At 37.7% G+C, this 72,089-nt stretch overlaps 3 protein-coding genes across 3 annotated transcripts in view; 1 reads left to right on the top strand and 2 right to left on the bottom strand.

Moving 5' to 3' along the window:
• slc35b2 (solute carrier family 35 member B2) overlaps positions 1-17,543 on the bottom strand; it is an 18,214-nt gene extending 671 nt beyond the window's left edge. Inside the window, exons 1-3 of the mRNA XM_056481461.1 lie at positions 17,170-17,543; positions 5,088-5,278; positions 1,645-1,805 (exon numbers count right to left, since the gene is read on the bottom strand). Coding sequence (XP_056337436.1) covers positions 1,645-1,805; positions 5,088-5,278; positions 17,170-17,189 — 372 coding nt within the window. The 5' untranslated portion in view covers positions 17,190-17,543. The remainder of the gene's footprint in view (positions 1-1,644; positions 1,806-5,087; positions 5,279-17,169) is intronic.
• Positions 17,544-24,188: 6,645 nt separating this feature from the next.
• nfkbie (nuclear factor of kappa light polypeptide gene enhancer in B-cells inhibitor, epsilon) lies at positions 24,189-54,873 on the bottom strand. Its single transcript, XM_056481568.1, has 6 exons — positions 54,277-54,873; positions 46,603-46,705; positions 37,429-37,639; positions 32,254-32,342; positions 28,792-29,040; positions 24,189-24,574 (listed from the first exon to the last, which is right to left on the bottom strand). The coding sequence occupies exons 1-6, from the start codon at positions 54,576-54,578 to the stop codon at positions 24,506-24,508; spliced, it is 1,023 nt and encodes a 340-aa protein (XP_056337543.1). The 5' UTR covers positions 54,579-54,873; the 3' UTR covers positions 24,189-24,505.
• Positions 54,874-59,825: 4,952 nt separating this feature from the next.
• tmem151ba (transmembrane protein 151Ba) overlaps positions 59,826-72,089 on the top strand; it is an 18,279-nt gene continuing 6,015 nt past the window's right edge. The window contains 1 exon segment of the mRNA XM_056481566.1: positions 59,826-60,087. Within this exon segment, the coding sequence (XP_056337541.1) occupies positions 60,010-60,087 (78 nt within the window). The 5' untranslated portion in view covers positions 59,826-60,009.

The following is a 72,089-nucleotide window of genomic DNA, read 5'->3' on the forward strand; positions in this document are numbered from 1 at the left end:
ATTCCACAGATTTTTTGCAGAATTCTGCAGATTTTCCGCAGAATTCTACATATATTTCCGCAATTTTTTTGCAGAATTCTCGCAGAATTCCGCAGATTTTTCAGCAGAATTTCGCAGATTTTCCACAGAATTCTGCAGATTTTTCCACAGATTTTCTCACAGATTTCTCGCAGAATTCCGCAGATTTCAGCAGAATTTTGCAGATTTTTTGCAGAATTCCACAGATTTTTTGCAGAATTCCGCAGATTTTCCGCAGAATTCCGCAGATTTTCCACAGAATTGCGCAAATTTTTCCCGCAGAATTCCACCGTTTTTTTGCACATTTTCGCAGAATTCTGCAAATTTTTCCGCAGATTTTCCCGCAGAATTCCGCAGATTTTTCAGCAGAATTCCGCAGATTTTGCAGCAGAATTCCGCAGATTTTTCAGCAGAATTCCGCAGATTTTCCGCAGAATTCCGCAGATTTTTTCCCGCAGAATTCCACCGTTTTTTTGTAGATTTTCGCAGAATTCTGCTAATTTTTCAGCAGATTTTCCCGCAGAATTCCGCAGATTTTTCAGCAGAATTCCGCAGATTTTGCAGCAGAATTCCGCAGATTTTTCAGCAGAATTCCGCAGATTTCCCGCAGAATTCCGCAGATTTTTTCCCGCAGAATTCCACCGTTTTTTTGCAGATTTTCGCAGAATTCTGCTAATTTTTCCGCAGATTTTCCCGCAGAATTCCGCAGATTTTGCAGCAGAATTCCGCAGATTTTTCAGCAGAATTCCACAGATTTTTTGTAGAATTCCGCAGATTTTCCGCAGAATTCCCCAGATTTTCAGCAGAAACCTTATTTCTGTTTATTTACTTGTGTAAATGTGTGTAAATCTATATTTATTCAGTTTTTTAATTAACTACAGTAATATTATTGACTAATATGAATGCGTTCGTTTGATTTATTTAAAATGCAGTTTGTACAGTAATATTTTAGTAGAGATATTGAATGAGAGACTTGCTTTGTTTACCAAATAAAGTGAATCTAATTGGATTTGCATTTTAAACATTAACAGTTAAAAAGATATTATTTTTTATTTCAGATATTAAGGTTTTAGTTATAATACTCCCAAAATAATTACGCAGAAATCCACAGATTTTTTGCAAAATTCTCAGCAGAAATAGCAAAAAATGTCCGCAGATTCCGTCTGGCCCTAGCGATGGCTCAATATTTGTGCAATGAAACAACAGCTGTCTCATAATTTTTGTTTCTAAACGTTTGAATCAAACAAAATCTGCATTTTTTTTAGGTTGCCCAAGCTAATACGCACTCGAAAGGAACGAGATCACGACACCGACCTCATTTATGGCCGTTCTACACATTATTCTACACGTTGTCTGTGAAGCAAGTATTCACTGAGATTCCAGTGTGTTTGTTGACCACCAAACTGTCGTGAAAGCACACGTCTGGTCCAAGCTTTTCCCCTGGAGAAATGTCAGTCTATAGCGATTGATGATTGGCTCCTGTACTAGTAGGCGGGGCTTAATTCACCATATTGACGTATTGACTAACTAACACGACATATTGACTAACTAAAAATTGATGCTGTACACGGTGAACACATGAAGATCATGTTGTGTGAATGTACTGTTTGTGTGAGTGTATTATACCTGGAGTCCAGCGGCACAGAAGATCAGTTTGAAGGCCTGTCGAGCCGATGAACTGGACTCAGACTCATTTCTGCCAGTGGGTGAAGCGTCATCCAGCAGTCCAGTCTTAGACTCGTTGCCAAACACACAAGTCTTTATGAGAGGGAAACAAAGCCCACGACCTGCACAAACATCAGCAGCGTGTACAGAAGCAGGTTTATCAAGTGACTACTGTAAATACTGCATTTTTCAACACGGATGTGGTTGCGACAGTAATTACTACACCAAATACTGTGAAGGAAACTCACGCAGCTCAGATTGCAAACGTACTGCTGGAGAGAAAAATGGGCAAGAAAAACGAAATAGCGATGGCTTTGATGAAAGAAACATAAGAAAAAGGGATTGGGGAAAAAAATTATCAAAATAAATGTAAGGAAAAAATATACACATAGAATTATGAGCAGAAAATAAAGTTTGAGAAACTGTAATGGTCATAAAAAAAAAAAAAATTTGAAAAAAAAAGAAAATTAACTGAATTTAAGTTGAATATATATATATATATATATATATATATATATATATATATATATATATATATATATATATATATATATATATATATATATACAATTGTAATATACGCACACTCACTGGCCACTTTATTAGGTACACCTGTCCAACTGCTATCATAAGGTGCCAGACAGGCTGCTCTGAGTATTTCAGAAACTGCTGATCTACTGGGAATTTCACGCACAACCATCTCTAGGATTTACAGAGAATGGTCTGAAACAGAGAATATATCCAGTGAGCGGCAGTTCTGTGGGCGCAAATGCCTTGTTGATGCCAGAGGTCAGAGGAGAATGACCAGACTGGTTCCAGCTGATAGAAAGGCAACAGTAACTCAAATAAGCACCCGTTACAACCGAGGTCTGCAGAAGAGCATCTCTGAACACACAACACGTCCAACCTTGAGGCAGATGGGCTACAGCAGCAGATCTGTGGTTCTGTGGGCACTAGGGCTGGGCGGTATATAGGGTTCTGGGGATATATCGATATGATTTCCCAATGCGATGCGGGATTATCCAATATCGTTCATATCGATATGGTTTGAGGCCACACGAGCTCATTCTGCGCGAAACAGACCACTCCAAGGTTGCACGCGAGCTCCACTTGCACAAATGTGCGCGAATAAATGATTCACTTCATGAGTCAAACAAAAGATTTGTTCAAAATGAACGAATCGTTCAAGAACGACCCATCACTGATGCGACATGGAGGAACATGCAATGCCGGTGTTGTATTGAAATCTGACTCCCCGGACAAATCTGACTCCCCTCGCGTGCACACGAGTCACACAGCGCCTGCAGCTGTCACAGAGGTTTATCAGAAACCTTTTATCCATCATTTCTTCCGCAATTGACAGCAGGAACAAACACAGAAGCCTTGTCAAATTGACAAGCAGCACCTGAATGTGTTCAAAAGAATTCAAAAACACCAAAATGGGGTGAATTTATACGGCATTTTGAAAGTGAAACCACCTCATATTCACTGATTATGAGTTCAGTATTTATCACACGACGGTCTCTTCTTTACATGTACATTACAACACATTTAGCTCTGCCTTCTGCTCTGTTATGGTGACATTTATATGCTTAACCAGCATTTCATCACAGTACTCTGAAACTATTTCATTACTTCTCTTATCTAAAGTCTATTCATTTTCATCTCATTATTTAATTTGAGTAAAACCAGTTTAGTCAAAACAAAAGAAAAAGTGTAGGATTTTTTACACGAGTGAAAGACTTCTCTTTAGATATCTTCCATATGTGCACTGTTTAATAATTGTGCACGATACAGACATGTAAATGTGTAACTAAATAAACATAGAGCTGATTTAATTGTTGTTTATAAATCACACAACTGTGGTATTCAGGATTACTTATAACAACACTGTAATTGGGATATAAAACACTGTTTCAGATTTACATTCATTGTGGTTCTTTTCTATCCTACAATACTTCTGTTGTGTTACTATTTAAGTGTTCATTTTTAACTCTGACGATGTAGCTGTGTTTTCTATGGTTCTGTTTACTTTGTTATTTGCACAGTAGCACAGTAGTGCTGATTATAGTGTTAAGCAGGAGAAAAACCTGCACTGTATTTATTTATCAAAGATTTTTTTATACTTTGAAATGTTGTGTAACATAGTTTTCAGCAGGAGAAAAACCTGTACTGTATTTATTTATCAAAGATTTTGTGCAGCTGTTATTTTTTATGCAGCTGTTTATTTGTAAACAGGGAGGGAAAACCCCTGTGTTTGAATTATATTTTGCTCAAAAATGGTTTAATAAAGGCTTTAACTCTCAAGCATTTATGTTAAAATCCCGGATACATATTGTATACCGTCATTCCTCCTAAAAATACTGAGATATGATTTTTTTGCCCGTATTTCCCAGCCCTAGTGGGCGCAAATGCCTTGTTGATGCCAGAGGTCAGAGGAGAATGGCCAGACTGGTTCCAGCTGATAGAAAGACAACATTAACTCAAATAAGCACTCGTTACAACTGAGGTCTGCAGAAGAGCATCTCTGAACATGTCCAACCTTGAGGCGGATGGGCTACAACAGCAGAAGACCACACCGGGTGCCGCTCCTGTCAGCTAAGAACAGGAAACTGAGGCTACAATTCACACAGGATCACCAAAACTGGACAATAGAAGACTGGAGAAACGTTGCCTGGTCTGATGAGTCTCCATTTCTGCAGCTGGCAAATCTGCAGCAACTGCGTGACGCTGTCAATATGGAGCAAAATCTCTGAGGAATATTTCCAATACCTTGTTGAATCTAGGATTAAGCTAGTTCTGAAGGCAAAAGAGGGTCCACACTGGTACTACTGAAGTAAGATGTACCTAATAAAGTGGCCGGTGAGTGTATGTAAAGTATACATAGGCAACAACTGGGGAAAATTTTAATTACAGTGAACATAAGTACAAATAACAAAATTATTGTACAAATAAATATGAATAAATAAGTGTGGAAAATAAATTACATTTAATAAACACAATACATGTATTACAGTATTTATTCATCTTTATTAACGATAATGGAAATAAAGTCCTTTACTTCATGTTAACTCAGAGTGCATCAACTAATGTTAACCAGCATGGATTTGGATTTTAATGATGCATTAGTAAATGTTGAACTATGATTAATAAATAATCTACAAGTATTGTTCATTATTAGTTTGTGTCAGTAAATACATTAACTAATGAAGCCCTACTGTGACCAAAATATTATAATAGACATAGAAAAACAAATAAGCGATTATAAAAGTTGCAATAAATAAGTGTAAATGGGAAGAATTAAAGATTATAATGGACATGCGTAGGACAAGCATGCAGTAAGAGACTAAAAATGTGCATTTGGAAAAAGTGTGTGTATCTCTGTTGGTTGAACTTGAACAAACCTGTTTCTAGATAGTTGACTCGCTTGAAGTAGCTGATGAGTAAGTATCCAGGGATGATGATGGTGGCGTAGCCCAAAACATTGAGGAACAAGCGGAAGAGCCAGACGTCCTGCCAGCCGCCCAGCAGAGAAGCGTCTACAGCGTCTGCATTCACCGCCGGCAGAAAACACAGCGCCGCGCACACACAAACGCTGAAAAGGAGACACAACACACTATTAATAACACTCCCTTCCAGGACACACAGCTCCATCGGTCTACATAAAGACTTAATTACGGAGGAGCACACATTTACATTACATTTGAAGGGAAAATCATTAGCCCTCTTGCGAAATATTCTCAGTATTTCCTATAATATTTTTTCTTCTGGAGAAAGTCTTTATTTTGGCTAGAATAAAAGCAGTTTTTGAACTCATTTTAAGGTCAATATTATTTACCCCCTTTTTTTTGTTTGAGACCCCCTTTTTCCTCAGAAACTATTGTAAGGTGCCCCTCCACATTTAATGATATTATAACGCTAATTTAAGTCTGCAGTAAGGATGACAAAAAATTAGTTTTCAAACAAACGGTATGTTTATTACGTATGTTTACGTATGTCTACATATGTTTACGCACAAATAACAACCTAATGTAAAATATTACAACAAAACATCAGCAGGCCATTTGTAACAAAAAAAACGTAAGCCTTTACTGCTTGCTAGGGTTGCCAAACGTCCCTTAAAGAGCCCATATTATGGGTTTTTGAAAATGCTCTTCCATGTAGTGTGTCACACAGCTCTAAGTGAAGTGAAATATCCAGCTAAGGCTTAAATCTGTAAGTGTACAGTGTTTAAAACTATTGATTCATCTATAAAAGAGTCGACTCATAGTGCTTCAAATGAGTCGTCTTGATAACGAGTCATTAGGTGTTTCGTGATGACGCGGCTACGAAACACAAGTAGATGCGCGCGCAAACCCGGGACATTTGAAACCTGCCGCCCCGCCCACTAACAGAGAAAAAAAGCCCCACACACACAGACACACACACACAGAGACACACAAATGAAGTCAGGCTGTGCAGATGGATACTATCGACAGCCTACCCAAAGATGAAAGCTCAGCATTATAGCCCAGAGTGCTTCTGGAAACTACATGCTTACAAAGAAGACTTCATCGGTTTGTAAAAGGAAGGATCAGTAAAGACTGTCAGAACATGGATCAGTGGATCATGAATCAGTTTCTTCCCCCATTTCACCAGTGTAAGTACGTGCGATTAAAATTGTTGCCTTGTTTACTCTAGCTTGCACATTATGTATTTAGTTGTGTTTTGTTACTTGTAACTGTGTGTACTGTATCAGGTTAACTCTTTATATTCTCATATCGCGTGTAAAGCCACGTTGAAAACGCGACGCGTGCCGCTTTGATTACGGATCGTCAGCTGTTTACACACATGCAACGGTCAAGTTTCAAAATATTTCAGCTCAAGTTCAAGGGAGGTGTCTAAATTGCACCCAGCAAGCTGAACTGTCGCTCTAGTCTAGGCTAACGGTGAGGATAATGTGTGTGTGTTGCGCAGGGCCGGTTCAGTAAGCTGAACTGACGATCACGCCGCCCTCAACCCGAAAGTGAAAACAAAAGTGACCCGTTAGCAAAGTTAGGACGGGGGTGTCGCAGATATAACTGAGGAATGAGGACTCTCTATTGGTGTTGTGTCTTCTAAGGAGGAGGAGGAGGAGTTGTTTGTGTGTGTGTCTGTGTGAAAAGAGCAGGTAGATGGTGACGTGCTCCTCGCCAGTTCTTGGAGATTTTGCTCAATAAAATAGTTTGTCGTCTGTTTTTTTTAAGAGCATCGTCTGTGTTTACATTCACCCACTGGCAGCCAAAATCCACACCTTACACTATGAAGCGTGTATGCACTGTGACTACTTTTATATTGTTGATTAGCTGCTGGGAATTTCACTCTGTCTCGCGCTGAAGCCTTGTCCGTGTCGACCAATTGCAGCAGGCTGTCATCGGTCCAATCAGCGCAGATTAGCTTTGCGCTGAGGAGGGGTTTGGGAACAAATGAATCGCTGAACAATTCATATGTGAGTCGCTGGGATAATTAGGTAAAAATAAATGCAGATTATAAGACCATCAAAGTGTTTTTTGACCTTGCATGCATATTAGACTGTTGTTGGAGTAAAAACCTAAATATGACCCTATTTCATGTATAATATGGGCTCTTTAAAATACAGAATCGTCCCGTATTTGAGAATGAAATTACACAGATTTTGTTCATCATTTTTTTAAAGTAGCTTTTCATGCAAATCATCCCACACGCATTTAATGAGATGCCTAATTTCCTACTTTTGATTGGGTAATACTTGATGTCATCGTTAGATTGATTGGTCTTTGTTCAGTGAGGAGGGCGGGTCTTTTAAGCAGAGTCTGTCAAGTCTTGACCGAGAGTAAAGGCAGATGCTTCTCCAGGTAACCCCCCGCGTCTGAAAGTTTTAGAGTTTAAACGCAAGCGACTGCAAAAGTACCGCAGAGAGTGTTAAAAAGTACCTGGCTGCAGCGTGTTAGAAATTGTTATCAAGCCAACTGCACGATTTGTCGGAGAGCGTTCTCTGCGGCTCATGCGGGTGTGTCGTGCGACAACATGCCTCCCAGTGTTGCCAACTATTTCCAATGAAAAGTAGCTAAAGCCTGCCCGAAAAGTTGCCAAATGACGTCACAGACTAATTTGCATATCTGTGATGTCATCACGTAGTATCTGACAAGCGTAAGCCCATCATGTCTTTACTCTCTGAGGCTTGTGTATTATATTGTATTATATTAAAACATTAGATGCAGATGCACAATAAATGGGTTCTTATTAACATATTACTTTGCGTGATGACGTCATTGCGTAATCGCAACTCAAAACTACATCTTTATGTAGCATACAAAATAATTAATGTTTTCTCAGATTGACTGAACATCTCAGCAAAAACATTATTAAAACGTCCATTTAGATTTGTATGAAAAATAGAGTTGACTATTTGTAAAAGTAATGCAAACACTTTTTGATAAGGATGATTTATTTTTAAAGGTAACACTGATAATGAACAGTTACATTCTTTTCAATCACAGCTTGTGTACTTACTCTTTCTAACTTGTGAAATTTACACATTTGTGAAAGTGACAGCAATTATAGCACTATTGGAATTCATGGCTACCTAAATTACCAACAATTATACATGTTCACACATATCAGTAAATGAACAGGTATGAAAAACAATCTGAGCTAGCAATTTAACCTGAATGTGATACGTGTGTGTGTTGAGTGAAGCCTGCAGTCGCTGCTCTTTTGAGTCACTTAGCCAAATGAGTGTTAAAAATTGCTAAATTTGTTGCTGCTTTTGGAAAAAAAAAAAGTTTCTAGGGTAGTATGAAAAGTTGCTAAATCGAGCAACAAAATTGCTAAGTTGGCAACACTGATGCCTGGAGAGCAGCATTCCCGCAATGACAGAGCTCACAAAAATCAAAGCACAGACAGTTCTTCGTACCCCAAGCCTCCCTGTAATGACAGTGACCCAGTCTGTGAAAATCTGGCTGGAGGCTTTTTTTTTGTAATTGACTGTTTTCTACATGAAATAAAGAACAGTCTGTGAAAATAATACAAATAAATGCATTTAATATTAACTGAGTAAAACCATGTCAACAACTGAAATCACAGTGAAATGAATGGCTACAGTCTAACTTGATCTCAGAATTAGATTTGGCCTGGTTTTCACACACCGGGTCACAAATTGTAATGTGTAAAAAATCTGTAAATACAATGTAAGTGGATCACATTCCAATGCAATATTATGATTTGTTTGTTAAGGTTAAGTCAGGCACATAAGCATTCATTTATTATATGAAACATTACATTTAATACATTAATAAACAACATTATGCACATGTAAAGAAAATAAACTAGTAAATTTCCATATTTTTAAATTAGAAATAGGCTATTTGAAATGAAAACTTTACTAGCTAATGTTTGTAGCTAGTTTATGTAGGCCTATGTGCTGTTTCCATGTCTGGATAGGTGTTACTGCTAATAATGACAAATATTTTAGCCAAAATCTGTTATCAATTTCTTTAAAATCATGTTCATTAGTATTTTCTCCTCTAGTTAACGCAGGTGTACCACACTATTAAACGTAACATCAGCTATATCAGTGCTGCAGAGTTGTAAAACAGACTGACTGCATCTGTTTACACAGATTTCAATAAAATAATAATTCATATACAATTTTAATGTCTAAGTGTTCATACTTTACTGAAAACATATTTTAAGTTGCGATTTACCACCGCTGACATGCTATTGGGACTGTGATTGGGGATGTGGCCCCCGCTGCAGTATGCGTCCCTTATTTTTTTATATTAAAAGTGGTAAGTCTACTGCTTGTCACGGTATTGGAGACGAGTCGTCTGCAAATGTCTTATTAATTTGGACGGTCTCATGCATTCGTTAGCAAGAACTTTGGCACAGATAATGCACTGTGGCTGGGTCAGTGACTCTTTGCTTCAAGAAAATGGAATAAAGCCATAGTTCAGGTAACCATCTTGGTATTTCCTGCATTTCGTGTTTCCAGTATTGCTAGCGCTGCGACCCAAAATGTTTGGAGCTTCCTCACCTTGGTCCAGTATGCTTACTATTAGCTGCTGAAGGTGAATCAGTGAGATTTTCTGAAGGACGAAATACAATTTTTTTTTTGGTCAGCCGGGGGATGAAATAAACGAAGGCAACATGATTGTTCTCCTAATCATTCACTGCTAAAAATGTTTTTAAATATGACGCGACTATATTTAGAAAATATTTAGGAGGGCTAAGGAAATCTAAGGAAAGGGCAGTAGTGGAAAGAGAACTGTAAAATCATACTCAAGAAAAAGTACCATTGCTTCCCTAAAAGTGTAGTGGAAGTAGAGTAAAAGTATCTGTTGTAAATATTACTCAAAGTCGACCTACAAAAAGTAGCCCTTTCAAAAGTACTCGAGAGTAGTAAGTTTTACGCTGTGAAAGCTGATGCACTTACATGTAATTTGTGGATGTGTGTAAACGTAACATTCTGTAGTGCATTTAGTAGTTCAGCAGGCACACAACGTCATATGATGTTAATATTAGGTTAGATTTAGGTTGTGATGTCAGGTGACCAAAATTCAACGTCTAGCCAGCGTCTAAGGACAATGTTATTTTGATGTCCACATTCTGATGTCCAATAATGACGTTGATATTTGGTAAATTTTAGGTTGTTAGAAAGTGACCAAAATCCAACGTCGACCCAACATCTAAAACCAACATCACATTGACGTCAAACACTGAGATTTATTCGTCAGGTTTGACAACCAAAATCAAACGTCTGATATACGTCATAGTGGTAACGTCCACACAACGACAAACTGTTACATCATTAGATGTTGATATTTGGTAAATTTTAGGTTGTTAGAAAGTGACCAAAATCCAACGTCGAGCCAACATCTAAAACCAACATCACATTGACGTCAAATAATGACATTTATTCATCAGGTATGACAACCAAAATCCAACGTCTGATAAATGTCAATAGTGGTAACGTCCACACAACGTCAAGCTGTTACATCATTAGATGTTGATATTTGGTCAATTTTAGGTTGTTAGAAAGTGACCAAAATCCAACGTCAAGCCAACATCTAAAACCAACGTCATATTGATGTCAAATACTGACATTTATTCATCAGGTATGACGACCAAAATCCAACGTCTGATAGATGTCACAGTGGTAACGTCCACACAATGTTATTAGACATTAATATTTGGTGGGTTAGTCGGCGTCAATAGCCTAGTGGTTAGTGCGTTGTCATATAGCACTCAGGTGCTCGCGGCGACCCGAGTTCGATTCCCGGCTCGAGGTCCTTCCCCTCTCTCTGCTCCCCACACTTTCCTGTCTTTAAATCTCCATTGTTCTATCAATGACGGTGAAAACCTCTAAAAAATAATTATTAAAAATATATATATATATATATATATATATATATATATATTTGGTGGGTTTTAGGTTGGACATTGACGTTGGCCTGACGTTGAGTTCTGACATCAACCTGATTTTCATTTCCAAACCAAATTTAGCATCCCCATGATGTTGAGGTACAGCATCAATCTGACATCATGTTGACGTCTTGTGCCTGCTGGGTGTTTAAGGCCATTTTGGTCATCATACAGTAAACATCCGTCATCTTCTCATCAGTGACGTGCATCTAAACAGTCTCTGGGTCAATGAGTGTCAAGATTTCGGACATCTTCTTGGATGCTTTGAATGCTTCCAAACAGTTTGCTGCAATTATAAATCGGCCATGTCTTGAGGTAGCTTATTATGCGATTTTACCCTCTGTGTGTGATTTGATTGGACAGGAATCACAGGACAGATTTTTCAAATCCCCATAGACAAGAATATAATAAAGTAGTGACTGCAGGATGAAGGCAAGTAGTGGAGTAAAAGTACAGACTGCAGTAAAAATGTACTCAAGGGAAAGTAAAAGTTCACATTATTAAAACTACTCAGTAAATTACAATTCTTGAGAAAAACTACTCAATTACAGTCATTTGAGTATTTGTAATTAGTTACTTTACACCACTGGGAAAGGGAAGTGCTTTTTTTATAGAGAAACTCTGATGGTTTGCGTCTTTTTCCTCGCTTTGTAAGTTGCTTAAAATAAAAAAAATGTATACTAAACGTAAATGCATAACTATTCTGCGTTCGTGTCAGAAAATGGAGTGTGTATGTGTTGTAAGCTCTCCTGGAATCCAGCAGGTCTTGTCCTGGGAGTCTGATCACATCCAACAGACGCTCTTTGTGCTCAGAGCAGAACGACACACAGACACACAGACACACACAGACACACACACACACAGACACACACACAGACACACACACAGACACACACACACACACACACACACACACACACACACACACACACACACACACACACACACACACACACACACACACACACACACACACACACACACACACACACCTCTATGCCAGGCCAATTCCCCACTTTGCTTTACCTGACACACCACCAATAATTCATTCATTCAGTCCCTTATTTATCAGAGGTTGACCCAGCGGAATGAACCGCCAACTACTCCAGCATATGTTTTCCACAGAGGATGCCCTTCCAGCCGCAACCCAATACTGGGAAACACCCACACAACCTCTCATTCATACACTTTAGCCACTGTTAATCAATTCCCCACTATAGCGCATGTGTTTGGGCTGTGGGGGAAACCGGAGCACCCGGAGGAAACCCACACCAACACGGGGAGAACATGCAAACGCCACATAGAAATGCCAACTGACCCAGCCGGGACTGGAATGCTTCATCACAGAAGGACTATATAAACCATATAAACGAAGAGGTTTATAATCAACAGACTTCTTAAAGGTGTTTGCCAAGCATCTCTGTAAAAGTGTGCAGAGTCAACAAACAGCCTCCACACCTTCTGACCAGTGAATTTCCATGACCTTCACAGCTATTCATGGGTAGGGGATATTGAGGATTTTGTTTCCATGTACACTACCGGTCAGAAGTTTTAAAGAAGTACCACCATTAATGTTTTTTAAAGATCGCCAAGCCTGCATTTAATTGCATTCGTTTAAACTGTAAAGTTATTAAATGTTTTTACTATTTAAAACTGACCCCTTTTTTGATTATACACTAACCGGCCACTTTATTAGGTACACCTCTGCAACTGCTCGTTAACGCGAATTTCTAATCAGCCAATCACATGGCAGCAACTCAATGCATTTAGGCATGTTGACAGGCGCTGTATCTCAATTCCAAGAACGCAGAGAACGAACTTGCATTCTTGTGGATCAGAAGAGCGAACTCGGGAGACTGCGAGGACAGAGAACGCATCCTCTGAGAAATGAGATGCTGTGTTCTTCATGATGGTCACATGACCCTCATGCATCTTTAACCAAAAATGATTTAAACATTACAGCATATATACTACAATTTTTATAATCTTCCCCTGTTTAACTATATATACTATGAATAAAGACTTTACAAATATACTCTGCACATCACAAATAAAACAGATTTTAATACGAATTTCAACAAACAAACACCCTTTATTCCTTTATTAAGACTTTTATGGTGAATGCTGCGCTTCCCACCGCCAGTCGCAATGACTTCTGGGACTTCTAGAGCAAGTTCGGTGCTCAAGTCTGCATTTGTGCGTCCTTGCTATCAAGAACACATCCGGGATATTTCGCGCGTCCTCCGTACTTGCGGTCTTGAGTATTGGAACTGAACTTTGGCAGCTATTGATGACATTACAGGAGAACACGAGGATGCAAGACCACTGAAGAAAACATATTGAGGAACAGCCATGGTCAAGATGATCTGCTGCAGTTCAAACCGAGCATCAGAATGGGGAAGAAAGGGGATTTAAGTGACTTTAAGCGTGGCATGGTTGTTGGTGCCAGACGGGCTGCTCTGAGTATTTCAGAAACTGCTGATCTACTGGGATTTTCATGCACAACCATCTCTAGGATTTACAGAGAATGGTCTGAAAAAGAGAAAATATCCATGAAGTGGGACTATATAATATAATGGTAATATAATGAAGTCGGACTGCATGATATTTAAAAATATGACAATGCAATATTTCGTTTTTCTGCAATATATATTGGGATATGAATGTAATTTCACCAGATAGCTTGAATAGCTCTATTTGGAAAGAATTCATTAATTTGGACTGATTTTGGGGGCGTGAATCATACATTAAAATATAATAAACAATTAAAAAGCATAGATAAATACAATAAAGCAAAGAAAATTTTTTTTATTTACAGTGCTTTTATGGGGAGCCATTCAGGTACAGGAATTGACTGTACAATCTACATTGTAAATAGTTAAAATAAATCTTTAATAAACTTTAAAAAAGTCAATTTCTTGTGTCTGAATGCAAAGCCACAGGTTTTAAAAACACATGCAAATGAGGAAATTTTAACATGGTTGAACTCCACAAATCTCATGCTTGCAAAATTATGGCCAATTATTATTATGCTCAAATATAACCCCAACATATTAACTCAACATTGCATATCCTGCGATGTGACTATTGCAGACATGCACATTGCGATATCGCTGCTGAAACTATATATTGCGCAGCCCTACAAAGAAGAGTATGCAGTGTTCATTTCTATTAGATTATAGAGTTTCCGCACTTCAATACGGTTAGACCATGAAATGCTGTTTATATCCTTTTTTTTTTCATTCTACTGTTTTTATCGGTGCTTTATTGTTTTTAAATATATTTTTTGCAGACACATTTGCCCATATCATCCTGATTGAACATGCTGATTGGCTGCTTCGATTATTACTAATGATCATTAATAATGTTTCCTCTCAGTTTTAATTTGATTCTTAATATTATTATTTAGTACTGGGGAAAGATTAATCATGAGTAATCGGATCCAAAATAAAAGTTTGTTTTGACATTATATATATATATATATATATATATATATATATATATATATGTATGTATGTATGTATGTGTGTGTGTGTGTGTGTGTGTGTGTATTATATACATATGAAGAGTTCAAATGCAAAAACCTCTAAGTGCATGTCTGAAATTTCCACCGAAAATGAATATTTTTCTTGGCCACCTTTGTTTATGTTGAGATATTTCACTTTAAAGACCAGGAAAAGACTTATTCTTTGCCATAAAAGTAATATTCCTGAATATACACACAGGAGCCTGATGAAAATGCTCATTTTGGAGAATTTCAGATGGCATTTAGAGGTTTTTGCATCTAAACTCTTCATATATACACACACAAATTAGCCACTAAACTGGCAAAATGTAAAATAGTTCCGTTTTCCCCGTGAGATCAACAGGCTGGAAAATCTGACCAGCGGCTGTTTAGAAAAACACCAGTAGATGGCGCCAAACCCATGGTTCTATACAACGCTATCACACGCAAATTCATAATTTTATGATTCGGTGGCTAATTCGTATGAAGTTCTACAAACACATTTGTTAATTTTAGTACAATTTGCTCATCCGCTAATAACGGGTAGGTTTAGGGGTGGGGTTTGGTGCCACGCCTCCTTTTAAAAATCTTACTTTTTCATTAGACTGAACTTATACGAGTTCATATACGAATTAGCCACTAAACTGACAAAACGTAAAACAGTTACGTTTCCTCGTGAGATCCGCAGGCTGGAAAATCTGACCAGCAGCTGTTTAAAAAAACACCAGTAGATGGCGCCAAACCCATGGTTAAATACAACGCTATCTCGAGCCAATTTGTAACTTTCTGATTCAGTGGCTAATTTGTATGAATTTGTACAATCTCATTTGATCATTGTACAGCAATTTCTCATCCCCCGAAGAGATATACACTTACATTTCACATTAAGTGAAACAAAACCACATAAAACAATTTTGCTACAAAGATATTAACATATTATTTGTATCATATACATCTTAATTTTTGTATCTAAATATGAATAATTATTTTTCTAAAATATATGCATGCGTGTGTGTGTTTACATAATCATAAATGTTATGCACAAACATAATTTAAACTTTTATTTTGGATGCGATTAATAGTAACAGTGCTGGGACAAATTAATACTCACTAATACACACTCCGGTTTGGTTTGACGCCGAATACATTAATGAATCATTATAATTCTTTCAGGACTCTCCTTGATGAGCTAAAAGCCTTAAAGTGAGAGCCAATATTATTTTTATTTTTATTATTATTAATACTCACTGATACACAATAAGGTTTGGTTTGTTGTCGAATACATTAATGAATCATTAAATTCCTTCAGGACTCTACTTGATGAACTAAAAGCCTTAAATTGACAGCAAATATTATTATTATTAATATTATTATTATCACTCACTAATACACACTGTGTTTGGTTTGATGCCGAATATATTAATGAATCATTACAGTTATTTCAGGATTCTCATTAATGAACTAAAAGCCTTAAAGTGACAGCAAATATTATTGTTATTAATATTATTATTATCACTCACTAATACACACTGAGGATTGGTTTGATGCCGAATATATTAATGAATCATTAAAATCCTTCAGGACTCTCATTGATGAACTAAAAGCCTTAAAGTGACAGCAAATATTATGATTATTAATATTATTATTATCACTCACTAATACACACTGTGTTTGGTTTGATGCCGAATATATTAATGAATCATTACAGTTATTTCAGGATTCTCATTAATGAACTAAAAGCCTTAAAGTGACAGCAAATATTATTGTTATTAATATTATTATTATCACTCACTAATACACACTGAGGATTGGTTTGATGCCGAATATATTAATGAATCATTAAAATCCTTCAGGACTCTCATTGATGAACTAAAAGCCTTAAAGTGACAGCAAATATTATGATTATTAATATTATTATTATCACTCACTAATACACACTCAGTTTTGGTTTGATGCCGAATATATTAATGAATCATTACAGTTATTTCAGGATTCTCATTGATGAACTAAAAGCCTTAAAGTGCTGGATGGATTTGCTCTTCAGTGTATGGACTCTGTAGTGATTATTAAACCACACTAAACTGCGCTAAACTAAACTTGAACTCTGAAAACTGAACTACACTGTTTCAATTTACTATGATCTTCTATGTGAAGCTGCTTTGACACAATCTACATTGTAAAAGCGCTATACAAATTAAGGTGAATTGATCTGAATTACAGTGACAGCAAATAACATTATTATTAACTATTATTACTCACTGATACACACTCTGGTTTGGTTTGATGCCGAATACATTAATAAATCATTACAATTCCTTTAGGACTCTCATTGATAACTTAAAAGCCTTAAAGTGACAGCAAATGTTATTATTATTTACATCATTACTCACTGATACAAACATCACCACAGCAGTCAAGAGACGTGTTTTTGGTTATATTAACAGACTATACATGTGAAATGTTAGTGTAAGTGCTGTATTAAAGTATGAAATGCTGATTTATACGTGTTTATAAAGACATAAATGTCATTGTGAGGATATTTGAGCATCATGTTTCTGTACCTCCATGGAAACAGAGGCATTTTCCGCCGCTCCGCCTCTACAAAACTGCCGAAAACAGCCGCTGCGGTTCCTCCAAACGAGCTCCAGATCCGGGCATGAATCGATAAAACCTTCCGACGGAGATTAAACCATCAACATCCAGAATTTGGACAAATCCCGATTGTTTCTGACTGAAAACTTCTCGGCCTGCTGCACTCATGAGTTCATCTGGACTCACTGACGTGTTAACGCATACACACATACACTGTACCGCTTCCGGTTGTGAAAGAAGGCACACCTTCATATATCCGTATGTTTTTACGTTCTGTAGTATTACTAGGCTTCGGTAAATATTTGAAATATTTATTGGCCGTGTTGACACAGTTGAGAGAGTAAAATGTCATTGGAATTTGAGGGCGGGGGTTCATTGTGATTTATGGCGGACTTTTATTTTGTAGTTTGTTCGGCGCGTCTGATGTTTTGCGCGGGAAATGTGTAGCGCCACTGCTAGGTCAGGCGGCGTTTTAACGGCGTCTCTGTGGTACATTATTTCGTCGAATATTTTAGGCAAAATCATATATTACTGTGAAAATATGCTTAAATTAGAGTATAAAGTATAAGTATTAAAAATAATGAGTACATAAATATATACAACAACAAGCATTTTAATGTAAAAGTGTAGCGAAATTACTTTGTATTGGAAATATTTGTCAAATGTTTAGCATGGAGAAATTGAAACTTAATTCAAGTAGAAAATTACAAATTAAATAGTATGACCAATTCGCTTTTGGTAAATCATTATGTAGTTATTCACACTCACTTGTCACTTTATTAAGTACACCTTAGTACTGGGTTGGACTCCTTTTGCCTTCAGAACTGTCTTAATCCTTCGAGTTATAGATTCAACAAGGTACTGTAAATATTCCTCAGAGATTTTGCTCCATATTGACATGATAGCATCACGCAGTTGCTGCAGATTTGTCGGCTGCACATCCATGATGCCAATCTCCCGTTCCACCACATTCCAAATGTGCTCTATTGGATTGAGTTATGGTGACTGTGGAGGCCATTTGAGTACAGTGAACTCATTGTCATGTTTAAGAAACCAGTCTGAGATGATTTCTGCTATATGACATGGTGCGTTATCCTGCTGGAAGTAGCCATCAGAAGATGGGTACACTGTGGTCATAAAGGGATGGACATGGTCAGCAACAATACTCAAGTAGGCTGTGGTGTTGACACGAAGCTCAATTGGTAATAATAGACCTAAAGTGTGCCAAGAAAATATCCCCCACACCATTACCAGCCTGAACCGTTAATACAAGGCAGGATGGATCCATACTTTCATGTTGTTGATGCCAAATTCTGACCTGACCATCTGAATGTGGCAGCAGAAATGGAGACTCATCAGACCAGGCAACATTTCTCCAGTCTTCTATTGTCCAGTTTTGGTGAGCCTGTGTGAATTGTAGCCTCAGTTTTCTGTTCTTAGCTGACAGGAGTGGCACCCGGTGTGGTCTTCTGCTGCTGTAGCCCATCCGCCTCAAGGTTGGACGTGTTGTGTTTTCAGAGATGCTCTTCTGCAGACCTCGGTTGTAACGAGTGCTTATTTGAGTTACTGTTGCCTTTCTATCAGCTGGAACCAGTCTGGCCATTCTCCTCTGACTTCTGGCATCAACAAGGCATTTGCGCCCACAGAACTGCCGCTCACTGGATATTTTCTCTTTTTCAGACCATTCTCTGTAAACCCTAGAGATGGTTGTGCGTGAAAATGTCAGTAGATCAGCAGTTTCGGAAATACTCAGAGCAGCCCGTCTGGCACCAACAACCATGCCAAGTTCAAAGTCACTTAAATCCCCTTTCTTCCCCATTCTGATGCTCGCTTTGAACTGCAGCAGATCATCTTGACCAGAGATGCCCAAACTAGGGCTCGCGTGCTAAAGTTTGCCCTTTGTATTCCTTGATTTGGCACGCCAGAGGGAAAATGATTGGGAAGGGTTGGGAAATGCCTTTAACAGAAATTCTCATTTATATTTTATTGTAACCTTTAGTTTGTTTGTTTTATTGTTGAGCTACAAAAAAAAGCAAACTGAAATGAAATGTTTCAATAAAATGTTGTAAATAAATCAGATTAAAATGTACATACTGTCACTTAACGAAGAGGGGGCAAAGCAGAAGACATCAGCGTGCAAATCAAGGCAAAGGCAGGTTCAGCATGACTAGTGTTTTCGCCATTGTTTTTATAAATGGATTTTTAAGTGTGGTTTATTTATAAACTAATTTCGAGAGGATCACGTGCTTATGATCAACATGGCTGGCTCCTCATTAGCTCCGTAATCTGACCCATTAGATGATTAAGGAAGCATTATAAATAACCAGAGTTTTTCACTCCAGTTATCTTCGTCTTGAAGCTTCCCCCCCTTCCACCCCTACTTCCTCCCCCTTGTTCCGATAGGGCGACACGGTGGCCCAGTGGCTAGCACTGTTGCCTCACAGCAAGAACACCGTTGGTCCAACCTCCTATCGGGCTGGTTGGTGTTTTTGTGCGCAGTTCACATGTTCTCCCCGTGTTCGCGTGGGTTTCACCCGGGTCCCCCGGTTTCCTCCCACCGTCCAAAAACATAAACCATAGCCAATCGACTAAACCAAATTATCACCTAAGACAACCTTAGTTCACACTTCTCACACGACGACAAGCAGGGGAGTCCTCAAGGCCTACCTGAGCTCAAATTCCGCTCTCGCCCTTCTAATGGGAGGGAGCCCCGGGCTCGAGGATATTATGAGCTCAGGGCTCTCTCCTGGGACAGTATGCCAAATACGCTTTATTGATTATCAGCTAAGTGTGAACTCTTGAAAATGGTTTTATCGTATTAAGTTCATTAAAATAATATACACTTTCAAAACACTAGAATGCATTAGTAAATACTGTTGAAGAATTTTTCCATTTTATTCATAAATTTTCTGAGATAAATTAGGAAATTAGCCATGGCATGTTTAATGTAGTACAGTTTGCTATTTACTTTCGGCCCACAGCTCTCAATCAAGCTTGACTTTTGGTCCTTCATAAGAAAAAGTTTGGGCACTCCCGGTCTTGACCATGTGTACATGCCTAAATGCATTGAGTTGCTGCCATGTGATTGGCTGATTAGAAATTTGTGTTAACAAGCAGTTGGTACCTAATAAGTACAGGTGTACCTAATAAAATGGCCGGTAAGTGTGTATGCTTATTTTTTTATTCTTGTACCTAATTATATTAGCATTTGAAGGTTGTTAATATATATTAGATGAGCTAAAATAGTATTGGTACATTAATTCTAAAATAATTTTTAAATACTGTAAATGTAAAAATATTTACCATGTTAAAAACAAAAGTGTAATGCTGAATTAACTGCATATGACTGTAATAATGGGATGTGTGCAGGAAGATTACTGTTTAATGTTAATGAATTATTTATAGACTTAATATTTGAAATAAGAGTAAATACTCACACAGTTTTAGTGGCTTCTGCATTTTTCTGTAGTAATATGTTTATATATTTAGGTTATGGAGGGCAGTGTAGAACAACAGGGAGGACATCTAGATTCATTTACAAGGAAATGCATTTTACAAGAACTGGAAACGTTTCAGTTTATGAATGGGATGTATTTATGGTAAGTATGAGGAAGAGCGACGTGGCACATGATGGAAACACACACGCACAAACAGATACACACCCACACTGAGATGTATATACACACTCACACAAACATACGCAGAAACACGCTCAAATATGACACACAGACACACACACAAACACACACACAAACACACAAACACACACAAACACACGCACACACACACACACACACAAGCACAGAAACACGCTCAAATATACCCACAGACAGACACACACACACACACACACACACACACACACACAGAAACACGCTCAAATATACCCACAGACAGACACACACACACACACACACACAAACATTTACAGAAACACGCTCAAATATACCCACAGACAGACAGACAGACACACACACACACACACACACACACACACACACACACAAACAAGCACAGAAACACGATCAAATATACCCACAGACAGACACACACACACACACACACAAACAAGTACAGAAACACGCTCAAATATACCCACAGACAGACAGACAGACACACACACACACACACACACACACGCGCGCGCGCAAACAAACAAGCACAGAAACACGATCAAATATACCCACAGACAGACACACACAGACACACACACACACATACTAGCACAGAAACACGATCAAATATACCCACGGACACACACACACACACACAAACAAGCAAGCACAGAAACACGCCCAGATATACCCAAAGACAAACACAGAAACACAGACAAAGAAACGGAAACACACACAAATGTACACACAGACACACACACACACACACACACACACACACACACACACACACACACACACACACACACACACACACACACACACACAAACAAGCACAGAAACACGCTCAAATATACCCACAGACAGACACACACAGACACACAGACACACACACACACAAACAAGCACAGAAACACGCTCAAATATACCCACAGACAGACACACACAGACACACAGACACACACACACACAAACAAGCACAGAAACACGCTCAAATATACCCAAAGACACACACACACACACAAACACAAACAAGCAAGCACAGAAACACGCCCAAATATACCCACACACACAGACACACACACACACACACACACACGCACACACACACACACACACACACGCACGCACACACACACACACACAGAGAAACTAACACAAATGCGCATGCGCGTGCGCACACACACACACACGCACACACACACACAAATGTGCACACCTCACAAACAGGTACACACAAAAAATAAAACACACACACAGAAATGTACATAGATGTATATGTGCATGTGCACACTCACATACACAAACATGTGTATACACACACACACACACACACACACACACACACACACACACACACACACGCAAACACACACAGAGAAACCAGACACACACACACACACACACCTGCCCACACATAACATCAAACACAGAGATACACAGACACACGTGCACAAATATACAGAAACACGCACAAGTGTACACACAAACAGATACACATACACACAATCAAACAAATACACACACATACACACAGATTTACACACAAACACACACGCATTGACAAACACACACACACAGAAACCATGCACACACACATATGCCCTTCTTTCATGAACTCTACCAGGAAGTTGTTCTGTGGCATTTCCTGTATGTTCAGCTTGTTGTTTTCTCATCATCAACACCTTTGAGAAGTGCAGCACATTGTTTTTCCTCTTATATAAACTCCAAGATGGCAATCTGTCAGCAGTGTGTGTCTGCTTCATGCCATACACAGTGTTTAATGCAAATCTTCCACAAAAGAATGACATCACTGTGAAGTAAACCAGTAAACCAGGAAGCAACATGTAAACTGCTGAATGCTTAATTCTGATTGGCTGAATCTATTCTAAAGTAGTTCCGGCAGGTTACAGCTCCACATCACTACTTTCTTTTTCAAATATTTCCCAAATGATGTTTAACAGAGCAAGGAATGTTTCCTATAATATTTTTTCTTCTGGAGAAAGTCTTATTTGTTTTATTTCGGCTAGAATAAAAGCAGTTGTTAATTTTTTAAAAGCCATTTTAAGGTCAATATTATTAGCCCCCTTAAACAATATTTGTTTTGGATTGTCTACAGAACAAACCACTGTTATACAATAACTTGGCTAATTACCGTAAAGGCTGATTTATACTTCTGCGTCAAGTGATCAGCATGACCCATGGCGCATGCCTTGTGCGTATGGAGCCAGGACAATTCACGTTTACAAAATCCAATTTGTAAATTTGTAAACACACAATTTGCTAATTCAAAAGTTAAAATCATAAATATTTTCGCCAAATGAATTGGAGTTGCGTATTTTTGAATCGTGTTTTAAATTTACATATTGGATTTGTGTATTTAAGAATCGTGTTTTGAATTTCCGAATTGGATTTGCATTTTTACAAATTGAGTTTTAAATTTACGAATTGGATTTGTGTATTTTTGAATCGTGTTTTAATTTTACGAATTGGATTTGTGTATTTACAAATTGGGTTTTAAATTTACGAATTGGATTTGTGTATTTAAGAATCGTGTTTTGAATTTACGAATTGGATTTGCATATTTACGAATCGTGTTTTGAATTTACGAATTGGAATTACGTATTTACGAATCGAGCTTTAAATTTATGAATTGGACTTGCATATTAATGAATCGTGTTTTGAATTTACGAATTGGATTTGTGTATTTTTGAATCGTGTTTGAATTTATGAATTGGATTTGTGCATTTATAAATTGTGTTTTAAATTTACGAATTAGATTTGTTTATTTTTGAAACGTGTTTTGAATTTACGAATTGGATTTGTTTATTTTTGAATCATGTTTTGAATTTACGAATTGGATTTATTTATTTTTGAATCGTGTTTTGAATTTACGAATTGGATTTGTTTATTTTTGAATCGTGTTTTGAATTTATGAATTAGATTTGTTTATTTTTGAAACGTGTTTTGAATTTACGAATTGGATTTGTTTATTTTTGAATCGTGTTTTGAATTTACGAATTGGATTTGTTTATTTTTGAATCGTGTTTTGAATTTACGAATTGGATTTGTTTATTTTTGAATCGTGTTTTGAATTTACGAATTGGATTTTGTAAATGTGAATTGTGTTGTGGAGGTATGAATTTTGATTTTGTAAACGTATTACTTTTGAGACTGATCTGGCTCCATACGCACAAGGCATGCGCCATGGGTCATGCTGATCACGTGACGCAGAAGTATAAATCCGAAATTTGGAAATAAAATATACACTAGGGCTTTTAATTCAGACTTTAACTGTAAGCTGAATATTTCTATAAATTCAACAGACCCGAGTCATTAATTATCAAGCATGTCAATATAGGAGAAAGAAAAGCTGCACTTAAAAATGACATTTATTGGTACTACGACCTGTTTAAAAAAATAGGTTTGCAAAGCAGTGTCACATTTGCTCAAATTGATCACAACCTCACAGCATTGCTACAAAACATTATTACTGCTACCGAGAGATGAAAATAAAATGCATTTGTGTTGTCTGACATGATGGTTGCGCAACATAAATCACCCAATGACGTTCTTCCGTGAGATGCAGCAGCATAAATAATTTCCGATTGAGGTTTGAGGCAAACAAGTAGTATTCAAAAAGCTGTACAGCATGAAGGAAAGCCAAAGTCCTTTAACTCCAGTTCAGAGTTTACATCGAGTAATTGATCACAGTCCTGCCCATGAACTGAATGTCATCGAAGGGGAACAAGGCCAAAATCTGCAAAACCAAAAGGAGAAACGGTTACCACATCATCGCCGCTCTGACGTCAAGCTTACAGAGCAGATGCAAACGCTGGGCGAGCTGCTTCAAACAAGACATTAATTGCTAATTATGTCATTCAAATGACTTTTCTGATTAAGCTGCTTTGCCACAATATACATTGTAAAAGCTCTATAGAAATAAAGATTAATTGAATTGAAAATTACTACACTGTACAAAATGATTCATTGCATTTACTCAATGTTTTTTTTTTATTATTATTATTTTTTAGGGGGGTTTTCACCTTTAATTTGGATAGGATAGTGGAGATTATAGACAGGAAAGTATTGGGAGCAGAAAGAGGGGAAGGGTTGGCAAAGGACCTCGAGCCGGGAATCGAACTCGGGTCGCCGTGAGCACAATGGTGGTATATGTTGGCGCAGTTAACCACTAGGCTATAATAATAATAATAATAATAATAATAATAATGCATTTTATTTAAGGCGCCTTTCATGACACTCAAGGTCACCGTACAGGACAGCTAGAACAATCAGTTAGAATAAAAACACAATAAAATCAATAAAATACAACACAAACTGTTTTAAAAATGCAGTCGGGTTAAAGAGAATAAGCTGTTCTGAACTGATGTGTTTTTAGTTTGGATTTAAATTGTGAGAGTCTAAATTACAGAGAACAGGAGGAAGTGAATTCCAAAGCTGAGGAGCAGAGTAGCTGAAGCAGGGGCGTAACAGCCATTTTAAAAGTGGGGGGGACAGCTGTATGGTCACCCAAAAGTGATTAATGATTTATTAGCAATAAAGTTTATTTAATAATCTTTTAACCAAAATTCTAAAATAATTACAAAATATTAATAATAACAATAAATAAACAGAAGCACACACATTTAAATGAAGCATTACTCTGTGTGAAAATATTTTTAAATACTACAATACAATTGCAAAATTGCAAGTTGATACTACACATATAACGTGAGATGGACATCACCATGTGTACTTGCGGTCGATGCGTCATTCATAAAAGCAGATCATGCAGGATTCAACACGTAAATTCACCAATTACTCCCCAAATACATGCAAGTAAGTGGTTGGTGAACTTAGAGAGGAGTAGATTCAACTTTATATTACTTTCAGTATGTGTATCTGATATTATTAAAACACATCGGCAAATTATATTTGAATGGATTGTTAGACTTCCCTGTGTGTTTTACAAACGCTAAAGTTCTTGTTTTACTAGTATTTGTGTGTATTTACAGGTCTAAATCATAAATTAAGCAATAGGCCGTAAAAAGGCTGCATAATTGTGATAATATAACACGTCTTTCTCAGCAGAGTTAAGTTGGTCTTGTTTTCGGAAAAAAAAAGCACTTTTCCGACGGTCCCTTACTGAGAGTTTGGGTCAGCGCGAGCTCTCTCTGGCTAAACGCATATTGCGACTGCTCAAGCAGTGCTCGTAATATCGAGCGAAAAAAGAAAGACAGCTGTGAAACATAACCAGCTTTGTCTTTTTGTAGGGAATACAGTTTAGATCTTTTTAGGGTGAGAGGTTTTTTAGTTAATGCCGTCTGTCACTGAATGTGTCAGGAATACCGAAAACAAAACCAACTTAACCCTGCTGTCTTTCTCTGGCTCAGCACCAGACAAGACACCAGAACCAGGGACTTTACGGTTCTCATTTCGAAACGGAACAAAAGTAGGATTCTGTAACGTTAGTGATTTACCGTGATTTACCCAGCTGTAGCTGTTGCTCCCTTCCGCATCATCCCTGTCTTTGACTGCAAAGTGAATGAATAAAGCTCGTGGCAGACGCTCAAGAGATTCGAGCTGTGATTGGCTGAGTGATCGTTCACTCAAATCAAGTAACAAATCAGAGAACACTTGCGGCCGCTAGGTCAAATAAAACGTGTGGGCCAGTCGGGGGACAGAATAACCTGTTTCCAAAAAGTGAGGGGGACGTGTCCCCCCGTCCCCCCCGGTTGCTACGCCCCTGGGCTGAAGGCTCTGTTCCCCAAGGTGACAAGGCGGACTAAGGGAACAGTGAGGTGAATGGAAGAAGAAGACCTGAGCGTTGGAGAAGGTGTGGCGATATGAACAAGATTAGCAAGGTATGGAGGAGCAAGATTGTGGATGGCTTTAAAAGTGAGAAGAAGTATTTTATAATTAATTCTGAATGAGATGGGAAGCCAGTGAAGCTGCTGTAGAATGGGTGTGATGTGGCAGATTGAGGGGCTTTTGTGATAATACAGGCTGCAGCGTTTTGTACCAGTTGTAATTTATGAAGAGTTTTTTTAGGGAGGCCAAACAGAAGGGAATTACAGTAATCTTAACGGGATGCGACTAAACTATGAACAAGAATGGCAGCTGAATGAAGTGTGAGGGAAGGACGTAAACGATTTATATTTCGAAGGTGGAAATAAGCGGATTGGGTGACGCTGACGCATTTACTCAATGTTTTTAAGGCAAGCGGTTGCAAACAATTTATATGGGCTGAATTTAAATACACAAATTTAGTTGAACATGATTAAATTTAATTCGTTTAAATTTAGCACGGTGGCTCAGTGGTTAGCACTGTCGCCTCAGCAAGAAAGTCACTGGTTCTAGTCCCAGGTCAGTTGTCATTTGTATGCGTTGGTGTGGATTTCCTCCGGGTGCTCTGGTTTCCCCCACAGTCCAAACACAAGCGCTATAGGGGAATTAGATGAACTACATTGGCCGTAGTGTATGAGTGTGTGTGTGGATGTGAGAGTGTATGGGTGTTTCCTAGTAATGTGCTGGAATTGCAACTGGAAGGCTATCCGCTGTGTAAAACATTTGCCGGAATAGTTGGCGGTTCATTTTAAATACGTACATATTAATTCTTTCTTCTTTCGATATGTCTTTTATTAGAAGGACTTCCTTATTGCCCTGATATCTGAATGTTTGGAAAGGGTATTGGTATGCTATCTTAATAAGATTTGACGTTTTGACGACCATCATGAAGATTTATTTATCCATTATCTACAAGTCTGCAATAGTAGACCAACATATTTCAATTTTTTTTAATGCTTAACTTAAGGAAAACACCATCATCCAACAGTTAAGACATTTTATTTATTTATTATTTTTTTTAAGAGAAGTTTCAAAGATAATTGGAATTTATTAACTTTATTTTGGGTATACTATTCTTTAATTCAACATATTTTCCATCTAAGGTATAATATATATATATAGATATGCATAGAACAAATATTTGCTGGTATTGGTATTTCACTTTAAATCCTAGTGGTTAACCCTTTTAAACGTGACTACTCAGAGTAAAATAATGAAAAGTTACAGATTGTTGAAACCACTTATATATAATGAGTTGAAACAACACAATTCTTGAGTTTTGTTTTGGTGGAGCCACTTAATTGTTTCATGTTCAATCCACTTCAAATGATAAAAACTAATAAGTTAACTTAATTTCCTCATGTTGCCACAACATGACTCGATTGTACACTGTAAACAAAGTTTGGTTCCACACAGTTTCATACATAAATAGTCATTCATTTCTGACTCGAATCATTGTTTCTTAAGCATGTGCAACTGTCAGACAAATGCAATCTTCATTCATTTTCTTTTCGGCTTAGTCCTTTTATTAATCAGGGGTGGCCACAGCGAAATGAACCGCCAACTTAACCAGCATATGTTTTACGAAGCGGATGCCCTTCCAGCTGCAACCCATCACTGGGAAAAAAACGCAACCTTCTTTCGTTTAAAAATAGTAATTATTCTGCTAAATATATTTGTATAAGACAATAACACAAGCTTGGTTATACACTATATTCATATATATATCAATATTCATTCATATGTATATTCATTAATAAGTACTAACCAACCAATACAACAGTGGCAGACTGACAACATAAGCATACGTCTCTTCTGTATTATGCTTTAAGTAGCACTTCATGTAGTATAAGTTAAATGCATTATTCATTCATGAATTTTCCTTCGGCTTAGTCCCTGATTAATGCTGCCAACAGATAATCGAAGATAAAAATGACACATCTTATCTCTTTCCAACAGGGAAAAACATCAACAATAAGGAATGCATGATTATATTGCCATCAAAAAATGTGATTATAATGGAAGTCAATGGGGCAAAAACAGCCCCCAACATAACGAAAGTGCAGTCAATTTGAATTGTACACAAGGGCTAAGCTATCTTGATAATAAAAAAAATGTGCATCTCCTCACATCATCATTGCCATCCGCTAGATCCAGAGCGGTCTCGTCCTCCATGTTTTTGATCATCTTGTCAGCTCCGGCCTGACACAGAAGGTGGGCGATGGAGGCGTCCTGACGGCCCACGGCCAAATGCAGCGCGGTGCAGCCGTTGAACATGCTGGCGTCCACATTCGCTCCTTTATTCAGAAGCAGATTAACGGCAGCCCCATCATGCTGCTCTACGGCAATATGTAACGCCGTCTTCCCGCTCGTACCTTCCTGAATGAGGAAACACACAGATATTCGGTCAGAAATGCTGCGTTTTAATTTACCTACTTATTGAAGTGAAGATAACTTATATACAGCACTGTGCAAAAGTCTTCAGCCCCCGGTTACATTCGTTAACTTAATGAGGGTGTAATGACATTATATATTACATTCTCTTTATTAAAATCCAACCAGAAAATACAGGTTCTAGTGGGATGTTTTGTGTCTAATTGTTTAAGACATTTCAGTGTGGAGTTTGCATATTCTCCCCGTGTTGGCGTGGGTTTTCTCCGGGTGCTCCAGATTCCCCCACAGTCCAAACACAAGCATTATAGTTGAATTGATGAACTAATTGGCTGTAGTGTGTGTGAATAATTGTGCATGGGTGTTTCCCAGAACTTGATTGTGGCTGGAAGAGCGTCCGCTGTGTAAAACTTATGCCATAATAGTTGGCGGTTCATTCCACTGTGGCAACCCTTGATAAATAAGGGATTTAGCCGAAGGAAAATGAACAAATGAATGAATGAATGTTTAAGACGTATGAGAGAAAGAGTTCGGGAAAGATGGAAGAATGAATGAACAGTACTGGAGCTTCTGTCTTAGTTTGATAGGCATTTCAGCCAGAGCTGTTGTCAATATTGCCTGAACTGATGAGATTGTGAATGCTGAAATGTACGGACAGGTTTAATTAGTCATGTAATTCCTACTAGACAGCTCCTAATTTGTAATAGTTTTATTTTTCAGCATGATAATGACACACTGCTAATGTATTGAAATCATATATGGAGAGAAAAACAGCTGATGAAATAAAGACAGTCATGAAATGTTCTAGTCCAGGGCTATTCAATTAGTTTGTCATGGGGGGCAGTTCATGAAAAGCATCTCAAATGAGGGGCCGGAGAGATATGACTTGCAATATGAGTGATGACACAACAGCATATAATAGCTCATATGCTGTATTTTTGCTCCTTAAGACACCCACATTGGCTTTTTCTACATTAAAATGTTAATATGTTGTATTTTGAATCTTTCACGGTTGCAGGTTTGTGCGCTTTCCGGAGTATCTGTTTTGTCACATGGGTTTGTGTTGTTTGTTTTTCCACGTGTATTTGTTTGGTCACGTGTTATGACGGCACTCAGCTGTTTGATTGATCACCAGCTGAGGTTCATTACTGAGCCTATATCTGGGCTACGTTTCTATGTCTATGTCAGTTCGTTGTGTTTGCTTATGTGTATCTGTGTTGTGCTCAGGACTAGAAGAGTGACTGCTGGTATTCGTTTCGTCCCTCTGTTCCTGCCCCAGAGTTCCAGTGTCCTCACCCTCTTTTTGTAGCCCTGTTGGCTTATTTTCACTGTTACCATTAAATATCTCACTTGCATTTGGATCCATCTCTCTACTCTTATTTCACACGTGACAGAATCTACATAACATCACTGCATTGTACAATGTGGCTTTACAAACATATTCAATGTTGTATTTCAGAGCACAACAAAAGCAGAGCATTGCTCAAGTAGACTACTTCTACATTCAGACACATTCATATGTTGTTTTGAAATGCTTAACAATTATGGATGCAACAATTATAGATTTTGGTTGTGCGATTATATAGTCAGAAGAATAATCCTGGTTATTTAAGCACCATTATTAAGCATTTATTAAATTTAAAACATTGCTAGTTTATAAAATCACAATAAAACTGCTTATACTTTGTACAAGTGTTGTTTATTGCTGCTCAATAACCAAATGCAGCACAAAATATTAATAAAACACAAACAGTAGTCCATTTCTCTCTTTGGACTTAAAAATAGATGAAAAAGTTTTGGATTTGAACCTGAGTGATAATTTTACAATAAAATAAATGACAGAACAGTGAATAAATAAATACAAATAAGAATAAATAAATAGTATTTGTCTAATGTTCATTTAAGCTATATATTAGATAAGAATTAAAATAAACGGTTGTGATCATCTGCGTTTATAAATACACAATCATTTTAATAATTTGTAAATATTCGTCTAACATGTCTTTTGTTCACATTGCACTGAAAGCCACGCACAACTCTCACCGCTACAGCGTGAGATCATTCCTACTGTGTGCGGATGGAGGGCGCGAATGCGTCAGTCGGCTTGCAAGCCGCGCGCGCACCGCTCCCAATATGCGCACATCTCTATTGGAAAAATGAACTTGCGTGCGGAAAAGACGCAATATGTGAACGGCCCGCTGCTATAGTTAATCCAGTGTGCGTGCGTATTAGCCTTGGTATAACTTTAAACAAGCACACAGTCGGCATAACTTTGTTTAGTTGCGGCAGTTTTGTTCTGTGCAACAGAAACACGTTGTTGATAAGTCTTTACCATTAATTAACCGTCATGAATTTAAGAGTGGTTAATAGTGAAATCGACTAATCACTGACCATATTATTTCCGACCATATTAAAGCATTACAGTAGGTTAATCTACCAATCACGAGTCGGTGTTTGCAAAATCATGCATTCAAAAGTAAATGACCAAGCAGGTCCTTGAAAAAGTTCACATTGTTGCTGCAGATGAAATATAATGCAGAAAATGTGCTAGATATTAATTAAGAATCATTCAAATATCTTTACCAAAGCCTCTTCACTTAACAGATGTTCTAGTGCATCCGCCATTTCTGTAGTTTTCTTAACACATTTAAACTATGTTTGTAGTTCTATTCAAATTCACGTCCAACGTGCAATGTATTATGGGTAATATAAGAGTATGCAAAGATCTTCACTTCAAATTTCTACCGGAAATTGCAAAAGGCGTGCAAAGGTGCGTTCTCCCTGCGTTCGTGTGGGTTTCCTCCGGGTGCTCTGGTTTCCACCACAGTCCAAAGATGCAGTACAGGTGAATTGGGTAAGCTAAATTGACCGTATGAGTGTGAATGAGTGTGCATGGGTGTTTCCCAGTGATGGGTTGCAGCTGAAAGGGCATCCGCTGCGTAAAACATATGCTGGATAAGTTGGTGGTTCATTCCGCTGTGGCGACCCTAGATTAATAAAGGGACTAAGCCGAAAAGAAAATGAATGAATGAATGATTTGGGACAAACTAATTCTATTTCCAAATACTATTTAGGACAAATAGTATGCGAATTTGTGAATCAGCAGGGGTTTTCACTTCGCAACAGCAAATGAATCAGATCCAACGTGCTACTTTTGTATTGTTTTCAATGTAAAGACACGCTTAACCTAGCAAAGCTCACCTTTATGTTCAGATGCACACCGTTCTTCATCAGCAGCCGCATGAGACGGTGCCGCTTGTGTAGTGTGGCCACATGGAGACACGTCATACCTGAAAAAGCAGACCACACACATTTTAATTTGTGCCATCAAACGTATTATCGTGATTAATCGCGTCAAATACAAAAGTTGGTTTTTACATAATGTGTGTGTACTCACGCTGTATCAATATTATGTGTGCATATATATATATATATATATATATATATATATATATATATATATATATATAAAAACACAAAAATAAAAAATTTAAATATTTACATATAAATTTATATCTATTTTGTATTAGATATAAAGATTTAATTTATATAATTTATATTTATACAATAACAGCACTTGTACAGTCTCCTCGCCCTTCTGTATTGCTCCACACACATAGAGTGACAGCAGATCAATCAACTCACTAATTTGACAAATATTGCTGCTGTTGGACAACATAATGCACTTTAGAGACTTTTTAAGGTGAGAATGTAGTTGTTTAGATTGCAACTCTGCAGTTTATTTATAAGGATAGTGCCTATTTTGAATATTTATAATTTCGGAGATTCAGCGCGTCCGCATCCATCAGCCTGTCATTGAGCAGAGACCGCATAATAAGTCCTTGGAGGAGAAAAACTGAGTACATTTCAAACTACAGCTGATCAAATCATTATTAAACAGGTAAATTACTTTCTAAGTCGATCTCTCTCTTTTTATGTCGTAGTGCTGTATTTATAAAAAAGTAATCTGCAAGTGTTTGCTTTGCTTTGGCTTTTTTTGGGTTAATTATTGTGATCTCCTGATTGCAAGAGAGAAATGTTGGGAAATGTCTCTAGACTGATGGCATTTCATGCCGTTCAGCCTTATAATCTTAAAATGTGAGAAAAATCAGCTGTTTTTGTCATCACTTTAGACATTACGCTAGAGAATCATTCACATACTAGCTCTAAAGTGATGTTGGTGAATGAGCAACGGTTTCTGCTGTTTAGCTGCAGATGTGAATGAATGGCAGAATACTATGAACAATACTATAGGGAAGTAATATATATAGTTACAATACAACAACAACTAATATATATATATATATATATATATATATATATATATATATATATATATATATATATATATATATATATATATATATAACCCTATGTTGTACTATGTTTTCAACAGTTTTATATTTATATATTTTCTGTTTTACTGAAGTAAAAGCTAAAGTATACCATGTTAATTACTATTAGCTCACGATAGTTACTAATAATACTATATTCTGTTGGAGAACTCATTAACAAAGTTGTAAATATTACATTTACATTAAGTCATTTCATATACACTGTTGTACAATTTCCTATATATTTCGCTTTTTCCCACATTACTATATTTTAATGTGCAACACAGGGTTTCTTGATTTTTTTGTTTTTTTTGCTGTCTAGTAAAATCAATTTCTGAAAAAAGCATATTGATTTGCAGTAAATAACTGAACTGAACAATTATGCCACGTATGTTTCATTGGCTGTTTTATTGATCAATCAGACAGAACTGCCTTGGATTAAAGTTGCTTTGATTTAAAAATGAAAAAAAAAAAAAAAAAATTGATAGAAAAATAACGTAGATATAAAAAAACATAGATTAGATATAGCTAAGCTACTTTTGCTATGTAGCTTTTAGCTTAGCTTGCTACATTTCCCAGGGGGTAGCTTTTAGTGTAGTTAAGCTACATTTTAAGTAGAGTAGCTAAAAGCTTAGCTCACTAGAATTTCCACGTAGCTTGCCCAACACTGGAGAACTAAAACTCTTGGTCAAAAAAACATTTTGTTACTGAAATAAAAGAGAAAATTCATATTAAATAACTAAATGAAACTAACAACAGTCACTGAAAAACTAATGTGAAATAAAATAACAATTAGCTAAAATTAATCATAGCTTTCAGAATTCATAAGCACTGTTTGTGTAGCGGAAAAACAAAGCACATGTGTAAATATACACAAAAACGTCTTTTATTTTCTGTCAAAAAATTTTAAATAGGCATGTTTTTATTCAAATATTTATGTTTTAGGGGGTTTTCACCTTTATTATGATAGGACAGTAGAGATTTCAGACAGAAAAGCATTGGGAACAGAGAGAGTAGAAGGATCGGCAAAGGACCTCAAGCTAGGAATCAAACTCGGGTCGCGGTGAGCACGTCTGTGCTATATGTCAGCGCACAGTACCACTAAGCTATTGGTGCAGACAAGTAGGCATGTTTAATTACATATACAGAACGATCTTTAATATAAAGTATATTAGAATTCTTCATAGTTTTTACTTTTTATTTGTTGCTTTACTGTGGTTTTTGATTCAGTGTTTACTCAAACAATTATTTTATGGTCATCAGCAAGAGGTTTGCACAAGAGTTCATGTAATCTATACAAACACTAAACTTTCCTCTGCTTGACTCTAGATGTGTTCTGTTAACTCTGCTAAACTAGAAGTACTAAAACAATTCAGTTCATCTTTATTTCTCTAGCGTCTTTACAGTATAGATTGAGTCAAAGCAGCTTAACATAGAAGTTCGAGTACATTGAAAGTGTTTGCATAAAACAGAAACTAAACAGATAATAACGAAATAGAAATGTGTTGACAAAATAAAACCTAAACTAATATAATCAACTAAAACTGAACTGAAATATACTGCTAACTTAATTAAAAATAGTCCTCAATGTAAAAATGCAGAACTATAACAACCTTAGTGAGCAGTACATAATCATTCAGAATAATCAAACTATTATTATCTGGAGAGACAGTAGCTGACATGAAAAGAAAAGTGAATGAACATGCTATTATGAAACACAGATACTGGAAGTCCATGACAACATAAAAAAAAAACTCCAGGGCACTTTATAGCTGCCAACTTCCCTGTTCTGACATGGTTGTTTCTGTTCACTAAAAGCTTCATGATCTGCACAAAACAACCTCATAAACATCCCAACATGAAAACAATCTGCCAATGTGGTAAACAGAATAATCTTATCCCATGGTTATTTTGCCTACCCCATTGGCAGATTATTTGCTTGTTTTAAGGAAAAACTCACTTAATTTTGACTTGTTATTTCTAAAAAAGTGAAAAATAGTGCTAGAGTGTTTTGTGTTGCTATGCAGTTTTTATGTTGCTAGGGTGTTGCTGACGGTTTTGAGCAATGCAATGGAAGTTACTATGGAAGTGCTATGCTATGCATTTTAGATCATTTCTAACACACTGATTAGTTTAATCCGCTAGCAATAAAGTACAAGCAGAAGGTTGTTATTGCAGAATAAAGTCCAACAGGTTTATCGGCAGCCTGACGCAAAGCCGAGCACTGTTGTATAAGACTGAAGGGCTTTATTCTATGAAAACAACCATCCTGGATGTACTTTAATCAAGCTTATACAGGGCTACTTGCAATAAAACATTAAAAGAAGACACGAAACATTGCTTTCTGAGCTGTAATTGTTTAGTCTTTAACTAAACACAAAGCTGACAGAAACTAAAACAGCTGATGGAGTATACACTAACCTGTGCATTATTCAGACACAAGATGGCGCCAAACAGTCAAAAACGCAAAACTGACAGAAACTAAAACAGCTGATGGAGTATACACTAACCTGCGCATTATTCAGACACAAGATGGCGCCAAACCGTCAAAAACACAACGCTGACAGAAACTAAAACAGCTGATGGAGTATACACTAACCTGTGCATTATTCAGACACAAGATGGCGCCAAACAGTCAAAAACGCAAAACTGACAGAAACTAAAACAGCTGATGGAGTATACACTAACCTGCGCATTATTCAGACACAAGATGGCGCCAAACCGTCAAAAACACAACGCTGACAGAAACTAAAACAGCTGATGGAGTATACACTAACCTGCACATTATTCAGACACAAGATGGTGCCAAACAGTCAAAAACACAAAGCTGACAGAAACTAAAACAGCTGATGGAGTATACACTAACCTGTGCATTATTCAGACACAAGATGGCGCCAAACAGTAAAAAACACAAAGCTGACAGAAACTAAAACAGCTGATGGAGTATACACTAACCTGCGCATTATTCAGACACAAGATGGCGCCAAACAGTCAAAAACACAAAGCTGACAGAAACAAAAACAGCTGATGGAGTATACACTAACCTGCGCTTTAATCAGACACAAGATGGTGCCAAACAGTCAAAAACACAACGCAGACAGAAACAAAAACAGCTGATGGAGTATACACTAACCTGCGCATTATTCAGACACAAGATGGCGCCAAACCGTCAAAAACACAACGCTGACAGAAACTAAAACAGCTGATGGAGTATACACTAACCTGCACATTATTCAGACACAAGATGGCGCCAAACAGTCAAAAACGCAAAGCTGACAGAAACGAAAACAGCTGATGGAGTATACACTAACCTGCACATTATTCAGACACAAGATGGCGCCAAACCGTCAAAAACACAACGCTGACAGAAACTAAAACAGCTGATGGAGTATACACTAACCTGCACATTATTCAGACACAAGATGGTGCCAAACAGTCAAAAACACAAAGCTGACAGAAACTAAAACAGCTGATGGAGTATACACTAACCTGTGCATTATTCAGACACAAGATGGCGCCAAACAGTCAAAAACACAAAGCTGACAGAAACAAAAACAGCTGATGGAGTATACACTAACCTGCGCTTTAATCAGACACAAGATGGTGCCAAACAGTCAAAAACACAACGCAGACAGAAACAAAAACAGCTGATGGAGTATATACTATCCTGCGCATTATTCAGACACAAGATGGCGCCAAACAGTCAAAAACGCAAAACTGACAGAAACTAAAACAGCTGATGGAGTATACACTAACCTGTGCTTTATTCAGACACAAGATGGCGCTAAACAGTAAAAAACAAGCAGATACATATAAATTTGGATGCAAGTATATGGATGTGAACATATTCACATACAGTCAAGGTGATTGGAAGTTCCTGGATGAGCCTGTTATTTAGCAGTTGTCACCTAGAAATAACATACCTTGGAATATCACAGCTGACCAATCAGAATCCAGTATTCCAGACAGCTGTGCAATAATTAATAATAAAGCTTTATCAAATCAATAACCCCAAGTATAACGACTTATATCAGTTTCTTACCTCTCCAGTTCTGCGCTTCAAGCACATTGGCAAGTTTGCTGGGCGAGGTGTTTTGCACCATCTCATTGGCACACTCCCAGAACCCATGCTCACACGCCGCATGCAGAGGAGTGTTTCCTTCCTGGTCCTGGAGCTCCAGCGACACACCCTTCTCGACCAGGCTCTTCACTGCGGTCGGCAGGTTTAGGTAAGTGGCCAAATGCAATGGTGTCTGTGGATTAAGTGAGAGAATAAAGTCAGCCTAGGGAAACAATGGTGTTGTGCAGGATTCATTCATTCATTTTCCTTCGACTTAGTCATTCATCAGTGGTCACCACAGTGGAATGAACCGCCAACTATTCCAGCATATGTTTTAAACAGTGGATGCTGGGAAACACACTCATTCACACACACTCACACTACGGCCAATTTAGTTCATTCAATACCCCTATAGGGCATGTGGTTTGGACTGTGGGGGAAACCGGAGCACCCGGAGGAAACCCGCGCCCCAACAGGGGGAGAACATGCAAACTCCACACAAAATGCCAACTGACCCAGCCGGGACTCGAACCAGTGACCTTCTTGCTGTCAGGCCATGGTGCTAACCACTAAGCCACAGTGCCGCCCCTGTGGCCAAAATAATAACACCCCTCGAGTGAAACTTTAAACGTATAAAAACGTAATAAACTAATTATTACTTAGACTAGGGTGCTTGATTCTGATGTTGTTATTGTCAGATAAACGCACAGCCAAAGTAGTTCCGGCAAGATTTGAGCAGCTTCATATCACTACGCTGAATGATTTGACAGTCAAAAATTACATCTAAACACAACAGAAGGCTTTGGAGGAGATGTGTGAGAAACTAGTGCTACGCACAGGAGCAGATACATCCGGACAGTGAATTTAGCTGAAGACACCACAATAGTTGACTCCAGTCCATTGAAATAGTAGAAAATAATGCACAGTCTCGAGCCCATCATGAATTATTCCTAAAGTTGACCTACTATGCCCCTTTTTGCAAGATGTTAAATAAGTATCTGATGTCCCTCGAGTGTGTGTCAGGGTTCATACTCATTTTTACTACTAAGGCCCAGTCCCAATTCTGGTTTTTGTACCTGTACCCCTTCCCCTTGGCCCTTAAAACCGACTGTGAAGGGGAAGGGCATCAAAATTTACCCCGAAGAATTGGGACAGCACTACAGCACCTGCACACGTCATCATGAGCTCTTGCTTCATATGAGATCAGACGATCGCGACTGCTCTAGTTAGTGCAGTTGCTTTATTTTTTGGTGTTTATCTTCAGGAAATCACTGAAGGCATATATTATGTTATCATAATAATCTAATGCGGCAATAAGATTGTAACATGGCCACTGTGTATTTACTAGGAGGACACTTGAGCATTTTACTCTTAAATGTGATGTTGTTTGATGCTAAATAACTTTTAATTGTTTAAATTAAACGTACTGACTGATATTAAAGTCATGTTTACACCATTTCTGCATTTTTAAATCTCGGTAACAGCTGGAGGTTTGTAGCCCACAGCATGTTACTGCAATGTTAACAGTGCTGGTCCTATACTTCCGGGTTTCTTCCCACCGCAGCCTTTGGTTCTTTAAAATAGCGGTCGCGTGAAATAAGCGTATGGTGGGGCGCCACACCAAAATTCATCCCCCCAAGACTACATTACAGCTTCTCATTCAGAACATTCAGTCTTTATTTTAATTAATAGCGGGTTATAAATCACACCAAAACGTATTAAAAGGTAAGTGAATTATAACAGCGCAAACTGTAGTTGTAGTAGTGCTGTGCGATATTTGTTTAACCCTTTAAGGTGACGTGCTGACTGGCTCACTGACAGGGCTGCGTGATGCGTGAGGCCGGCAAACCCAACGTAGCTTTCAGTGATGACGAACACAGTTTCCATAATTATACTTTACAGATAAAGGTCTGTGGCTCTGCATACAAAGACTTTATCTTGCTGGAGTTTATAGCCATTTCACTTTACTTCAGGACGGATTAATGCCGCTCTGTAGGTCTATTGGAGACTTTCATAATTATTCCTAGCCAATCTAATAAATGTTGGAGACATACTGACTACATAAACACACTAAATCGCACTTCAGCAGTGTTGATTTGAGCACACAAGAAAATCTGCACTTGAGCAGAGTATAGAGGAAATCAGCGCGCAAGCTAAGAGATTCACATGCTCGTGTTACACAAATGCGATCTCGACTTGTAATAACCCGCTAAAGACATTTGTCATTGAAATAACACCATAGGTAGTTGGTAGATCTGTGCAAAAGGCCTAAAAAATCCTAGAGGACACCCTGTAACCTATATTCCAGAATACAGATATGTTTTCAATGACTTTTCCAAAACTTTGTGGGCTTTTCTGTTTTTCCAAAACTTTCCCAGGCCTGGAAAATGCCATGTCAAAATACCATAACTTTTCCAGGTTTTTCACAACCGTATGATGTGAAGCTGTGTGAAGTTTCAGCTGAAAATAGCACACAAATAATGTCTTATAACTCTCTGAAACAAACCCCTTTAGGCTTTAATCCTAATTGTGCTGCTTTGGTGACTGTCGCTTTAAATTCAAATGAGATTGTGCTCTTTTCAGAAAAGGGCGGAGCTCCAAATGCCTGTGTGTCAGCATAGTGGCAGATTAAAACAGGACTAACGTCATCTCAAAACGTCAAAAGTGAAAATATAGAAAAAATATCTCAGAAAAAGGCAGTCTATGGAGACTACAGTGTTTATTAGTGCAAAACTCTAATGATGGACGGCTGCTTCTCACTCAGGGCTGTTTATGCTAATGGAGAGAGATTATGACTAATACGCAGGGCTTTCTCCGTACAAAGGGAGAATGTCAATCAAAGTGTTTCTGCAGACTGTTTTTATCAAGTCTGATTATAAAAAATAGTATTAATTAATGTTTACCATTAGAGGCTGGTCATATTTACATATTATTGCCATGCAACTGCATTTAAACCCCTTAAAAAGTGATTTTTGCATATCAAATCCCCTTTAAATATACATTTTGCTCTTTTTATTTTATTAGCAAGTCAAAAATGCACTTCAGAGACGCACATCTAACTATTTTCCCCCCTTTTTTCATGCAACCGGATATATTGGTTAGTCTATAGTACGGGGGCCGTCCCCATGCCTCAAACGAAAAGTTTACAACCCGAGCGCTTCAGACAGACACTCAGCTTGAAGAGTTAGCCTGTGTGGGCTAGCAAGAGCATTGCATAATAATGACATGAATTCACCGAGCCTTTTGATTGAATGACATCAAGACATTTATTCCACATACGAGGAGGGTTTACTCAATCTGGGAGTAACACACTGACTGTGTAAAAGGGAAACATGTGAGTAATGCGCCCAATGGCCTGGCGTTAGCTGATTACGTGGCTTTTGGTAAAAGTACAGCAGGCCAGTATTACTCAGTGTTAAGTGCTGACTGTCGGATTTGTGCAGTGTTTCCTTTAGACTTCACACCGCGTCTGACCCAAATCTGGTATCTACTCATTTAATGCAGAAAACAGAAGAGAAAACTGTGTTTGCAAACTCATTTTAGAGTTTAATGATGCGACTCCTTTGGGGTTATTAATCGTGGCTAAATCAATTGGGAACAGAGTGGATGAAGGGGTTATTCTTTCCAGAAAAGAAGAGGCTGTGCAAGTTTTTACACTCTAAAAATGCTGGGTTGTTTTAACCCAGCGTTTGGTCAAATATAGACAATTTGGGTTCAAAAGTGAAATTTATCCGATGTTGGGTTTGTCAAAGTTTGACTTAATGAGGAGTTAAAATAACCCAGCATTTTTTAAAGTGAACATTCATTGACAGATTTTAAACTTTTTGGGTTTTATTTAACTTTAAACTGGTGACTCAGTGAAGATAAACAGATTTGAAACTATTTAATGCTTAAAACAGTGTTTGTGAACTCATTTTAGCTTAATAATGTGACACTTTTGGGGTTATTAAATGTGGCTGAATCCATTGGGAATGGAGTAGATGAAGGGGTTTTCCTTTCCAGAAAAAAATGGCAGTGCAAGTTTTTACACTCAAAAAATGCTAGATTGTTTTAACCCAGTGTTTGGTCAAATATGGACAAACCCAGTCAACCATTGGGTTCAAAAGTGTCATTTAAATTTAATTGAGAAAATTAATACAAAATTTTAGTGTGCACATATAACGAAAGATTATCAACGATTTTGGTTTTATTTACCATGACACTGGTGACTCAGTGAAGATAAACAGATTTTAAAGTATTTAATGCTTACAACAGTGTTTGTAAACTCATTTTGGTTTAATGACGTGACTCTTTTAGGGTTATTAAATGTGGGATGTGTGCTAAATCCATTGGGAATGGAGTGAATGTAGGGTTTTTTTCTAGAAAAGAAAAGGCAGTGCAAGTTTTTACACAAAACAAAACAAAACACTGGGTTGCTTTAACCCAATGTTTGGCCAAATATGGACAAACCCAACCAAGCATTGGGTTCAAAAGTGTCATTTAAATGTAATTAAGAAAATTAGTCCAATGTTGGGTTTCTCAATCTTTGACCCAATGTTTTAGCATGTTTTAGAGTGCACATTTAATGAAAGATTCAAAAGTTTTGGGTTTAATTTAACATGAAACTGGTGGATTACTGAAGATAAACCAACTTTAAACTCATTTAATGCATGAAATATTGTTTGTGAACTCCTTTTAGTTTAATGATGTGACACTTTTGGGGTTATTAAATGTGGCTAATCCCATTGGGAATGGAGTGGATGAAGGGGTTTTCCTTTCCAGAAAAGAAAAGGCAGTGCAAGTTTTTACACAAAAACAAAACAAAACACTGGGTTGTTTTAATCCAATGTTTGGCCAAATATGGACAAACCCAACCAACCATTGGGTTCAAAAGTGTGATTTAAATTTAATTAAGAAAATTAGTCCAATGTTGGGTTTCTCAATCTTTGACCCAATGTTGGGTTGAAACAACCCAGCATGTTTTAGAGTGCACATTTAATGAAAGATTCTAAACTTTTGGGTTTAATTTAACATGAAACTGGCGGATTACTGAAGATAAACCAACTTAAAACTCATTTAATACAGAAATTATTGTTTGTAAACTGATTTTAGTTTGATGATGTGAATATTTTGGGGTTGTTAATCGTGGCCATATCCATTGAGAACATAGGGGATGAAGGGGTTTTCCTTTCCAGAAAAGAAATGGCAGTGCACGTTTTTACACTCTAGAAAATGCTGGGTGGTTTTAATCCAATGTATGGCCAAATATGTACAAACCTAACCAACCATTGGGTTCAAAAGTGTCATTTAAATTTAATCGAGGAAATTAATCCAACATTGGGTTTGACAATATTTGGCTCAAATGTTGGGTCAAAACAACCCACCATGTTTTAGTGTGTACATTTACTGACAGATTACAAATTTTTTTGGGTTTAATTTAATATGAAACTGGTGAATCATTGAAGATAAAGACTTTAAACTAATTTAATGCATGAAATATTGTTTGTGAACTCCTTTTAGTTTAATGATGTGACACTTTTGGGGTTATTAAATGTGGCTAATCCCATTGGGAACGGAGTGGATGAAGGGGTTTTCCTTTCCAGAAAAGGCGGTGCAAGTTTTTACACTCTAGAAAATGCTGGGTTGTTTTAACCCAATGTTTGGCCAAATATGGACAAACCCAACCAACCATTGGGTTCAAAAGTGTCAGTTAAACTTAATTAATTCAACATTGGGTTTGTCAATGTTTGACCCAAATGTTGAGTTAAAGCAACCCACCATCTTTTAATGTGTACATTTAATGAGAGATTATAAACTATTTGGGTTTAATTTAAGATGAAACTGGTGAATCATTGAAGATAACGACTTTAAACTAATTTAATTCATAAAACAGTGTTTGGTTTAATGATGTGACACTTATGGGGTTATTGAATGTAGCTAAATCTATTGCGAACAGAGTGGATGAAGGGGTTTTCCTTTCCAGAAAAGAAAAGGCAGTGCAAGTTTTTACACTCTAAAAAATGCTGGGTTGTTTTAGCCCAGTGTTTGGTCAAATATGGAATAACCATTGGGCTCAAAAGTGTCATTAAAATTTAAATCGTGAAAATTAATCAAACTTTGGGTTTGTCAATCTTTGACCCAATGTTGGGTAAAAACAATCCAGCATGTTTTAAAGTGTACGTTCAATGACAGATTATGAACTTTTTGGATTTAATTTAACATGATACTGGTGACTCATTGAAGATAAACAGACTTTAAACTCATTTAATACATAAAACAGAGTTTGTGAACTCATTTTAGTTTATGATGTGACTTTTGGGGTTTTTAAATGTGGCTGAATCCATTGAGAATTAATTTTTCTTTCCAGAAAAGAAAAGGCAAGTTTTGAGACTCTAAAAATGCTGGGTTGTTATAACCTAATGTTTGGCCAAATATGGACAAACCCAACCAACCATTGGGTTCAAAAGGTCACTTAAATTTAATTGAGAAAATTAATCCAATGTTGGGTTTGTCGATGTTTTGACCCAATGTTGGGTTAAAACAACCCAGCCTGTTGTAATGTGAACATTTAATGAAAGATTGTAATCTTTTTTGATTTAACATAAAACTGGTGACTCACTGAAGATAAACAGATTTTAAACTCATTTAATGCTTAAAACAATGACTGACACGTATGGGGTTATTGAATGAGGCTGAATCCATTGGGAACAGAGTGGATGAAGGGGTTTTCCTTTCCAGAGAAGAAAAGGCAGTGCAAGCTTTTACATTCTAGAAAAGTAAAACACTGGGTTGTTTTAACTTAATGTTTGGCCAAATATGGACGAACCCAACCAACCATTGGGTTCAAAAGTGTCATTTAAATGTAATTGAGAAAATTAATCTAATGTTGGGTTTGTCAATTTTTGACCCAATGTTGGGTTAAAACAGCCCAGCCTGTTTTAGTAGTTTTTAGTTATTAAATGTAGCTGAATACACTGGTAACGAAGTAGATGAAGGGGTTTTTCTTTCCAGAATAGAAAAGGTGGAGAAATTTTTACACTCTAAAAATGCTGTATTTTTATTAACCCAGTGTTTGGTCAAAAATGGACAAACCCAACCAACCACAGGGGTCAAAATTCTCATTTTAAATTAACCGGGAGAATGAATCCAATGTTGGTTTTGACAAAGTTTGACCCAATATTGGGTTAAAACAATCCAGCATTTTTTATAGTGAACATTTAATGAAAGATTATCAATTGTTGGGTTTAATTTAACATTAAACTGGTGACTCAGTGAAGATAAAAACATTTGAACCTATTTAATGCTTAAAACAGTGTTTGTGAACTCATTTTAGTTTAATGACTGACACTTTTGGGGTTATTAAATGTGGCTGAATCTATTGACAATGAGGTTTTCCTTTCCAGAAAACAAAAGGCAGTGCAAGTTTTTACACTCTAGAAAAGTAAAACACAGTTTTTTTAATTCAATGTTTGGTCAAACATGGACAAACCCAACCCAACCATTGGGTTCAAAAGTGTCATTTAATTAAGAAAATTAATCAAATGTTGGATTTGTCAATGTTTGACCCAATGTTGGGTTAAACAACCCAGCATGTTTTAGTGTGTAAGTTTAATGACAGATAATAAACTTGGTTTTGGTTTAATTTAACAGTTTTTAGAGTGTAAAAACTTGCACTGCCTCTTCTTTTCTGGAAAGGAAAACCCCTTCATTCACTCCATTCCCAATAGATTTAGCCACATTTAATAACCCCAAAAGTGTCACATCATTAAACTAAAATGAGTTTACAAACACTGTTTTAAGCATTAAATAGGTTCAAATGTTTTTATCTTCACCAAGTCACCAGTTTTATATTAAATTAAACCCAAAGAGTTGATAATCTTTCATTAATTGTACATTATAATATGCTGGATTGTTTTAACCCAATATTGGGTCAAACTTTGTTAAAATCAACATTGGATTAATTCTCCCGGTTAATTTAAAATGAAAATTTTGAACCCAAAGGTTGGTTGGGTTCAAATGAGTTTGTAAACTCATTTTAGTGAAACTCTTGGGGTTGTTAAACATAGCTGAATCTACTGGGAATGGAGTAGATGAAGGGGTTTTCCTTTCCCAAAAAGAAAAAGCAGTGCACGTTTTTACACTTTAAAAATGCTGGGTTTTGGATGCAAGAGTTTAGGATTGTACTGTTTGATTCAGAGAGAGAGAAAATTTGAACTAGTTTTGTTTTCTGCCGATAGACTGGAACAATTGTTGTATTACTGAGCCCTTACATATGATATTGCAACTCCCTGACTAATATGCATCAATATAAACAGAGTTCAACTAAAAACGCTGGATTGTTTTAAACTAATGGTTGGTCAATTATGGACAAATCCAACCATTTTGTACCAAAATGTCATTTTAATTTAACTGAGAAAATTAATCAAGCGTAGGGTTTGTCAATGTCTGACCCAATGTTGGGTTAAAACAACCCAGTTTGTTGTGATAGATATACAAAAGATATGTTAAAGAATATTGGAAACTGGTAACCATTTCCTTGCCTAGTATTTGTATTTTTATGTATGTTTATGGAGGTCAATGGTTATCAATTTCCAATATTTTTAAATATATATATATATATATATATATATATATATATATATATATATATATATATATATATATATATATATCAGGTACAGTAAATAGAGATCAAACTTAAATGTTTGAGTGAACTATCCCTTTAAAGGTTATTCACTGATGTTTAAATGAAACTGTGAATGCTGAATTGCCCACATTGCAGCTTCCCTCAACCAAAATGCCAACAATAAGTCAATAAACACTTAATTTAGGCTTCTTACTTACAACAGTTATGAGGGGGGTTTCTTTAGAAAGCCCCTCATCTGTTGTCACCGGATAAACCCCAAATTTCAAAATAACAATTGAAACCGGAGGCTGTCAAACGAGTGTAATAAACCCCCATCGTTCTTTGATACACATTCAGGGAGTTTCCCTCAAAGGGGAAACAAAAATAACCAAACTCATTGCAACTTTCATGCAAGATTTCCCTCAAGTTTCTTTTTTCCTGTTCCTTCAGGGTCTTATTCATGAAACATGAGCACGACAGCTTTCCATTGAAAACGTGTGTGCAATTCTTTGAACGCATGCTAATTTTGTTACGCAATCTCATCCCGATACCTGATATAAGTTGTTCTGGATATCCATCAGCTCTGGAGGGAACAGATCTACCAAATGCTGTGCAAATTTCAGCTCTTCGTGAATGATGGCCAAGTGGAGAATCCTGGAAACACAAAAACAAGAAAAGCTGATGGTTAAAAGCTGAAGTAGAGCCGACGTCGGTAAAGGGAAGGAACTGTCTTGCAAACCGCAGTCTAAAAGCAGCTCGATGTGTGATGGAAAAAAAAAATTAGGTTGAATGATACTGAGAAATATGTCACAGTAAAGCGAATGGCAGCGGCTCGCATTCAAGCATTGCGCAACGATGGAACTTTCTTTTATAAACGCATCCACATCAGAGCTCGTCTTGCTATCTAATGATTAAAAACTGCATGGGTTACTGAAAATCTCACACTTACAAGAAGGACAACAAAGCTGATGTGGAGTCGAGGAAATATGAAGACATTTTCACAGCGAATTTCATTTTAAAAAGTTCCAGAAATGAATTAACATTGACATTTGTCATGCAGAATTCACGTTTGCAGCGTCTAACTTGTGTGGTGACAGAATTATAATTTATTATTAATACCAGGGCTGCACAATATATCATTTCAGCATCGATATCGCAGTGTGTGTATTCACAATGTGTGTGTTTTAGTCACAATCGCAGCATCTCAAATGTGGAGTTGGCATTATTGTTGATCAAGAATGTGCAGTGTTTACATTTTATATTACATTTGATTATTCATTCATTTTCTTTTCAGCTTAGTCTCTTTATTAATCTGGGGTCGCCACAGCGGAATGAACCGCCAACTTATCTAGTACATGTTTTACGCAGCAGATGCCCTTCTAGCCACAACCCATCACAGACATACACTACGGCCAATTTAGCTTACCCAATTTACCTACAGCACATGTCTTTCTGTGGGGGAAACCCGGAGGAAACCTACACGAACACGGAGAGAACATGCAAACTCCACACTGAAATGCCAACCGACCCAGCCGAGACTCGAACCAGCGACTTTCTTTTTGTGAGGCGACAAAATATTGATGCTGATTTATTGAGATAATTCCACTCTGTATACATTATCAATGTAGCCAATTATCAATATTTAATTAAAGGTACTAAAGATCTGAGCTAACTCATCAGCCTTGCACTGCTACCATTTACCACTTAGGCAACAGTACTTAAGGTGGCGCTGTAATGTCAGATCGAACACATATCAATGTTGCAAATCCTCAAAATATATGTGCTGTTAATAAAATACATATTAATTTTTGATGCATTTTCCCTTCTTCATTTACAAATATGATCGATTATGGATGGTTTTCTTGTAATGCATCATGAGCTATGATAATCAAGGGCAAAATCTCACGATAATATCGTATCGTATTGCTGTACCTGAATATCTGACTACTTATTTCACTTATTATCTTATTCATTTACACCTGCGATTTCTTTCATTCACTCCACTACACGATTACTCCAATATAAGTTAATTATTTCATCCCAAATAGAGCTATTCAAGTCATCTGCCGAAATTGTTTTCATATCGCGATATATATCAGAGAACAAAAAAATATCGCAATGTCAGGTTTTTCCAGTATGGTGCAGCCCTAAATATTACTATTATCAGTCCATCTCCCAACCTCATTATTATTAATATTACACCTGCATGTTCAAACTTCATACGTAAAATGAGCTGAATCAACTGAATCAATTTTTCGACAACTTAATTGTTTTATGCTCAATCAACTTAAAGCAATAACTTCACTTAATCGATCTGTATTGGGTGAGAATTGTGTGGAAAGCAGTATTTTTATAGTGTATTGTTATTACCATTATCAACATTATGTGTTACTGTATGTGATTTGTGTTTTGTTTGACCTGTTTGTTTTTTGTTTGCATGATTTGCCTCCTGTAATTAATATTCTGCACTTATTGCATTAATAAATTTGTATTAATATTGTTCCACAACTTTGCAGATTTTACTGCGATTGTGTGGAATCCAGCCTCTTTTGCAGTGAAATAAATGCAGACTTTGTGAGGGGGAAGCAAAACTGATTTAAGAGTTCAAACATGACCTGGACTGGTTGCATAAATGTTCGAGTGCATCTGAGTCACAAATAACCGGTAAATAATGCGTGCAGGAAAATCAATTAATGCATACTCATTGTCTTTATTTCCAATCCTCTAGCTGCCATATTTCCTCTCAGGTGTGTAATTTCTCACCTACTTTCCCCACATGCGATAACCTTTTACAGTAAGCCAGGAGGAAACAGGTAGAAGCCAGCGGTTTCAGCATGTAAATATTGTGAGAGGGCTTCGGTGTCATCAATCTGACTGTGGAAAACAAGCATGATTCATTTTGTATGTGAAATTTGCAGGTTTTTCCTCATCAAAACATGCACATTCGGTCATTGTTTATTCCACCTTATGACCTTGCTTTGTGAAACACAAACAAAGAGAGCGTTTACCCTGCTTTATTTAACCATTTCATGAAAGTGAATGCCATAAAAAGTGTCTTGTATGCTACATTTCATAATGCTGTAGCAATTATGCGAAGGTAATGTCAGAATTTTGATTACAATCCTCCGAGACATCCTGGTCTTGTTTTAAAGAAGATACATCGAAGTTTCTTGCACAGATGTATGAGGTTTAAATACGAAGAAAAAAGCTATAAGTTTGTTAAGTTTACCTTGTTTACTAATATTGTAATGTATTGTAAAGCAATTAAATAATTATAAATCAAAATTTGGTTCACCATAAAAACTATGCTAAATAAAAGCTATAAGACTAAAGAAGTTGTGTTCCAAATTTGAGACTGATACCACAAAATAAAAGTTTTTTTGTGAGCTGCTATACTGACGAAGGCCACTAGGTGACGTCAATGCAGTCACAAAGCAATTTAAAACTTGCAAATTCATATGATCTCTTATAATTAAAATTATGCTTAATAAAAGCTATAAGACTAAAGAAGTTGTGTTCCAAAATTGAGACTGATACCACAAAATAAAACATTTTTGTGAGCTGCTATACTGACGAAGGCCACTAGGTGACGTCAATGCAGTCACATGGCAATTCGTAACTTTTTGAATCAGTTGCAAATTCGTATGATCTCTTATAATTATAAATATACTAAATAAAAGCTTTAGGTCTAAAGCAGTTTTGTTCTAAATTTAAGACTAATATCACAAAACCCGTTTTTGGTGAGCTGCTATACCAACAAATGCCACTAGGTGATGTCAAAGCAATCTCATGGCAATTCGTAAGTTTTTTATTTAGTTGCAAATTCGTATGATCTCTTATAATTAAAATTATACTAAATAAAAGCTGTAGGACTAAAGAGGCTTTGTTCCAAATTTGACAGTGATATCACAAAATACATTTTTTGGGAGCTGCTATACCAACAAAGGCCACTAGGTGACGTCAATGCAATCTCATAGCAATTCGCAAATTTTTTTTTTTTATTAGTTGCAAATTTGTATGAATTCTTATAATTAAAATTATACTAAATAAAAGCTGTAGGACTAAAGAGGCTGTGTTCCAAATTTGGGACTGATATCACAAAATAAAAAAAGATTTTTGTGAGCCGCTATACCACAAAGGCCACTAGGTGACGTCAATGCAATCTTATGACAATTTGTAACTGAATTAGTTGCAAATTCATATGATCTCTTATAATTATAAATATACTAAATAAATGCTTTAGGTCAAAGCAGTTTTGTTCCAAATTTGAGACAAAATTTCACAAAACACGTTTTTGGTGAGCTGCTATACCAACAAATGCCACTGGGTGATGTCATTGCAATCTCATGGCAATTCGTAACTTTGTTATTCAGTTGCAAATTCATATGATCTCTTATAATTATACTAAATAAAAGCTATAGGTCTAAAGAGGCTTTGTTCCAAAGTTGAGACTGATATCACAAAATAAGAGTTTTTTGTGAGCTGCTATACCAACAAATGCCACTAGGTGACGTCAATGCAATGTCACCGCAATTCAGAACTTAATAATTAGAAAATTTGTATGATCTCTCATTATTATACAAAATAAAAGCTGTAGGACTAAAGAGGCTTTGTTCCAAATTTGAGAGTGATATCACAAAATACTTTTGTGAGCTGCTATACCAACAATGGCCACAAGGTGACGTCAATGCAATCGCATGGCAATTCGTAACTTTGAATTAGTTGCAAATTCGTATGATCTCATTCAGTCATTCATTTTCCTTCGGCTTAGTGTCTTTTTCAGAGGTCGCCACAGCTGAATGAACCGCCAAGCATTCCAGCGTATGTTTTACACAGCCAATGCCCTTCCAGCTGCAACCCAGTACTGGGAAACACCCATACACACTCAATCACACTCATACACTATGGCCATCTTAGTTCATCCAATTCACCAATAGCGCATGTGTTTGGACTGTGGGGGAAACCGGAGCACCTGGAGGAAACCCACGACAACACGGGGAGAACATGTAAACTCCACAGAGAAACGCCAACTGGTCCAGCCGAGACTCGAACCAGTGACCTTCTTGCTGTGAGCAAACAGTGCTAACCACTAAGTCTCCTCACAACAGTATTTATTATAGCAGTATGAAGCAGAGTAAGACTAAAAGAAGCGAAGAAATTACTGATGAGAGATGAGTGTGAAAAAAGCAGCGGAGCTTTTATTATGCCTCAGGCGTTTTAAATGACTTGATGAGCTCAGTAGAATTATTTTGGGTTTAAACAGCTCAGTCTTAAAAGACACGAGCTAACTACTACATAGTGAATAAGTAATATTCAAACAACGGTTTTCACACAATTTAACGAAGAATACTTCGGGGGCACCGCCCACTTTTGCATTTATGGGCGTGGTTTGTGCAAGCAGTTGGGCAGTCCAAATTACTTTTAGAAAAATGTAAATGAAGGGTGTGTGACGTCCTTAGCATGAACACACTTCACATACACGGTCGTTAAAATTGGCATACGTACAAACTCTGTGTATTTGGTATCATCTACTCTGAACTATTTGTTCTTTTTCAAATATTACCCAAATGATGTTGAACAGATTCAGGAATTTTTCCACAGTATTTCCTATAATATTTTTTCTTCTGGAGAAAGTCTTATTTGCTTTCTTTCGGCTAGAATAAAAGCAGTTCTTAATTTTTTAAACCCATTTTAAGGTCAATATTATTAGCCCCCTTCAGCAATATTTTGGATTGTCTACAGAACAAACCCCTGTTATACAATGACTTGCCTAATTACCCTAAGTTAAACCTAATTAACCTAGTTAAGCCTTTAAAAGCCGCAATACTAGCATCTTGAATAGTATCTAGTCAAATATTATGTACTGTGCCTTTAAATACAGCCCATAACTGTTTTAAACATGCACGTGACAGTTAACAACTTAAATTAAAGTTACTGTATAATCAGAAATGCATGCATCTCATTTAAATGCTTCACTTGTTAAGTTAAGTATACCCGGAAAGACTTAGAGTTCATATTTACGATGTTTGCAATGCTAATAAAACCACTACCTTCAACCCCAATCATGAAAGTGCATTCCTGGAGTGGGACAACACTCAGTTCTTGACACTTCCTGGGGATTTCATACGGCCTGTGACTTTTCTTTACTCTGATAACACTCAGGAAAAAAAAAGACAATGGAGTTTTGTTCTTGCAACAGCACCTAAAAGCCGATGCATGACTCAAAGTGAATCAAGACGTTCTCAAAATAACAATCATACCATCACCCCGGCCTGTCACTATGAAAACAGTGAAGAATTGAATTGAAAGCAGGCTGACATTAAGCAGAATGCGTGTGTGCCCACTTGTGCGGTGGATGTTTTTGAACGCATATACGTTACAAACCCAACCACTATCTAGTGTAAAGGTCAGTGCTTGCATAAACATGTTTATTACATGACACATGCTCTAAAACCATTAAAAAAAATCACATGAATATGTGCGTCTAAAGCTTTGCACTTTTCAAAACGCTGCCATCAGAGCGTGTTTTCTGAGTCAATGAGGGGGAATTCCACGCTTGTCTGCATACTTCTGCTTTCTGCTTCTCATGCGCCATAAACGGCAGATCCAGTTTCTAGATGTCTGTTAACTGACTGCAGTGTTAACACAGAAAAGCCTGCTACTGCAATCAAAACTGCATCTGTCATATGAGAATGTGTCACTCAGCCAACTTAAACAAATCACTCAAGTTTGTTTTAAAGAACGCATACGCAAAAATCTTGGCGTTTACTGGATGTAAAAAGGAAGAATGAGCCATTTTAAATCATGTTTCAATTGCAATGAATTAAAACAAATGCTTACAAATGAATGTGCATGCATTGGAAGGAGAGCTTATTTGTTTTCTTGCACTTAAAAAAGAATGCTGATATAGTTCTAACATCATAATTTGAAACTTTTTAGCCTATTTATCAAAGTTACTACGTCACTGTAAACAAAAATGTCTTGCTGTCTTAAATTTTTTTAGTTGAATCACATTAACTTTTCTAGTCATCTCAATTTACATCAATTAAAGTGTCTCAAATATGAAGTTAGACATCGTATAACTTAAAAAAATTACTTAAAACCTTTTAAAATAAGTTTATGCAACATAAATAAAATATTTGCTTACATTTTTTACAGTATACCAACTTCTTTTCGTGCACAAAGCCTCTCTAATTGGTTTAATATAACATTTAATGAATGGCCAACATTTAACTAATGACTTTCATTATTAAACTGATGAATTATCTCCATGCCACAAGGGATATTACATTAAAATTAAACTTGTTTGATCGTGTTAGGACTTTATAATCATGCCACAGAGGACATTTGTAGAGTGTAAAGCCATCTTTCTTAGATTAGTTATGGTATAATATGTCATATTCTTAGTCTTGCTTTGTTAGGGATTAAAATGAACCGATAGAGTCCAAACATAGACTGCAACCCACTCATAATAAACCACTGGTGTAAAGTCCCTTGTATATGAAAATGAATGCGTCTTTAAAATAACGAACAGCAAAATACTTATTCGATCAACACAATCCTTCCGCTGGAAAATATAGTCCCTAGTATAATATGCGTAAACTATTGATCCAAGTGGTGCTGCAGGTAAACGGTGAATATGTATCTCATGATATAGCTGTCACAATGTTTCAGTAGTTTCTCAAGACTGAAACAACATCGGAATTAATTATTAACCAAACACCTGTTATCACTGATCAAATATTGTTAAGAGTAGCAAAAACACGCACTATATTGCAATGAAAAATTTACACACTGGAAATTAACCGCAGAATTGTGTCTTGTGTATTTTTATAATGCAGAATGCGTGAATTTATATGTAAATAAATGAATGAATAAATAAATAGGACGCGTTTTAAAAAAAAATAAAATTACTCCGCGGCATGGTGCCAATCAAAACTTAATATTAGTAGGACCATATTGCTTAAAAATAGTTTATAAAACTCACAATAACCCATATTTACACATTAATATTAATTTAAAGAGCACTCAGGTTATATATTTAAACATGTCAATGAAGATCTACTTTTAATATCACTCCGCGGCGCGCAACGAATCAACACCTAACGTAAGGACCTCACTTAAAACTGTTAATAAAACTCAAAAACTCAATGTTTAGACAATAAAACTCACTGAAAATGCACTCAAGCGATACATTTGAACGTATAAATGAGGATTTAACGTACGTGTCTCCATCGTCAGTGACAGTGGTTAAGAAATTCACTTCCTCTTCAGTGTATTCACAGTCCGTCGCGTTTTTACATTCAGAAATTCTGAATTCTTCGATAAAATCCCCCAAACTCTCCACTGTTAGAGATGAAGAGCCGTAAGCAGAGTCCAGTCGCTCATCTGTACTGTGTTTATCCTTCTCCTCAGAGTTGGGCAGACTGGCAAACTGCTCTCTAGGTACAGACTCGATTCCGGAGTCGATCCGAATTTCGTCGAGTTCGGGTTTGCCATCTTTGTCGCCGCCGCCGCTCCGCGACATTTTGAAGCTTCAATGCGTATCGTCAATTTAGCAGAAAAACAATAAAAGTACGTAAAGAAATCACCGTGACATTATGACACCAGAGACACTCGCTTTTGTTTCTCATCCCACCACTGATGAATCCTCAGATAGTCCAATTACAGACGTCTCCGCGATGTATTTTCTATAATTGTTTGGTTTATTTACGTAAAGCGCGAGTTTGAGTTTAAGCGTAGGCTAGCAGACTTGGTAAAGTAATGAAACTTCTGCCACAAAAGCAGATAGTAATGTGAAGAGCATGGGGAAGCGATGTTGTAGGCGGAGTCAAATCGGCTTTTAATTCTACAGTGGGAATTCCCCACTGGGAGTGGCAAAACTGTCATTAGAGATCCAGTACAAATATACATGACAAGCCCATGGAATCTCCTGAAAGACGGTAGATTCAGACTGGTTCTCGATTTTGAGATCCCAGTCACTTCCTTTAACCACCTGTGGCTTCACCTGACTAGTTTTAAAGCTATAATCATGTCCTTAACAAACCCTGAATTGCTACAGTACTTTAATTTGGACTGGAGTTCCCCAGATTGCACAGAATCACATAGTATATATATATATATATATATATATATATATATATATATATATATATATATATATATATATATATATATATATATACATATATATATATATATATATATATATATATATACATACATACATACATACATACACATATATATAAATACATATGCATACACATATATATAAATACATATGCATACATATATATGCCCAACACTAATATATATATATATATAGATAGATAGATAGATAGATAGATAGATATTAGTGTTGGGCAGAAATTAATAGCAACTGACCACATCCAAAATAATATTTTTTTGACATAATTTAAGTGTGTGTACTGTGTATATTTATTATGTACATATAAATACACACAGGGATGCATGTATATTTGAGAAAATGTTTATGTTTATTTATATAACATATATACACTCACCAGCCACTTTATTAGGTACACCTGTCGAACTGCTTATTAACGCAAATTTCTAATCAGTCAATCACATGGCAGCAACTCAATGCATTTAGGCATGTAGACATGGTCAAGACGATCTGCTGCAGTTCAAAGCGAGCATCAGAATTGGGAAGAAAGGGGATTTAAGTGACTTTGAACATGGCATGGTTATTGGTGCCAGACAGGCTGGTCTGAGTATTTCAGAAACTGCTGATCTACTGGGATTTTCACGCACCACCATCTCTAGGGTTTACAGAGAATGGTCTGAAAAAGAGGAAATGTCCAGTGAGCGGCAGTTCTGTGGGCGCAAATGCCTTGTCGATGCCAGAGGTCAGAGGAGAATGGCCAGACTGGTTCCAGCTGATAGAAAGGCAACAGTAACTCCAATAAGCACTCGTTACAACCGAGGTCAGCAGAAGAGCATCTCTGAACACTCAACACATCCAACCTTGAGGCGGATGGGCTACAGCAGCAGAAGACCACACCGGGTGCCGCTCCTGTCAGCTAAGAACAGGAAACTGAGGCTACAATTCACACAGGCTCACCAAAACTGGACAATAGAAGATTGGAGAAATGTTGCCTGGTCTGATGAGTCTCCATTTCTGCTGCCACATTCAGATGGTCGGGTCAGATTTTGGCCTCAACAACATGAAAGCATGGATCCATCCTGCCTTGTATCAGCGGTTCAGGCTGGTGGTGGTGGTGTAATGGTGTGGGGGATATTTTCTTGGCGCACTTTGGGTCCATTAGTACCAATTGAGCATCATGCCAACGCCACAGCCTACCTGAGTATTGTTGCTGACCATGTCCATCCCTTTATGACCACAGTGTCTCCATCTTCTGATGGCTACTTCCAGCAGGATAACAAATCATGTCATAAAGCGTGAATCATGTCAGACTCAGACATTGTCAGACAATGAGTTCACTGTACTCAAATGGCCTCCACAGTCACCATAACTCAATCCACTTGAGCACTTTGGGATGTGGTGGAACGGGAAATTGGCATCATGGATGTGCAGCCGACAAATCTGCAGCAACTGTGTGATGCTATCATGTCAATATGGAGCAAAATCTCTGAGGAATATTTCCAGTATCTTGTTGAATCTATGCCATGAAGGATTAAGACAGTTCTGAAGACAAAAGGGGTCCAACCCGGTACAGCAAATTCCCTTCCAGCTGCAACCCAGCACTGGGAAACACCCATACACACTCTCACATTTACACACATACACTACAGCCAATTTAATTTAATTAATTCCCCTATAGTGCATGTGTTTGGACTGTGGGGGAAACCGGAGCACCCGGAGAAAACCCACACCAACATGGGAAGAACATGCAAACATCACACAGAAATGCCAACTGACCCAGCCGGGACTCAGACAAGCGACCTTTTTGCCGTGAGGTGACAGCGCTAAACACTGAGCCACCGTGCACCACAGTTTGACTGTAGTAAAAACAAATGCTACAGTATTTTTTCCCAGTTTGTAAAATACACTGTGGTTCAAAAACAATATAGTATTTTTTCATGTGGGTGAACAATTATTCCTCACAGATACATATTACGGCAAAACATTAGCATTTTTAAAAGTAGATTTATATAAATAGCAATTATTAATCTATAGTACCTTGTTGTTTGGAAATAAATGTTCATTAAACAGAAAAAACATCGCCATAAATGTCCTGCAGGTGGTGCTACAGCCTGTGTTTATATCCTCAATCACAGGTGATATCACAAATCCCCTTAAATCATAGGTCTCAACCTGGATTCCTGGAGGGCCGCAGCTCTGCACAGTTTTGCTCCAACCCTAATCAAACAGCTGATCCAATTAATCAAGGGGTTCAAGACTACAAGAGACTATTAAGCAGGCCTGAGTTGGAGGTGGTTTGTGCTAAACTATGTAGAGCTGTGACCCTTCAGGAATTGAGTTTGAGACCATTGTCTTAAAGGGACAGTTCACCCCAGGATGAAAATTTACTTATTTACTCTCCCTCAGATGGTTATAATATGAGTTTCTTTCCTCTGTTGAACACAAAAGAAGATATTATGAAGAATGCTGAAAACCTTTAACCATTGACTTCCATAGTAGGAAAAAGAAATACTATGGAAGCCAATGGTTAGATGTTTCCAACATTTTTCAAAACATCTTTTATGTTTTACAGTTGAAACATGTAAATGGTGAGTACATAATGGCAGAATTTAAATTTTTGGGTTAACTGTACCTTTTACGGTGACGCATTGCTGCCACACATATTTTTTCAGACTCAGCTATGTTGTTGTAACGACATCTTTTCTCGTAATAATGAGATGTTTTTTTGTTAAAACGACATCTATTCTCGTAAAACGACATAATTATCTAATTTAAACGACATCTTTTCTCGTAAAAGTGACATAGTTATCTTGTTAAAATGACATCTTTTCTCGTAAAACCGACATTTCTCGTTAAACATCTTTTCTTGTACAAGCGACATAATTATCTTATTAAAACGATTTTTTTTTTTCTCGTACAAGCGACATAATTATCTAGTTAAAACGCCATCATACAAGTGACATAATTATCTTGTTAAAACTACATCTTTTCTCGTACAAGTGACATAATTATCTCGTTAAAACGACATCTTTTCTCGTAAAACCGACATTTCTCGTTAAACAACATCTTTTCTCGCACAAGCGACATAATTATCTCGTTAAACAACATCTTTTCTCATACAAGTGACATAATTATCTCGTTAAAACTACATCTTTTCTCATACAAGTGACATAATTATCTCGTTAAAACTACATCTTTTCTCATACAAGTGACATAATTATCTCGTTAAAACTACATATTTTTTAGTAAAAGTGACATAATTATCTTGTTAAAATGACATCTTTTCTCGTACAAGTGACATAATTATCTTATTAAAACGATATTTTTTTTTTCTCGTACAAGCGACATAATTATCTAGTTAAAACGCCATCATACAAGTGACATAATTATCTCGTTAAAACTACATCTTTTCTCGTACAAGTGACATAATTATCTTGTTAAAACTACATATTTTTTAGTAAAAGCGACATAATTATCTCGTTAAAACGACATCTTTTCTCGTAAAACCGACATTTCTCGTTAAACAACATCTTTTCTCGCACAAGTGACATAATTATCTCGTTAAAACTACATCTTTTCTCATACAAGCGACATAATTATCTTGTTAAAACTACATATTTTTTAGTAAAAGCGACATAATTATCTCGTTAAACAACATCTTTTCTCGCACAAGCGACATAATTATCTCGTTAAACAACATCTTTTCTCATACAAGTGACATAATTATCTCGTTAAAACTACATCTTTTCTCATACAAGTGACATAATTATCTCGTTAAAACTACATATTTTTTAGTAAAAGTGACATAATTATCTTGTTAAAACGACATCTTTTCTCGTACAAGTGACATAATTATCTCGTTAAAACTACATATTTTTTCGTAAAAGCGACAAAATTATCTCGTTAAAACGACATCTTTTTTCGTAAAACCGACATTTCTCGTTAAAACGACATCTTTTCTCGCACAAGCGACATAATTATCTTGTTAAAATGACATCTTTTCTCGTACAAGCGACATAATTATCTCGTTAAAAGGCATCGTTTCTCGTACAAGTGACATAATTATCTCGTTAAACGACATCTTTTCTCGTAAAAGCTACATAATCTTGTTAAAACAACATCTTTTTTCGTACAAGCGACATAATTATCTGGTTAAAACGACATCTTTTCTCGTACAATCTAAAATTGTCTAGATATCATTTAGTTTTTTACAGTTATGTCTTTGTTGTTTTTATATACAGTAATTCACCGCGGTGTGTTTGATACCTCACCTCTCTCACACACACACACACTGGCTCTCATTCACTTTCATTACATTAAATAGAACATACGAAAACAAATGACGTAATACTGATAAATAAAATAACAAAAACAATAAGTAACAGTATATTTACCACTCAACATTTTAGGATAAAACAATAATAAACAGAATATTTCTCAAATCAACAATTTATATATACAATTTAGAAATCAGCGTGTCAGTGTGTGTGATAGCCTACCTTCCCCTCTCTCATTGTCATTCACTCCGCGTTCACGTGCTCTCGTGAACGCGCTTCATTAGCATACGCCGTCTGCATCGGGACGCGGGTCGGATCCTCAGTTTTGTTGACAGAAACACTGGTCCTGAAGGAGAAGATGCTCCTCGTATTCTCTCCAGTGCTGGTGTCTGTTATCGCACTGTGTTTTTGAGGATGCTGCCTCGCTGACGGTCTGTTTTCATTCATGGATGACACATGGATGTTGTGATGCTTCGGGATCATCTTCCTCATCATCTTCTTCTTCTTCTTGATCCAGTATGTCTCCAGGATCTTCTTGTTGTTGATCCAGCATGTCTCCAGCGGCTCCGGTTACCGAGAGCAGTGCCGCTGAAGTGCACCGCGAGCAGACGGAGGCGCCGCGGGAACCGGTGAGTCTGAGTCCCGACGACGCTTTGTTGCGAACCACGAATATCAGTGTTGAACGGTGTTGATCTGTGTGCTTAACAGACGAGCACAGAGAAAGGCTGATCAATGCATTAAGATTTACGCGTAATTGGAACATTAGAGGAGGAATCGAGTGTGTGTGCAAGAGTGAGTAACAAGATTAATACACTGTAAGAACTCTAAAACACAAAGGAGAAACGCTCCTGTTTTATTTTCAATTAAATTTTAAATAAACTATTTAACCAGTGGTTGGGTATTATACATATTATATGACCCAATTTGAGCTACAAGCATTTTTTTTGAGAGAGAGAGAGAGAGAGAAAGAGAGGGAGAGTATTTCTTTTTATATCTCGATGTGTGTGTGTGTGTGTGTGTGTGTGTGTGTGATATCGCATTCATTTTCCTTCAGCTTAGTCTCTTATTTATCAGGGATGTCCACAGCGGAATGAACCGCCAACTATTCCAGTATGTGTTTTATGCAAGGAATGGCCTTCCAGCTGCAACCCAGTACTGGGAAACACCCAATGCACGCTCATTCACACACCTATAGCGCATGTGTTTGGGCTGTGGGGGAAACCGGAACACCCGGAGAAACCCACACCAACACGGGGAGAACATGCAAACATCACACAGAAATGTCAACTGACCCAGTTGGGACTCGAACCAGCGACCTTCTTGCTGTGTGCCACCCCAAAAGATAAATTCACTCTATAAATGATTTAAAAATGTTGTCGTAACCCAACGAAATACAGAGAAACAGCGTCATTTATACAGTTAAATTTAAATGACAACTTTTAACCCAATGGTTGAGTTTGTCCATATAATTTGACCCAACTTTGGGTTCCGACAAGCATTTTTAGAGAGAGAGAGAGAGAGAGAGAGAGAGAGAGAGAGCTTGTTTTCATGTGCTGGTGGGAAATCAAATTTAAATTGCACTCTTTAACCCAATGGTTGGGTTGGTGCATATTATCTGACCCAACATTGGGTTACAACAAACATCTATTAGAGTAAAAGAGAATATTTGTTTTTATATCCCGGTGTGTGTGTGTGTATGTGTGTGTGTGTGTGTGCATGTGTGTGTGTGTGTGTGCAAGAGTGCGAGAAGATAACAAGAATAACTCACTCTAAAAATGGTTTTAAAACGTAACCCAAGGTTGGTTCGAATATGCAGAAACGCAACATTGCATAATTATTTCTTACTAAAATTTAAATGACACTTTTTAACCCAATGGTTGGGTTTGTCCATATTATCTGACACTGGGTTACAAGAAGCATTTTAGACAGAGAGAGAGGGAGAGAAAGAGCAAGAGAGAGAGATGTACTTGTTTTTTTAACGACCCAGGCTCATTCTGAAAATACATTTCTAGAGATCGCCAAATACGTCCCAGGAGCTACATTTTTTTGCAGTTTTTGTTTTTCGTGAATCCACCAGAGGGCGCTGTGTACGCCTTTTCAGATCTCAAATTTCTGTCACGAGTGCCATTTGTGCCTGCTGTTCTCGCGTAAATCCACCAGAGGCCGCTATCGACTGACTGACTGACTGATCAACTGACCCATCCTCCTCCTTCCCTAAACCCAACCAACAGTTTTCAAAAGCAATCCAGAAAAAGAGAAGCCCTCGCCTGATTTTTACCACGTTTTCAGATTTTACCGCATTCTCACCCTGTTACTTACTTGTTTATTTTATTTTTTGCCTTTTGTTTTACCTGCTTTCTGAAACCGTCCTTTCTATTTTAAAGTGTTGTTTATTGCTGCTCAGTAACCAAATACAGCACAAAATATTAATAAAACACAAACAGTAGTCCATTTCTCTCTTTCGACTTAAAAATAGATGAAAAAGTTTTGGATTTGAACATGAGTGATAATTTTACAATAAAATAAATGACAGAACAGTGAATAAATAAATACAAATAAGAATAAAAAATAGTATTTGTCTAATGTTCATTTAAGCTATATATTCAACACAATCTCACGGCAATTCGTAACTTTTTGATTTAGTGGCTAATTCGTACGAATTCGTATGATCTAATTCATACAATTTAGTATGATTTGCTCATCCGCCGATGACGGTTGGGTTTAGGGGTGGGGTTAGGTGCCACGCCTCCTTTTTAAAATCGTACAATTTCGTACGACTGAACTCATACGAATTCGTACGAATTAGCCACTAAACTGTCAAAATGTAAAATACTTACGTTTTCTCGTGAGATCAGGCTGATATATTGGATAAGAATTTAAATAAACAGTTGTTATCATCTGCGTTCATAAATAATCATTTAAATAATTTGTAATAATTTGTCTAACATATCTTTTGTTTACATTGCACTGAAAGCCACGCACATCTCTCACCGCTACAGCGTGAGATCATTCCTCACTGTTACGCACCGCTCCCAATATGCGCACGTCTCCATTGGAAAAATGAACTTGCGTGCGGAAAAGACGCAATATGTGAACAGCCCGCTGCTATAGTTAATCCAGTGTGCGTGTGTATTAGCCTTGGTATAACTTTAAACAAGCACACAGTCGGCATAACTTTGTTTAGTTGCAGCAGTTTTGTTCCGTGCGACAGAAACACGGCGTTGATAAGCTTTTACCATTAATTAACCGTCATGAATTTAAGAGTGGTTAATAGTGAAATCGACTAATCACTGCATCCCTAATAACGATCTCAGTGCATTGTACAAAAGGCCTTTTCTACAATCATATCCAAATGTTTTCGGCTGCTCGCACCACTCGCTTAATGTCAGGTGACTCACGCTCTGCGCAGACTTCAACTGCAGCTCGAGCTGTATTAAACAGATGCACGTCACTTCATGACTATAGCGGCCATTTTTCGACAGAACTAATTTTATTTTTGATGTCTTGGTCACACTGTTTGGAGGGCCGGAATAAGTTGCCTTGAGGGCCAGGTTCGGCCCGCGGGCCACCAATTGAATAGCCCTGCTATACAGTTTAGCCAAAGTACATGTTACAGACACTCTGGTCACCAGTGATGGGAATAACGGCGATATAAATAAATAGAGTTACTAACAGCTAGACTTTTTTCAGGAACGAGTAATCAAATGAGCTGTTTCCCCTGTTGCAACGCTGTCACCGACAATAAAATGTGCGTTTCTACAGGGTGGGCCATTTATATGGATACACCTTAATAAAATGGGAATGGTCAACGCAATCTCACGGCAATTCGTAACTTTTTGATTTAGTGACTAATTCGTATGAATTCGTACGATCTAATTCGTACATTTTCGTACGATTTGCTCATCCCCCAATGACGGTTGGGTTTAGGGGTGGGGTTAGGTGCCACGCCTCCTTTTTAAAATCGTACAATTTCGTATGACTGAACTCATACGAATTAGCCACTAAACTGACAAAACGTAAAATACTTACGTTTTCTCATGAGATCAGGCTGGGAATGGTTGATATTAACGTCCTGTTTGTGGCACATTAGTATATGTGATAGGGCTTGTAAATAACTCATGTTATCAGTTTATTAAGGTGTATCCATATAAATGGCCCACCCTGTATAACTGAGAACACTGAAGCGGTTTTCAGGAGAGCAGCATCGCTCTCAGCCAGGTACGTGCACAGAGAGGGCTCAACCTGTGCCCTTTTTTCTCTGACTTAGATAAAAAGTGTCCCTCAGAAATGAACGACAGTGCCCACGCGCTCTTCAGTTCACGATCTCAACCCCACCCCCTGCTCTTCAGTTCACGATCGCCAACCTCCCCCCTTCTGTTATTTCAGCACATGCCCCTTGGAAAGTCTCTGCATGGTCCTGCTCTCAGCCATAGGATCTCTGATTCTGGGGTGTGTGTGTGTGCACAGTGTTGCCAGATGTAGCTGACTGACTCCAGCCCAAAACCTGTCGAAAAAACTCTGAAAACCAAAAAGCGCCGCCCAACAATTGACTATAATAACCTATCGTGTGGTTGAGGAGCCGGGGGTGGGGGAGGAGTTGGAGGTGGGTGATTGAGATGTCGTGTCGGGGAGGGAGATCACAAGCGTTTATACACTGTTCTAAGCGTTTGTATGTGAAAAACGGGGGCTATGGCAATTCTTTGAGAGATCAAAACAGGTTTATAAGGGCAGACCGAGGCTGGCGGGCACGCCGTTGCAAAACCGCCCAAATTTTCACTACGTCATTTTTTACACGCAAAAATAAATTCAAAACCGCCCAATCAGGCAACACTGTGTGTGGGGGTGTGTGTGTTCGGTGCTTGAGCTGGACACATAACCAAGCAGTGATGATGATTCAGCCTGATCTCACGAGAAAACATAAATATTTTACGTTTTGGCAGTTTAGTGGCTAATTCGAGTTCAGTCGTACAAAATTGTACGATTTTAAAAAGGAGGCGTGGCACCTAACCCCACCCCTAAACCCAACCGTCATTGGGGGATGAGCAAATCGTACGAATTCATACGAATTAGCCACTAAATCAAAAAGTTACGAATTGCCGTGAGATTGTGTTGGATGATTGGTGTGTCTGTGAACGTGGTGTATCTGAGAATGTGCTGATTGGCTTAGATCGAGTACCTTTCCATCATTTGCCAATCAGAGGCAGAGTAGGGTGGGTGTTCACACACAAGCACACACACCAACGTCCAGGAGTAGGAACAATGGCAAATCCAACAAGTTCAAAGGTAGCATCTGCTAATTGGAAACATAAGCACTACTATTCCCTTATTGAGGTGAAAGGCAAGAATGTTTGTGTATCACACGGCTTATGATCAAGAAAAAAAAAGAGACCAGTAATTCTATGAAGCACCTCACTTCTCTACATGCCGCCACAACATTAGTGGCTACGCAAGTGATAACCTGAGCTCTGATACCTCTGATACCTCTATAGCTCTGAAAAAAGACGAAGCCATGAAGTCAAAGCAAATAAAAGTAGATTTTTCTCCAGCGCAAACACTTCTAACTCAGACAGAATTCAACTAAATAATATCTAGATATATAAATGAGGACATGCTGCCGTCGTCTCTCACATTGTCCCTCGACAACATTAAAGCAGTGTAGATTAGTGTACAGTGTTTTCTATTTATTCTATAGTCATTTGACAAATTAGATTAATTAGTTACTTTCACAATCATGTAACTCAGTTACTATTTATGAGAAGTAACTAGTAACTAATTACTCTTTTAAAGGAACGTGGCCAACACTGCTGGTCACACAAAAGCCTCATTGTGCAGCTAAAACCCACCACAGTGATGGCGAGGTCAGTCTGTTATGTCACGTTACTAAAATGACAAGCTCCTGAGCACTAAAATTAGTCCGAATGAAAGTGGGCCGCCTCACGCTCACGTCCCCAAACACACAGGCTGATAGCAGCAGAGAAAATTCTCAGAACTGTATATCAGCTCATGTGTTTGGACGAGCCTCGGGGTTCAGCCTTCAGCACTTTACACTGGCGTTTCTTCACCGCTGAAGGGTTTTAGAGAACAGATTCGTCCCCAGTGCTCGAGCTTCAGTCTTAAAGGGAGAGTCCATCCAAAAATGTAAATCAATATACAGTTAATTTCCTCACCCTCAGGACATTGAAGATGTGGGTAATTATGGCTGTGCGATATGATGAGGTACAGTTCAAGTCAGAATTATTCGACCTCCTGTGAATCTTTTTCAAATGCTTCTCGATGTTGAACATATTCAGGGATTTTTCACAGTATTTCCTATAATATTTTTTCTTCTGGAGAAAGTCTTAATTATTTTATTTCAGCTAGAATAAAAGCAGTTATTAATTGTTTTGAAGCCATTTTAAGGTCAATATTATTAGCCTCTTTCAGCAATATTTGTTTTCGATAGAGTCTACAGAACGAACCACTGTTATATAATGACTTGCCTAATTACCCTAACTTTACCCTAATTAACCTAGTTAAGCCTTTAAATGTCACTTTAAGCTGTATAGAAGTGTCTTGAAGAATATGTAGTCTAATATTATTTACTGTCATCATGACAAAGAGAAAATAAATCAGTTATTAGAGATGAGTTATTAAAACTATTATGATTAGATATGTGTTGAAGAAATCTGCTCTCCGTTAAACAGAAATTGGGGAAAAATATACAGGAGGGCCGATAATTTAGACTTCAACTGTATATCATATGGACAACATAAAAAGTCTATCATTTCATATTATTGTCTATATAGATCATTTATATGAGCGCAATATTATACATCGTTACTGGGATGCAGATAGAAACATGAATAACAGCATTGTGAGAAAGTTGCAATCTTGAAAGTACAGTGTTTACATTTTATTGATCAGAGAAGTGGTCGAAAGTGGACAAAAGAGACATAATAATCACCAAGAGTGAAGGCTAATGTGTCTCTTTTGTCCACATTCGACCACTTTCAACCACTTCTCTGATAAGTAAAGTGCAAAATGTAAACACTGTACGTTCAACAGTGTTTCTGCAGGTTTCACCAAGTTAAATTTAAGACTTGAAGACATTTTGAAGACCATTACGAAAGAAATTTTAGATTTATACAGCGCTAAATGCTAAGGATTTTCTTTTTCAAATATCCCAGTTAAACTCTCAGAAATAAAGGTTTAAAATCTGTCACTGAGGTGGGACCTTTTCAAAAAGTACACTGTTGTACCACACAGGTGGACATTATTAGCTTTAGGGTACACTTTTGCACCACACGGGTGGACATTATTACCTTTAGGGTACACTTTTGCACCACACGGGTGGACATTGTTACCTTTAGGGTACACTTTTGCACCACACGGGTGGACATTATTACCTTTAGGGTACACTTTTGCACCACACGGGTGGACATTTTTACCTTTAGGGTACACTTTTGCACCACACGGGTGGACATTTTTACCTTTAGGGTACACTTTTGCACCACACGGGTGGACATTGTTACCTTTAGGGTACACTTTTGCACCACACGGGTGGACATTATTACCTTTAGTGTACACTTTTGCACCACACGGGTGGACATTGTTACCTTTAGGGTACACTTTTGCACCACACGGGTGGACATTGTTACCTTTAGGGTACACTTTTGCACCACACGGGTGGACATTGTTACCTTTAGGGTACACTTTCGCACCACACGGGTGGACATTGTTACCTTTAGGGTACACTTTTGCACCACACGGGTGGACATTGTTACCTTTAGGGTACACTTTCGCACCACACGGGTGGACATTGTTACCTTTAGGGTACACTTTCGCACCACACGGGTGGACATTATTACCTTTAGGGTACACTTTCGCACCACACGGGTGGATATTGTTAAATTTAGGGTACACTTTCGCACCACACGGGTGGACATTGTTACCTTTAGGGTACACTTTCGCACCACACGGGTGGACATTGTTAAATTTAGGGTACACTTTCGCACCACACGGGTGGACATTGTTAAATTTAGGGTACACTTTCGCACCACACGGGTGGATATTGTTAAATTTAGGGTACACTTTCGCACCACACGGGTGGACATTGTTAAATTTAGGGTACACTTTCGCACCACACGGGTGGACACTGTTAAATTTAGGGTACACTTTCGCACCACACGGGTGGACATTGTTACCTTAAGGGTACACTTTCGTACCACACGGGTGGACATTGTTACCTTTAGGGTACACTTTTGCACCACACGGGTGGACATTGTTACCTTTAGGGTACACTTTCGTACCACACGGGTGGACATTGTTACCTTTAGGGTACACTTTCGCACCACACGGGTGGACATTGTTACCTTTAGGGTACACTTTTGCACCACACGGGTGGACATTGTTACCTTTAGGGTACACTTTTGCACCACACGGGTGGACATTGTTACCTTTAGGGTACACTTTCGTACCACACGGGTGGACATTGTTACCTTTAGGGTACACTTTAGTACCACACGGGTGGACATTGTTACCTTTAGGGTACACTTTTGCACCACACGGGTGGACATTGTTACCTTTAGGGTACACTTTTGCACCACACGGGTGGACATTGTTACCTTTAGGGTACACTTTCGTACCACACGGGTGGACATTGTTACCTTTAGGGTACACTTTCGCACCACACGGGTGGATATTGTTAAATTTAGGGTACACTTTCGCACCACACGGGTGGACATTGTTAAATTTAGGGTACACTTTCGCACCACACGGGTGGACATTGTTACCTTTAGGGTACACTTTCGCACCACACGGGTGGACATTGTTACCTTTAGGGTACACTTTCGCACCACACGGGTGGATATTGTTAAATTTAGGGTACACTTTCGCACCACACGGGTGGACATTGTTAAATTTAGGGTACACTTTCGCACCACACGGGTGGACATTGTTAAATTTAGGGTACACTTTCGCACCACACGGGTGGACATTGTTACCTTAAGGGTACACTTTCGTACCACACGGGTGGACATTGTTACCTTTAGGGTACACTTTTGCACCACACGGGTGGACATTGTTACCTTTAGGGTACACTTTCGCACCACACGGGTGGACATTATTACCTTTAGGGTACACTTTCGCACCACACGGGTGGACATTGTTAAATTTAGGGTACACTTTCGCACCACACGGGTGGACATTGTTACCTTTAGGGTACACTTTCGCACCACACGGGTGGACATTATTACCTTTAGGGTACACTTTCGCACCACACGGGTGGACATTGTTACCTTTAGGGTATACTTTCGCACCACACGGGTGGACATTGTTACCTTTAGGGTATACTTTTGCACCACACGGGTGGACATTGTTACCTTTAGGGTACACTTTTGCACCACACGGGTGGACATTGTTACCTTTAGGGTATACTTTTGCACCACACGGGTGGACATTGTTACCTTTAGGGTACACTTTTGCACCACACGGGTGGACATTGTTACCTTTAGGGTATACTTTTGCACCACACGGGTGGACATTTTTACCTTTAGGGTACACTTTCGTACCACACGGGTGGACATTGTTACCTTTAGGGTACACTTTCGTACCACACGGGTGGACATTGTTACCTTTAGGGTACACTTTCGTACCACACGGGTGGACATTGTTACCTTTAGGGTACACTTTTGCACCACACGGGTGGACATTATTACCTTTAGGGTACACTTTTGCACCACACGGGTGGACATTGTTACCTTTAGGGTATACTTTTGCACCACACGGGTGGACATTATTACCTTTAGGGTACACTTTTGCACCACACGGGTGGACGTTATTACCTTTAGGGTACACTTTTGCACCACACGGGTGGACATTGTTACCTTTAGGGTATACTTTTGCACCACACGGGTGGACATTGTTAAATTTAGGGTACACTTTTGCACCACACGGGTGAACATTATTACCTTTAGGGTACACTTTTGCACCACACGGGTGGACATTGTTAAATTTAGGGTACACTTTTGCACCACACGGGTGGACATTATTACCTTTAGGGTACACTTTCACACCACACGGGTGGACATTGTTACCTTTAGGGTACACTTTCGTACCACACGGGTGGACATTGTTACCTTTAGGGTATACTTTTGCACCACACGGGTGGACATTATTACCTTTAGGGTACACTTTTGCACCACACGGGTGGACATTATTACCTTTAGGGTACACTTTTGCACCACACGGGTGGACATTATTACCTTTAGGGTACACTTTTGCACCACACGGGTGGACATTGTTACCTTTAGGGTACACTTTCGCACCACACGGGTGGACATTGTTACCTTTAGGGTACACTTTCGTACCACACGGGTGGACATTGTTACCTTTAGGGTACACTTTTGCACCACACGGGTGGACATTGTTACCTTTAGGGTACACTTTTGCACCACACGGGTGGACATTGTTACCTTTAGGGTACACTTTTGCACCACACGGGTTGACATTATTACCTTTAGGGTACACTTTCGCACCACACGGGTGGACATTATTAGCTTTAGGGTACACTTTTGCACCACACGGGTGGACATTGTTACCTTTAGGGTACACTTTTGTACTTTTAACATTAATTTTGTACTTTTAAGTTACTGTGAGGTACACATTTGTACTTTTTAGCTATTAATATGTACCTTTAAAGACCTGTTAGGAACAAAAATGTACCTTTTGAAAAGGTACCGTCCCAGTGACGAGAGTGTGGAAAAGATTTTCACTTTCTCTATCAAAAAAGATTCAAATGTAATAATACAATAATAATAATTTTATTTGAATATTTTTGTATTAATTTTCAAATATATCCATTCACAAACCCTATAACCCTTACCAAGAATACGACAAAACAGCTGTCAGTTACTTCAGTCCACAATAATAATAATTCATTCATTTTCTTTTCAGCTTTATTAATCTGGGGTCGCCACAGCAGAATGAACCACCAATTTATCCAGCATGTTTTGTAAGGGTCCATCTATTAGTATAGCAGCATGGCTGAAGGTCAAATGTGTGTAAGCCTTTTAGCACGTGTAAAAAGAAATTTTTATTTGTTAAAATTAATTTTAATTTGTTTCCAACTCCGAATTTTAATCTGACTCCAATTTATAATAATTTTAGATTTAGATTCATCTAATTCAAGCTGATCACCTTATAGGTTGTGATTTGGTCTAATTTAGATTGATTAAGCTAATAAATCCTTATTTTCAGGTAATGGTTCATCGTTTACCCAAAGTCACTTAGAATCAGTATGCTGGCCAGATACATCTGCTCACAGACACATCCTCGCTAGTTCTGGTTCTTAGCTAGAGGACATAACTGTAAGCTAATTTCCCTTAAGTAATAATAGGCCAACATCAATTACTCAAAGATACGTTTAAGAGTTAGAGATGAATACCTGATCATGTAGAAATACATTGCAGCATATGAGTCCTGATGCAGAGCTCAGAGACTTATACACTGCAACGGGGTATCCTGGATCCCACAGATACTTCTCCACATTTCCTTTAAATACTCAAATCATCATAAATTCAAGACAATAAAAGCTTCACCAAGACTCTTACCTGGTCATGAGATGAAGTGTGAATGTGAAGACCATTTTCCCTGGAGTGGAGCTTCTGGCATTGATCTTATCAGTCAAAACCTAAATTAACTGATATACGGGAGATTGTAAAATATTACAGTGAAATTAAGAGCACTTTACCAATCACACAGAGACATTTAAAATGACACCAAACATGAATATAGAGCCACAAGATACACCATATTAAAAACTTACACATTTTGTGTGGAGCTGCTCTGGTGGAGATGGTAAAGTCCAGGGCGAAGAGGGGGACTCGGGATGCATGATCGAGACAACCTGAACAACTGGTTTCCTATCTGACCATAACAGTTCCATAACAGTTAGAGATAACCATCCTTACAGGTTTACAGAGCAGATGCCCTTCCAGCCACAATGTCAAAATGAACACACAGCATCTTTAATTTGTATTAAGACAATGAATAAAGGTGTCATTGAAACAATATGAGGGAGAATAGTTGATGACATTTTTCATTCATTTAATTTTGGGTGAACTAGCCCTTTGATTTTCTACTAAAAAAGCCATGTACATTTTTAATGGCATTAGGATGAGTAAAACATGGGGTCGTTTTCATTTTTGGGTGAACTATCCCTTTAATACACTTCATCTCCCATTGCAAAGACAGATTGTTAGCAAAGAGCTTCTTCTTTTCTCTCTGCACATCATCTGGCTGCTGAAAGATGCTGATTAACCGTTTTGATCATTATTTCCTCCAGCATAAAAAGCCCCTCTGGGTCAAAGAAAGCTCTTTATTGGGTAATTACACTTCAAAGTGCCTTGAAATTACTGGCTGGAGCACTTGTGTAGTCAAAGAAAGTGATTAGTGTTTACAAAATGAAACAGCGTCTCATTCTTAAAAGACTCAATGAGCTCTCTAATGTTTAGTAAGTAGTTGAACCAGGATTTTTAGATTAATTATATTGTAATATTGTATTAACCACAAACGCATCAGTTAGTAGTGGAATAACCCAGCTGGGCTGTTATTTTAGTATCAATTTTTAAATATTTTGGACATTTGAACATAT

The sequence above is a fragment of the Danio aesculapii genome, chromosome 20 (assembly GCF_903798145.1).
Source record: "Danio aesculapii chromosome 20, fDanAes4.1, whole genome shotgun sequence".
NCBI lineage: Eukaryota > Metazoa > Chordata > Actinopteri > Cypriniformes > Danionidae > Danio > Danio aesculapii.

Coding starts and splice junctions, on each gene's coding strand:
- nfkbie (XM_056481568.1), bottom strand. CDS start 54,578: ATGTCGCGGAGCGGCGGCGGCGACAAAGATGGCAAACCCGAACTCGAC. Junction 46,706..54,276: donor GTCACTGACGATGGAGACAC/GTACGTTAAATC, acceptor TTGTGTTTCCAG/GATTCTCCACTTGGCCATCA. Junction 24,575..28,791: donor TAGCGGATGGCAATGATGAT/GTGAGGAGATGC, acceptor TTGGTTTTGCAG/ATTTTGGCCTTGTTCCCCTT.